Source organism: Seriola dumerili, unplaced genomic scaffold (genome assembly GCF_002260705.1).
Source record: "Seriola dumerili isolate Sdu_G_001 unplaced genomic scaffold, Sdu_1.0 BDQW01000025.1, whole genome shotgun sequence".
NCBI classification, from domain to species: Eukaryota; Metazoa; Chordata; class Actinopteri; order Carangiformes; family Carangidae; genus Seriola; species Seriola dumerili.
This window is the reverse complement of record NW_019174280.1, coordinates 9,595,862-9,667,190: the sequence shown is the minus strand read 5'-3', so window position 1 is coordinate 9,667,190 and position 71,329 is coordinate 9,595,862. Positions and strand designations below refer to the sequence as shown.

The window sequence follows — 71,329 nt, the reverse complement described above, 5'->3', positions numbered from 1 at the left end:
ATGAATGACTTCTTTATCATGGTGCCGTCTCCTCAAGACAAAAATATTTGTAGTCAGTAGTAGGGAGGTCAGGGGAGGAGGAAAGAGCATAGGAACCAAGGAGATGAAACGATGGAGATGAGATAGGGAGGCAGAAACATTCACTAAGAAGTGTTTGTAAATAAGGACAAATGAGAAAGTTAGCAAAACTGCTAAGAACTGACAGGCAGGCAGAGGGAGAAAGAGAGCAGGTCAGGGTTACAGTGATCACCACTATCAGCTCCATGTTTTACAGTCTGCCCTGCTGTTCCTGGCCTGCTGAAGGAAAAACTCCCCAACAAGATGGAGAAGCTCTGTTTCACTGCAGCCTGCTTATACACACACACACACACACACACACACACACACACACACAAACAAGTACACGTGTGTGCTTGAGCAAAATACTGGTGAAAAGCCTATATTAAGAATTCGTTCCAGACCCCTCAAACAAGGCTTCAGCGAGGCAGAGCATCCATCTTGTTTCCCTCCTGATTGACAGACTAATGTTCCTGTGTTCTATTGAACCGAATTTTTCCCCTTCCCACCCCTCCCTCTCTCCTTCCCTTCCTACCTCCCGCTTTTCCTTATTCCTTTCCCCATTACATTTCTCTCGCTCCATTCCATGCTTCCATCCTTGCATTCAATCTCTTCACTCCGACCTTCCTTTCTCATTTCTCTGCTCATTCCTTTCCCCACTCTTTTTCCTTGACCTGCCACCTTTTCCTACGCTCTTTCCCTTCCATTCGCTGCCCCACATCTTTCATTTTTATCCCATTCTCATCACTTCCACCCATCCTCCCTCATTCAACCATACTTATCTCATTTACTCTCTATCCCTTCCTATTCTCCCTTACCCCACCTCCCCCCCCTTATTCCTCCACTCCCCCATTAGGACCATGATAAGACCCAAGACGAGGTTCTGAAACACCAAGCTAGCATTAGCCAGCTAAAACGCTCCTTTATGGAGGCGCCACCTCCCTCTCCTCCTCAGCCCAACCAGTGGGAGAAACGTCTCACCTCCTCTCCCGCTACAACGATACGTGTTCAACAGCAACAAGTGGTACGTCTGTGTGGATGTTTCTGTCTCGGCAACTGACTGTCACAGCCTTATTTGCTGCAAAGGTTGTTCGGGTCAAATGCTGTTTGCAGTGGATTGCAGTGGTTCAAAATTGTATTTTCATGTCTTCCTGCACAGATGCAGCAATGCCGTATGCAAGAAAAATGTGTTATCATTCATTTGTTTTGCCCCTTTTTTTTTTTTTTTGAAGTTCTCTTCTTTCCTCAGTCTCTCACTGTACCTGCTGTTATCTTTTTCACTTCTATATTTGATTGTTTTTTTAGATCTTTTTTGCAAGTTGTATAAGGTTTTCTCTTACTCTTTTCATTTGGTGCTTTTCGCATGGTGGTTTTCATGACCTGTTGTTCATAACTCACCCATCACCTAATGGACTTCATGGGGTTTTTCTTTTTCTGTAGGAATTCTTCCTGCAAAACCTGACCTAACCTACTACTGTCACCGAGTGTTCATCCCTTTTCAGCTGGGCTCATGTTACATTTTAGTTTTTACAGCATATGGTTTTATTCTGCTCTGTGTGCATTGCTGACTTCTGCGGTATTTCTCCACTTTGCTCTCCTAAACAAATCTGTTTCATTCTCTTCTACTTAATGTGATCATTATAAGATGTGCAAATGCAAAGCATGGCTGATCTTTATTTTATTTATGCTATACTTTCATACGTGTGCTTCATATTATATGTTTTTATGTCTCGTGTTATTGTTGTGTTTAACTGCTCGGTGTGATTTCTTGTCTCTCTGCCTCTCTGTGTTCTGCCCTCTACATGTGTTTGTATGTCGCTGTAGAGCCTTGAAGAGGAGATAGCGTCTGTACTTTTCAGTAGACACTCTTGCACTGGCTTTGACTCAGCTGCTGAGGCTGCCTGCAGTTTTCCCGAACTGACACTAGATGCTGTTATAACCACATGTTCATCTACTACCTCCACTACAGCGCCGCAAGGGCTTCTTATCTCTCCAACTACTACGCTCTCTGCTACTGAGGTGCTGCTGCTACTCCTGAACATTTAGGAGTCAGTTTACTTTCATTCCAGTCCATACACAATTTTCTTTTTGATCAACCAGTCACAAAGCCACCATTTCGCTGACTGGAGTTTTTATCTGCTCCTTAAGTTGATCGATCACCTTGAAAGTAAACTGACAACCTGTAATGCTTCACTTGAGTGAGGATGCTTACCAGATGTTGCCCATATTGCCTGCTATGGATGCTGGATGAATGGTGGCCATCCTTCATTCTGTATCAGAAACCATTCATTCTAAATGAACTGTGGATTCAAAATGGGCATGATCTAATCTAATCTGAAAGAACTAACAGCTGTGATTGTGTCATCTGTTCGTGTTGTTGTGATAAACATGTATGTGGACTGACTGCAAATGTAAAATCTGCTCCATTTATTTATCTTTGCCTCACCAGCATCTGCAGGGAAAAAAAAAAAAACTATATTAAAAGCAGCAGGTGTTGAAGCAGCAGTTTCCATCATTAGAAACCATTATGTGTTTACTTTGTGGCTTCTTACGTAAGCTTTTAAAAGACTCTGAATTAAATTCATTATGGTCTGACATGTTTTTTGCGGTCACTGCTGACTTCAATGCCATGTTTCTATATTTTTAAGTGAAGATGAGCTTTGGTGTTTATTGATTGGATATTCTCTTCAATCCATTTTAGCTCTTTACATTTTCTGTTCTCCTCTTTGTTCTTTATCCCATCTCCTTTTTATTGCCTGCTGCAATTAACTTAACACTGTATGGAAATGAACTTGACTGTGCATGAAAGACAGTCCACCATGGACAGAGAGGGAGAATAAATAAAGTCAGAGTCAGCCCCTCCCCATGCTGCGATAACGAGCATCACTAATTGCTAATAATGATGATATGACTGCTGGTGTGTGATTAATTATAATATTAATAATTGTCATGGTAACCTCTGTGTCACGCAGGTGAATGTGCCCCAAATGGAAGCAACTGCAGATGATAGTACGATCTCTGATACCAAAGAACCTGCTAAGGTGGTCCTAACTTTCTTCTATTAATCCATCCAGCTTTCCATTCATGATGCTTTTCATCCATCATTTTCTTCAGGCCTTCATTCATTTTCCACTTGCAGCTTGAAATTTCATGTTCTTACTACAGCCATCTATTCTTCTTACTTGTTATCTGTGTTCTTACTTGATCTTCTCGCCTTTTCACCTCTTTTTGTCCACAGTTGAACATCTTCATCTCCTTTTTATTCCTGATTTTGCTTTTGTATTAATTTATTTTCAGTTGACCTACTTGATTTTTTTTAATTTATGTTCAATGATCATGTTGTTTTTGTTTTTGTCTCCATGCGTTTGTTGTGTATGTGTGTGCACCTCATCGTGCGTGTGTGTCTGTGCACTACGTGTACATGTGTGCGTGTGTATGTGCGTGTGTATAGACAACTGAAGTTGAAATCGAAGAAACCGTTGTCGTCCAAGAGGTTTCCAAAGCAACCAAACCTGGACTTGTCACAGTTACAACCAGCTCTCCTGCAGGCCCACCTGCAGAGCAGGAAACAAGAGAGCCGGAAGTGAAGGTTGAAGAGGAAGTAGTGATAGCAGAGGAAGCAAAAGCAGCAAAGCAGGAGAGCATTTCATCCGAGAGCGAGAGCGAGGAAGAAGCAGAGTACCACCCAAATGTCCCCGTATCCATCTCGCATACGCAAATCCTAGAGGAGAAGGAAGAGGATGAAGAGCAAGAGAAGAAAGAGGAGGATAAGACGGGGGAGCAGAACATTTCAGTTCCAGACACTTCCTTTCCATCTGTAATCACTCATCCCGCAGAAGAGATCACTCGAGAGGTAGAGGAGTCCAGAAAAGAGGACACAGTGCCAGAGAAGAAGAACAATGCAGAGGAGGAGAAAGAATGTGAGAGGGAGACAGAGGAAAGCACCGACGATCCAATGGTTACACCTGATGAAGCTCCCAATGGTCTCCTCCTGCCTGAGGAGGCTGTGCAGGGGTTGGTCACCCATGCAGAGGAAGAGGAGGAGCCCAGAATGAACGGAGAAGCCTCTCTGGTTGAAGCAGAGCACCGGCCACAGGTTATTTGTTGCTCTGAGGTAAAGTCTTCACTGGGCCGACTGCGGAGCTTCCCTGGGCTTTGATCCCTCCTACCAACTGTAGAAACACCCACTTTTTTCCCTCCTGCTTTCCACAGTGCCGGTTTCCTTCCTGCTTGCGTGAATAATTAAGCCCCATGTACATCCTCACACTCATCTGGGTCCTGTGAAAACAACTCTTTTAAGCCTAAAATGAAACCTTCTCAGAAGTAGTAAAATCCCAGTAAAACAGACAGAAGAGTATTTTAAATATACAATTCACCATTGTTGCTTTGGTGTCAAGTTACCATTCCCTACATAATTAATTCAGTCTTTATTTTTTATTATAGCCATATTCATATATTTTAATGTCTTCATACCATTATCAACTTGACTAGTCCTCTGCTGCCGTGCATTGTGTGGTGTGTTGCTGTTGATGCCTCCTACTCTGCATTGTATTTTAGTGTTGTGAAGTAAATGGGGCCTAAGTGGGAAATGCATGTTGCTTTTAGTATTTTTGTTCTGCATGCTGTATTTCACCTTTCGTGTGTGTGTGTATGTGTGCATTTGTGTGTCCTTCGTGTGTTTTGGCAGTGATGCTTCTCTCTCTCTGTGTTAGTGTTTAATTGGCTTGTCATGGTCACCATGGTAACAGTATTGTGGAAATCGTCATTGCCAACCACTTTGGAAATGCCACCTGCTCATCTGAATGTCATCTTTGCATGTTGTTTTACATTACAATTGCCGTTTTGTTTGCCAGTCATTTGAGCATTGTTTGTTTTATCGGCTCATGTGTTATGCATGTTCGTGCTGTGTCGTACTTTGAGCTGCATGTTGACGCCAAATATATTTCTGTAGTTGTGCTGCTGTTGTAGTTGTTGCTCTCACGTGGCATTAAGTAGATGCTGTCGTATTCTGCGTTTGGTGATGTTGGCTCGCACGAGTTTGGGAGCTCTTGATTTCTTGCATTAAGTTTGCTGCATTCACTTGCATATGTTGCGTTTGTACATCTACAGCTACTGCTATGTGTAGCGCTGTATGTGGCACAACTGAATCACTTCCCCTTCAAAACAATGGTCTCTAGTGTAATTGAAAAATACAGTTAATTTGACGATAATTAAGTACACATTCACTGTCTTCATTTTTTTTCCAATAGCTAAACAAAACATTTAAATTGAATGACTTGGAAGTGAATGTAATCCCAAAGAAAGTGCATAGATAAAAAGATATTTCTTTGTTTCCTTAACGGTCTCAGTTTTAATATATTAACCCTCTTTCCTCCCCCCTCACATCTCTCTCTCCTCCCTCCCCAGCCACCTGTGGTAAAGACAGAAATGGTGACTATATCAGACACGTTTGCAGCCCAGAAAACTGAGATAGCAACAAAAGAAGTGCCCATCGTACATACGGAAACCAAGACCATCACTTACGAAGCTGCACAGGTGCACACTTGAGAAACACAGGGAGCTTTTATTTATACTCTCCTTATGTGTGTTAGCGTTCAGGATTCGCATTGTGTTTGTGTGAATCATTTAGATTTTGTAATTATTTTAAAGGTTATTTTCATTGTTAATGTTCCATGTTCCAAAGTGCTTCCTTTCTAGCACCAGTGCATGATGCCCTCAACCATTCCTTCTCCCACAGGGAAAGAGTTTTTATTTATTTATTTATTTATTTATTTATACATATTTTTAAACTAAGTTCATTTTAAAAGAATTCATTTGAAACATCAAAGAGGTAACGGGGGTTTTCTAGTGGTAATCAACAGCTGATTATCTCTTTTTGTCTCTCCCTGTTATCAGTTGGATGGTAATGGTGATGGCGAGCCTGGAGTGTTGATGACTGCTCAGACAATCACCTCTGAATCTCTGTGTACTACTACAACCACACACATTACCAAGGTACAGACAGACACACACCCACAAACACACATTTGTCATATTAATATGACGGCTCATTCTTATGTAATATAGCTATCATGAACATTGCTGTACAAAAGCTCTGCAAATATAAACACATTTATTCACTTTAATAATTCTTTAATAATTTTTAATAATTCTGTATCTGCTTTGACTTGTTGGGCCATCACGACAATGTTAGCCACTCAGCTGTATCCCACCAGCACCCAGGTGGGCCTTGATTATTCATAGTTAATCCATTGTGACATGCATCAAAGCATTGTGGTTGTGAATTTTGTTCCAGACGTTAAAGGGCGGCCTATCAGAGACGAGGATTGAGAAACGCATCGTCATTACTGGCGACTGCGACATCGACCACGACCAGGTCAGTTTTCGGTCACACAGCTGATCGCTCTGCCTTACCTGGTGTTTCAGCAGCTTGGTTGATGGGTCTCTTTATTCTGTCTAAATATGCATATTGTGAAAGGCTCTCCAAAAATCGATTTTAGATGTTGCACCTTCAATGTGGGACGTTTGTTCATAGAAATGAAAAATGCTGATAGAGAAATGATGAAGCTGGCTGCTGATGACTGCTGACAGAAGAATGTTGAGCCCCAGATTCATTTAATTCAGTTTAAAGAGGGATTTTATTCTGGTTGCTTAGAATTAAGGGAACAAATATACATCTGGTAACATGTTGATCATGTTGCTTGCACAATTTAATTCATTCATCACTAATTACAGATACCCACAATTCATAAGTTCACTCATTGGCTGGGATCTGCTGCATCCATCTCTTCACTTATTCATCCATACAGCTAGAAAACAGTGTTTTAACTTTTTTTTATTTTTTATTTTTTTATTTACCTTTCTGTGCCCGATTTTGTTGCTCACCTTTGTTAGTTTAATTTTCTGTCCTTGCCTTTGAGAAAATCATATCTTTTTAATTTTTGGTACCCCAGATGTGATGAATACTACATGCTAAAGCTACAGTGAGGAGATCACATCTGAGTTAGTTCAGTCCTCATGTATTTGGACAATGACACTGACATCTTCTGTCATGTCTGCCCTGTATACCAATAGATTCAATTTGATGTGAAACACTGACCATGAAATTTCAAAACAATATGAAATTTCTCATTATCCATATAGGTTCATACAGACTGCCCTGTAAAATTTGATTTATAAATCCTAGCCTGCATTTTTACATTTGAAAACTTGATTAAATACATTTACAGGCATTTCAGATATTTGAAAGTGATGGGCAATTAATATTTATTTGACAAACTTTGACAAACTGTGTATCACAAGTGAAACAAGAGGTTTGTGGTATCAGAATGCAGATAGCGTTTTCAGCCTCAAAATATTTCAAATATTTGAAAAAGTAAAAATCTATTTTGTTACATATCTGGATCTGCATGATCTTTTGTCCACTGGTTTATTTAAGTTGCCTGTCTAAATTTCTTTTAAATATTTTTTTTCTCCACCTGATTCCATCCGACTCCATCTGAAGTCATTTTACTTCATACAATTTAGATCCCAATTAATCCAAAGAAGTAAAATGCCACAAATCACACTAACCGTAAATCCTGCATTCTTGTCGTTTTTCTTTGTGTTTCTTATTTATTTTTTTCATTTAACTTCACCATTCTCCCCTCCTCTCCTTCCTCCACCAACTCCACTGCCTGCTGTGCTCGGTGCTGCCACTGTGTGGTTGCCCCTTGGTACCGCAGGCACTGGCCCAGGCCATTAAGGAGGCCAAAGAGCAACATCCTGACATGTCTGTTACCAGAGTGGTGGTTCATAAAGAAACTGAACTGGCTGAGGAGGAGGATTGACTGAACTCAGGTAATAATAATAATAGTAACTGATTATTATTATTATTATTCATGGTGAAAGTAATACTGGGAGGTATTTAACTGTGGGAGTGCATATAGCGGTTTATTTGCTGGAGACAAAAACTGAGATGAAATAAAAACTCCCACACATGAAGCTGCTAAAACCATCAGCCATCATTACACAGGCGCAAAGAGTTCAAGGAAGAGAAGGGAACATTAAATTTAGGCTGTGACTGATGGAGGTCTGGCTGTGTGGAGTACAAGGGGAATATTTTGAGTAGGAAACTACAGGAATGTTGAGCGCCAGTCATCATAACACTCAGGCTGATTGCCTTCAACTCTATTTTCCAGAGTTGAAGGGCCCATCATGACTGTTTTCTCTGTTGACGTTGAACGACCTTCTTCACCCTACGACGACCAACCGTGACTGACTGAAGAGGAGGAGAAAAAGAGGAGCTAAAGAGCAGAAGGAGAAGACTTAGACAGAGGGAGTCGCTGGTCACCAATCTCTTCGCAGTCGGTCTTTCTTACATGTCTGTGGTGCATCTAAATCCCTCACTCCAAAACCAAGTAAAAGAAAAATAATATCCTCACTCTCTCTGAGGGAACACAAAAGAACCACTTCGTTAGCTTAACATTTGTAGTGTGTTTTTATTTTTTAATAGTGCTTTTTTTTTTTTTTCTTTTCTTTAACTGTTTGTTTTACAAAAAGAGAGAAGATAGTGTGTCTTTAAGATACTGTTAAAATAAAACCTTTAGGGATGCACTGATAACCGGCTCTGATGAGATACAAGCCTAAGAATGATGACTGTATCATTGTACCGATTATTTCATCATTGTATTGATTATTTCATCATTGTTATTGACCTTCAATAACATTCAAAAGTCAAAACAAATCGAAACTGTTTTTATCTTTTTTATCTTTTTTGTCAAAAAGCTATGAAGTTCTGTGCTTGGTATCTGTATCAGCAGTGGAAAAGTGGTATTGGTGCATTCCTGAACAAAAAAAAAATGTTGTTTGTTAAATTACAGCTCCCTCCCTCACTTCATGAAGTGGAGAGTAATAAAATATAAGTCAGTCATTTCAAATTTTTACAGTAACAAGTAGGCCTGCAGGAAATGGGGAGACACAACTTGGTCTTTTTTTCTTTTCTTTTTTTTTTTTTTTTTTTTTTTTTTTTTGAAACATTTTCAAAGTGTAACAAAATCCAGCAGTTTTACTCATTAAAAGACATTCACGGAGTCAGATTATGGTAGAAACCAGTTGTGTCACGTGTTCACATTTTGTTACTAATAATTACAGAGATTAGGGAGCTGTAACTTAAAAAGATTGCAGTAAAAAAAAAACCAATCAACCTGTTTTTTGTTTTCTTTTGTTTTTTTTTTTGTTTTTTATGGTTCCGTCTTTTTTTCCTGTAAGTATAGTTATTATTCATCCACATTCCTTGTGTGTTGACTGGCAGCTGAGTGAGTTCATTATCAGTTCAATTCACTTTTTACTCAAGAGAAGACATTTTAACATTTACAGTAGGTAAGAGTGGAAGGACTCTTAACTGGGTCAGTGGGTTTTACTTTATTTTTGAATTCAGAACTGAAAATGAACTGACTTTAACGCTGGTGTATACAACGTTCTGTACAGTAAACTAAATGAAGGTTAATGAGCAGTAATCCAGCTTTAACTTAGCTAAACGCTCTCCCTGGGCCCGCCCACTGTATGACACTAACCATTCCCACTGGGCCGCAGGGGAGCAAGGGAGCAGCAAACTGACTTGATTGGGAGAGAGGACCAGTAAACACAAGTGTAATTGGGAGATAGTGTTAGCGCTGTACCATGCCGACCATCATCTATTTGGGAGTGAAAAGGAATTTGAACATTATTGCCTGTCGGCCTTTTTTTGCAGTTGTTATATTGCACCCTGCAGTGAGTTAAAGCTGTTTTAATATTCTTAGGACAATGCTTAACAAACAATCTGCAATTTATATTATTCAAAAAGAGTTTTGTGCTACGACCAACGCAGGTACCAAAATGAGGACATGCAGCTGGAACAGCTTGGAAACCAGTTCTGTCACAAGTAATTTCTACCAGTTTGCTAACTCTGCCTCGGAGCCTGTTTGTCATCGTAGTTCAGCACTTAATTTCACTCCCAGCTTCTTTACGTACCAACAAAACCTGCTAGACATAATGAGAGGTGGAATTAAATTCAGCATGTCTTCACACATTTTTATCTTCAAAGAGTATCTTGAGCGAGTATAGATTGATTGGTTTGAGAGTGTGTAGATAACAGATTATCTCGGCTCATACAGTATGTCTAGATAAGATTATCTTTGACATGGCGCTGGCTGTGTTGTAACTGTTTCACCACAACCAAATATTGTGCCGTGTTAATGGTATTTTATATGTTTAAATTTCAAAATTACATTCAGTTGTATTCTAGATGATTCTACAACACAAACATAACTACATACTACAGACAGACATGGAAACAGTTACAACATAACAGTAAAATGCAGCTTGAAGGGAAGTGTATCAGAGGGCTTGAAGTGCTCTTGAAAACCCCCCTACATGGAATCTCATGATGTTTTATTCATTTTCTGTCCTTTAGCCAAATGTTCAGCAGAAATCCACAAAAATGTGTCTGTTTAAATATCGGTGGCATTAAACAGGTTAGAACAAGGAGTTTGGTCCAATGTATTTAGTTGACGGATTTTCAATGTGAGCAAAAATGAAAAAAGAAAAACAAATTCTGTAAAATCTGATCTGTAATCAAAGAAGTGCCACAGATTTATATGAAAACATTCCACCTGGACTTGCCTAGGTTTGTCTTAACCCTCCTCTCTGACTGGACATAGTGGCATTTCATATTGAACTCAACAGAATAATTTGTGTGTTTTTAATGAAGGAGTATTGACCTCCTAATTTGAAACCATTTTAAAACTTTATTTCTGGACTGAGACATGTCCAGATGATAGCGTGGTAATGACTGTCTTGGCTTTTTATTGGGAAACACCGGTCTGACCTCTACTATGCAGTTAAATGACATTCCAGATGAGGGGGAAGCTTTAACCTCTAACCCTCTTGCAAAGAGACAAAGCAGCAGAAAAAGAAGGAAAAAAACAAACAAACCATGCAACAATGGGCAGCTTTGTGAGTTTTCGCTGTTCAAAACAGAAAAAAACAATGATATTTGTAGCTTTTCTCATAATTTGTCGTCCTATTTCTGTGAAACTGATCTAGTTGTTGAAAGGCGGGAATTGTTGTGCCCCCCTCTTGAATATTTATAACATTGTCACAGTGTTTTTTGAAGGAACACCATTACGAATCAAATTTTCTGCCACCGTTTCCTTTTTGTACTTTTGGCCACAGATTAAACCTCTTTTCGGGGGTCTGGGCTTTCTTCTATCCAGTCACAGGAGCTGTGGGGCGGTGAGGTCCGGTTTTCCAAAATGTTTGTAGCTTTTTCTCATAAATTTTATGTGAGATCACCCAAAAAAGAAAAAAATAGAATGACAAATGAATGACAGTAACTTTTATTAAGATAAAAAAGCAAAATAGACAAGAGTTGGACCATTGGAAGTTTCCAGCAGTTACCAAGGCAACTCCATAATGTTACTCATGGATAAGAAACAGATGATTCAACGCCAGCTGATTTTAAAACTGTCAGGGATCTCAACATTATGGAGGGCATTGTAACTTTCATCCGACACAGTGACATGACTTTCTGTGTGGGGGCTGATGAGATGAATGTTTTATAATTGATGCCAATTATATTCTTTACACATAAATCTCAGGCTTGGTACTACAGTTTGGACAGATGAGGAGGTATAAAGTCAATTAAAACCAGCAAAGTTTTGTATTTTAACTAAGTAAAAACTCACTTTCCACAAAACTTTATAAAGAACTGAGTTTTGGAAAACCAACCAGCTGCCTCATTGCTCTTTCTTAGCCAACCAATGATCACCGGTAGGATTTTTCTATCTAGCAGCTTAACTGTCTTGTGTCTCCCCACGCACAGCCACTCCTCCCCAGTGTAACACTGTTTAAATAAAGGATTGTTATACTCTGAAATCTGTTTGGTCAGTCCATTTCCTCATTCATTCATTTCAGTTGTGATTCAAAACATGTAAATGTCTTATGTTAATGTACATGAGTTGATGTCGTAGTCAGGTAGTAATAATGTGTACACTAAGTGTTCACTTTACCAAAAATACTACTGTTCTTCATGTGTAAGATTCTTCATACAGATGTTGTACATATGTACAGACAGCTGTTTAAATGGCTTCCAAATTTTCCTGAGTTTTTCAAGAGGTACAGCATTGGTTTTCACAGATCTATGACAGCTACAGATTTTCTATACAGGCTTCAACTTTTATTCTCATGAGACGGCTTATGAGATATGTCCCTCCCACGTCCATGATGGTGTCCACAGTGGTCATATTGCTATAGAGACAGTTTGAACTCATATTGAGTGTGTGTGTGTCCGGTCAGGTGTATGAATGCTACCCAACGCTCCTCCTCCTCAGGTGTGTACTTCTGTGTATCTGCCTGTGGATGGCGCTTCTGTCCTCTGGAAACCCCCACAGATCAGCCTCAACTGGGGATGAAAGAAAGAATACAGAGCAAGACTGAGAAAATACAGTATAGGTCACAGAGTACAAACCTCATGGCGAGTAGCTCAATCTAGGGTATTTTTTAGTGGATCATTCAGATAGCCTAGATTTGGTTATTATCATTCAGTATAAGTATTGACTGCCTTATCAACTGCATTAAGTTATACGGTATGTTTCTCAGACATATTGCACATTTACAAATTCATTGAATTTGTTAAATAAATAAGAATGATACAGATGGATGCTGTCATATGTGAATGTCAACGATAGCTATTTTCTGCGCATGCGCAATGAGAGCCACCACCCGACTCGCCCTTCTCCGGCTGTAGTGATGGTTACAGGTGTGTCTGCAGGCAGGTAATCAAATGTCTACAGTTTAACTCTTCTTTTACAGAAGTGAGCTGAATCGAATTGAATAGGAATGGTTCCCCTTTGAAAATTAACACAGAAACTTGAGTCTGCTAACTTACTTTGATAGATATATTGCATTGATAACAGACATCCATTTTGTTAACATTTTTAAGTTAGCTTAGCACTAAGCTAGCTCATAACATGTAAAAACAACAAAATTATTAACATAATTAATCACAATTAACAGTTGTTAACTTTGTATAGTTCACTAATATGAGGTTGTTTACTTTCTGCGCCTGGAAATTGGCATGTTTTATTCGAAATTTGAAAGAATTGCTGTTAATGTTTTGCTAGCTGTGGAGTTGCCCATGGTGAAAGCTGGATGTCTCCTCACCAGGAAAAGGCAGCAAGGACCTCCACGTCACTGAGTGAGTTCATATGAAAAGTAGCATACTGTGGTAGTGTACACATCAGTTACTCACTTAAAATGCAACTTCAGCATCTCTGTGCCAGTTATTTAATGACTGGATGACAGGTGTTTCTCATTAAGTACGAGTCAGTAAAACACTACGCTCTTTAAAAGAAAGAAGTGTTTTTCTTTAGTTAGTACCACTGACAATTAGCTGTAATTGATTATAATTGGCCTCAGAAGATGTACACTGACACCCACACACCTCCTGACTCTCCTATCTTGTCCGTTGAATCAAGCTCATTAAGACTTACTAAAGACACAAATCTTTAAACGGGTCTTAAAAGAATAGTTTCATTTTTGTAAAATGCTAAGGAATTTGCTAAAACGGGGCACTGCAGTTTTTAGCAAATGGTACTCAAGCAAGAGCAACTATTTTAGTTGATTTGTTGGTGTTTACTTGTTAATTAGTTTTGATGGTGACAAAACTGTAGTCACCATGAACACACCCTCTGGGATAATTCTCCATCAGACATCAGGACAAACCATGAGCTGAAAGTTACAAGTTTGTATTTTTTTTAATCACAAACTGTGGGACTAAGCTAAGGAAAGTCTTAGAAAATTCTTTGTAATCTTCATTTTCATATACCCAGTGAGAGTGGGAGCAGATGGCATATGTGAACCCATTATCTTGGGATGTGTGTATAATTGACTGTGTGTGTTTGTATTTTATGTCAAAGCAAAGAGCAAATGGGTCAGGTTCACTTATCAAAACAACACTTGTTACCAGAGCATGTGTACACACAGATAAAAGAATAGCCATGTTTCCAGGTTTTCCATGCAGTACCCTAAAACCTGCAGTACACCCTCTCTAATGCACACTGCATCTCTCTCACACAATAACATATAAACACTTTCACAGAAACCAGGCCAGTATAACTGATACTCTCAGTGATCATTAGCCTCAAAGTCAAATTTGTTTTTTTCCAAAAATGTCATCATGCCAAGTTGTTAGGTTTTTTCTTGTAATCTATTTTGGATGTTTTTTTATTATTCAGAGTGCAGCTGCGTTACAGGACTCAGACATTTTTTCCACCTGGGAGCGACATGAGCTGTCAGTTTTTGTTCAAAAGTCATATAAGAGTATGAGACCTCTACAAGACACAGTTGGCAGTGTGTGTGTGTCTGTGTGTCTGTGTGTGTCTGTGTGTCTTCTCATTCACAATGTTGATTGAGAATATTTTCTTGACATAGACAAAATGGTGTGTAACGGTGGCCATAGCAACTGATAGCATGAAGTAAAATCTCCAAGTTGTAACACACAGAAAAATAAAATGTGGAGATGAGCATATGTATTTATAGTATGTGTGGCCCTGGAGAAAGACATCTTAGTATCCATTTAGCTACACGGCAGCATCGTAAATGTAACATAGCAAGTGGTCTGAACATGGGCGAGACATAAAAAGTTAATAACATGCCTACCCTGTCTGAGTTTCCAGCTGAGGTAGATAATCAGTTGCAGCAGCAGCAGACAGACAGACAGGAACAGCAGCAGGCTGAAGAACCAGAGAGGAAGAAAACTGTCTGTCTCTCTGTCTGTCTGCATGATGGTTTGTCGCAGGAGCAGAGCCACTTCAGCCCAGGGGCCACTGAGCACCTCCATACTGCTGCTGCATGGGAGAAAGAAATCAGAGAAGAGAGGAAGTCAAGATTGATTTTGATAGGATACTTGACACATGATCAGATAACATGTCCCAGTGAGCGTTGATTTGGTGATTTTCAGGTCAAAGATATCTAGGTTTTGATGTTAAGACTGGGCTGTGTACATTATATATAGTACTGTTTTAACAGTATTGCAATGACAATATTTTTTAATGTGAGGCAATTCCAAACTACATGTTAAGCATTTGTAGTTCATGCTTTTATCCAAAGTGACTTACAACAGTAGAACAGATAGAAGTAAGAGGCAGCTGAGTAAAAGCATAGGCTTCTGAAGATAATTTAAATGTATTAACAATAGCTGCTGAATAGGAAACCGAGTCAGAGGATGGCACACTCTAGATGGCCATTATTCCTTTCAAAACTACCAAGCAGTTAAGATCTCCAGGCTCAAATTTAAAGGTGAGACTGTTAATGTAGCTCATATTTTACTATTGCGCACAGCCTGTTCAGGTTCTGAACTATGATGAATAACTTAAGGCATTAAGTGGAATGGAAAATGATTTAATTACAGTAGATTGATTGTTACCTTTCAGAGGAATCTAATTGTGATGGGAAGGTGGTAAGACTGTGATGCAAAAGTCAGTAATTTAACAGGTAATGATGTGCATGTTTTATTTATTCCATCATTCCAAATTGGCACATCTTTAATCTCAGTACAAGTTGCATGCATATTTTAGGCCATTACATAGCAATTCATTCAAATTTGAGCCAGCTTCTGCTTGTGCAGAAGCCAGCAATCTCTCTTCAAGAACTACTTTCTCTACTCTATTTTATCATGTTCACATTACAAATTGGCACATCCAGGATACTGTAACATTGACTTCTTCTGTCTTTATGATGTATGTGAACTACAGCTACAGGCATCAACTGACACGTCTCAAATGATGCAGTGCTCCATGACACAACAAGTGTGTGTTGTATTTCCAAGAAATATATAGTGACTTTAATTTCAACCATATCACGCCGGTATAATTCAAACACAGAGTCAAGGGACACAAAACTGTAATTTTGGTGGCTATCTCAGTGATATGTTTAAGTCATATGTTTATTTTCCACATGCAAAATTATAGCTTGTTTACTTCTAAGTTCCCCTCAGCACCGAGGCAAAATTATCCACCCTACGAAGTATTTCCCTACCAAGTAAGTCCTGCTAGAAGGATATACTTTACACCCACCAAATTCTGTTGACTGGCTAAATTCCTTTAAACAAACCACCAAAGCGAAAGGCAGAGAGAATACTGACATTTGCAAAAAAGTTCAACAACTTCAAAAACATCCTGCACCTACCAGAAGTGCAGCCTTGATGTGTCAAAGACGCAGCAGTTATCAGATAAAGATGTAAATATTCCAGAATATCTACTTACAGTTTTCAAGTTCCCTTCAGTGCAGATATGATTTAACGTAGGTAGAAATGAATATCTAAAGAAATATTCTCAGTGAGCTACTCCATAGTTGTCCTTACCCCAACGTTTGTCCTTACTGTTAAATAGTCTCCAGTAGCTTGCATGTAAGTGGAGGTCAAAGGTGAGGCTTTGGCGATGGCAGCCACGTAACTTAAAGGACTTAAAAGAAACGTTTATAATTCAGTCAGTGTGTCACAATACGTTTCAGTGCAGAGGTTAGGGAAATAATCCAGAGAATAATTCCTCAGAGAAAAAAGATTGTTGGTTCAGCCCAGAGGTAAAAGTCGTGATTCTCTTAATGGTCTCTCTTTTTTGTCTTTTCTGTCATGTCTGTCTCTTTGTGTTTCTTTTTCTCTCTGTCTCTCTCTCTCATTGGTAGAAGCACCACCACTGTTGTTGATGACGATGTGAACTTTGTTCCGTTCCAACAGTCAAACCTTGTGATTACTAAGAAGATTAGCTATACTGGCCTGGTCTTTGTGTGCGTCTACATGTGTGTATTTGTGTGTGAGATATGAGATATAGTGTATGAGAGGTAACTACAGGTCTCTGTGTCCTCAAAACATGAAAATGGGGCAAAGTGATACTTATTCCTCCTCTGTGTATGTGTATTTTGGGGCCTCTTGTAATGTTTTGATTGTTGAACCTTAGACCTGTGTGCTCAGTGTGTCATAAAACAAACCTTCATTCATTTTTTTTTCAGCTTTTTGCACTCTGACTGGAAAAATGTTCTTATCTCCTTTTCTCTTTTCTTCTCTTGTCTATTCCCTCTCTCTCTTTCTGCCCTTTGTCTGTTTATTCTCACCAACAGACACTGATACCTTTTTTCATCAGAGGCAGTATTGATTAAATTAAAAGGACCTGATAGCATTAACCTTGGCTGCATTGTTAGAACAAAATGAGGAGTGACACAACACAATTGTCACAGTATTAAAAGTTAAATTCAAACTGTATAGTTAAAAGAGCTATTTGTAAGTTTTGCTATTGCTACATAGCCAACATTAGCATTAACAGGTGTTTACTTACCAGTTTTACCAAGCTTCAGGCATCTTTGCATTTACGATACAAGACGTTAAAAGATGCCCTCTGAGAAGGACTACTTCTTCAGGGCAACAGGAACGCTAGAGAATCTCGATTTTGGAAAGACAAGACGGCTCGACCAGGCTGGGGATAGCTGGTTAGCATGCCAACTTAAGTAGAAGAAAATAAGTGATAGAAGTAGAAGCAGTAGAAGCAAGTTGTTTTCTTCCACAGACAGCTCTTGGTGAGTAAAGGAATGAAGTTTGATGCTGAACAATGTTTCTGTTAGACTGGTAAGTAAACAGCTGTTAATGCTGATGTTGGCTATGTAGCAACAGCAAAACTTACACATAGCTCTTTTAATCCTAATGATTTTATAGCGCTAATGGAAGATTTTTTTATTGCAACTTTGCATTGTACCCTTCATTTGCAGTAGCTTCTTTGAAAGATTGTATTGTAAAAGGTCTTTTATTATATGGTCTGAAAAGTATATTTGGTCAGGTTACTTCAAGTCTGCCCACATTATGGTTATCTCTAAATGCAGCTAAAAGTCTCTGTTTACCAGATGTTTGATCTTAGCAAGCTAGCATTAAACTTAAAGCAGGTTTGTTTGCTCTGAATTCACCAATGGGCACCTTCACTGTGGAAATATCAGGGGGCTGTAGCTATATATTTGCAGCTATTTGTTCTTACTTGGCAAAGCAGGAAGTACCTCTGTGTGGTTTGACACTTATTTGCTCAGATCTCAACATCAGTACTCTTGTCAGGCGGAGTCTCATTTAGACTCACCAGTAGTCTATTCTCATGGGAGAAAAACAGGCTGGTGAGAAGTGCGAGCTAATTGAGTGATGCTGTCATCAAGATCAATGCAATTGATTAGCTTCATTGTTTCTCTGATTGATCAGGAGAATGGGTTTATTTTGGGAGAAGTGTGTGTGCATTTTGGTCTTTTTGTGTGTTTATGTGTGCCTTTTTTCTGAGTGACTGGGGCACAGTGGAGCTATTTCTGGAGAATTAATGCAAACACCCCTGTGTGTGTGTGTGTGTGTGTGTGTGTGTGTGTGTGTGTGTGTGTGTGTGTGTGTGTGTGTGTGTGTGTGTGTGTGAGTGAGTGATATGTTCTGTGTGTTTCTGCTTTATGTTCAAAGGGAGCAGTATTCTTGTGTGTGTGTGCGTGTGTATACACTCTCTTATTGATCAGTAGATAGATTTTATTCTGTTTGTGGAGACTTGTGAGAGAAAGACAGAGGCCTCTTTGAAGTTAACATAACACGTCCAAGTTTTTCTGGCGTTTTTATGTATTGGCTTGATAAGATTTTTTTATTTATATAGTTTATATTGGAAAATGGCATGTTTAATTAAATCATTACTGTGAGAAAATAAAACAGAGAAACAGAATAGGAGACATATAAAGGAGACAAACTTCATTATTTATTAGACATGACTGATGAAACATTTACTTGGCTCTCTTGTGGAAAGAGGAAATGAAACTTAAAATCTGTTGGAAAATCTCCTTTGAGCAGCCATAACTCTGGCTAAATGTTTCCTCCAGATCAGATTAGACTGTTCCCCTGGTACCCGGAAGGAATTTTGGATCATTTTGCAAACTTGCTGCATTCATAGACTATAACCAAAATTGAAAAAAAAAATTGAAAAAGGGATTGTTTTTTGGGAGTTCTTTACAGCATCAGCTTTTCTTTCAAAGCTAACAAGCCCTTCGGTCCATGTGTTTCTTTCTCATTATCTCTCATTTTCTCTTGTGTCCTTCTGCTGCCAAAGCTCTCATGGAAAATAGCAAGATATTCAGTAAATGTACACAAGTGAAAAACAGGACCATCCTTGTATTAATTATTTACAGAACAGAAGCTGTTGCATCATGAGGGGGGGTGAGGAATCATGGAAGGGCAGGATCAGGATTTTGGGATAGTGATGGTTGTGGAACAAAGTCCATCCTCAGTGTTAATCTCAACACTATGGGTCCTTTGTTAGGTTTATTACCCCCTCCTACACTGAGTATCCAGTATTTTTTTTTAAAGCTTTTAGCAGTTTTTGTTGCCTGAATCAGAAATTTTGCCTCATCTCTCTGTCTGTCTGCTTATATAGTTAAGAGGCAGCATCCACTTTGATAAATGTAGTGTGTGTGTGGTCTGATGTGTGGGTGGTTGGTTGTGTGTATGTTGTCAGTACAGTGAGAACGGATCCTGTGTTTCATTGATTGTACAGTGTGATGAAACAAGCTCAACTCGCTTCTGTCCATGTCTTATGGTACCACAGCTATCTAATTGGTAGGAAACAGAAATGAAAACTACTGTTGTCTAACAAGTAAAGAGAAAGGTCATTTATTTTATTATTAGTATCAGGTCCTTTATGTTTCCCATGGATGTTGCAAATATATAGCCTATCTGTCATTAGATTACACAATTTAGTCAGTTATTCATTGGGTTTGAAATTGATTTTTTTGTGAGCTGCAGCTTCAAAAACCACAAATGCACATTATTGGACTAAACAGAATCTGTTTTTTGTTCCTATGTCTTTATGTTTTTATCTCTGTTGAATTTCTACTTTATTACATTATGTAAAGTAGTTTTTCTAAACCAAACTTACTTTATTTGGATTATGTAACTGATGAAGTTGTTGTTGTCCTTGTCCTGATGTAATAGAAGAAATTTTAAAAGGAGCAGGTAACAGTGTTGCAAGGAGGTAGAAATCACTATTATAAGTACATAGTCAACACAGATGTCTTCGCACATAGACAAAATGGATGTGTATGCATAACTCTAGCTGCCTGCAATTATTTGCAATGGGTGACATTGCGCTGCAGGGACAGTTACAGATTTCAGCTTTAAAGTGCAAATAGGTTCCATGTTTAGCAGCCTGAGTTATGTTAATCATTTGTCTGGTTATTGTTTCAATAAATAGGACAGTCATTTTGCACTCTATCATAAGACAGTAGTAGAACAGTTTGGGTCTGAAAGTGCTGATGTTTTGGTTAGAAGTCTTATCTGTCTTACTTACTTTCTATTGATCTATTCAAGTATTGAGCTGAAACAATTACTAAATTAATAGTAGTAAATTAATAGTAATAAAAGTAATTGATTAATCTTAGTAACATTGCAATCATATTTTAGGCAAAAATGCTAAACAGTCGCTTTTCTCTCTTTCATGTTGATGTTAATCAAATATCTTAGAGCTTGGACTGTTAGCCAGACAAAACAAGCAATTTGAAAATGTCAACTTGGGCTCTGGGAAATAAAACTGGGCATTTTCCTCCTGTTTTGGTAGATTAATCCGTAATGAAAATAACTGTTATTTGCAGGCCCATAAACAACTGCTCATCCATTGTATCTGTCAGTGTAATTTTTCTATATCCATCCATGCAAGCTGTTGAATACAGTGCAGTAGAAAATAACATAGGGAAATGTTTTAAATATTAATGACATGTTCTCCACTCTAATGATATTTTATCCATGTACACTGGGGATCAAACATCTGAGACCACTTTCCTACACTGGTCTCAGACTTTTGGACCCCACTGTATCTATTCTTTTTATTTGAGACTGAAACAATTAATTTACATCCAACCATCCATTTTCTAAATACACTTATGCTAATTGTTTTACATCTATTAGCGTAAGATCATCTGTTTTCATTAGAGAGGCCTCTCCTGCGTTTTGGCCTGTTCCTGCTATATGTCCTCCTCTGCAGAAAATTTTAATAATTTTTGTCTTTAGTTGTTTGAAAGCATCACATGTATTTGAATTCATACTTGCGCAGCTTGTTGTTCATTGAGTGTTCACAGGGTAGGTGTTACAGTCAATGAGCTGTCTGTTTCTAAGATATAATACCTGCTCCATCACAGTCCATTATTGAAAGATGAGGGGAGACACTTCTCTCACTACTTTATCTTCTAATTAGCACACACAGTAGGCGGGAGGCTGTCAGATGTTCAGGCACAGACAGGCCACAGGGAATACACAGGCTCCTGGATGGTCTATAATATGTCCATATGAAAACAGATTGGCGAAGCCCAACCTTTACAGAGAGCACAGGTTGCAGTACATCAGAGGAAAACATGAACCATAAAGATGTTGTTAGAGATGGATTAGATAGAGCAATTACTTAGAAATGAAGAGGTTTCCAGGAAACGAAAATTCCATTTTCTGAGATGAAACAATGGAACAGCAGAATAAAATGATCAGATATTGCTTATCAACTTTGGTATTTTCTCTCTCTCTCTGTGTGTGTGTGTGTGTGCGTGCGTGCGTGCGTGCGTGTGTGTGTTTGGAGTGAGTGTGTGTGTGTGTGTGTGTGTGTGTGTATGGAGTGAGTGAGTGAATGTAGTCAGGTTTCAAGAAAACAGCTCCAACTTTCTCTATCTCTCTCTTTCTTGTTTTCCTTCTAGTTGTCATAGCAACCTCTTGGCCTTTTTAGCATAAGTTACATCGGGGGTCGCCGATGACGCTCATTGCCATAGTTACCAGGGCTTTGTTAATGAGATTCGGTGCTTCCAGCATTATGTAAGATGTGTGACATTTACCTACAATCACAGACACTCAGCTGGAATATGAATTCACTAAGATATTGATGGGTATTGATGCACACAAAAGAAAGCTGTGGAGAAAAAACACCATCCTCAGTGACTCCAAATACCTACAGAATAGCTGCCATCAGTAAATTTCTCAGGGGCTTAAAGTGGATTTATGCTTCTTCTCATTCAAGGTGTTAGGGTTGTCTCTCTGTAGAAGCCTCTGGCATAGGAACTGATTTATAATCCAGGGTTCAGTTTTAATCTGTCAATTGTTGTAGTACATCTGCATTTGATATTTGAAAATATATCTCCTAAGCAATTATTTTAATACATTATTGTACTAATTTTTCTCTTACGACGTCGGACATAGAGCAGATAACTGAGTCTTTCCTCTGTTTGCTCCATAAAGTTGGGCAATATAACAATACAATATATACTGTGATGATATGTTTGTCCACCAGTGAGAGATTTTTCCATACTGTCTGTCTGGTTATACCAATGTGAACATTGAGGTGATTGAAATTAGATGATTTATGTAAGTTTTTTATTAGAGTTGAATTTTTTGATTGTTTGTTCACATTTTTAAAAATTTTAATGAATTACTAGAGTGCAGATCTAATTAAGCAAACAGAGACAATGTACATTTTTTATTGTCATTATTTGTTTAGGTGAATAATACATTAGTGTTAAATACATGTTCATTTAAGTTTAATAATATATTGTAATCAATTTTGTGTCTCGTTTGTTATTATTATTAAATTGTATTTTATCAAATGCAAAAAATTTAACAACAGTATAACATCTGCATTATATATTGTGCTCTCTAAATATTGGTTTTGGCCATTGAAAAACCCTCAGTTGATTCTGCGCCAACATCTTAAACCTTTTGGAGAAAAGATGAGCGGCCCACACTGACCAATCACAGTTCTTGTTGTCTCCATATGGTACATGTGGTATGATACAGGAAAACTGTTATTACATTTCTGAGAAAGTGAGCATCATAGAGCCTTAAATTGCTTCAGTGTCAGGATGCTATGAGAATACATTTGTAGATAGTGAAGACATTGCCGCAAGGAAACTGTGTCTTGGAATACACAGGTTGCTCTTGCCTCCGGTTATTTCTAATTAATGTTTTCTGTGTAAGGAAAGAGCAGAGTCAAGCAGAATGGAGCAAATTGGAAAAGAGCATTGAGGAGTGTCTGCAGTCAGAGCGTTATTCCTCCTAATGTGCGCATGTGTATAGTAGTGTTCATTCTTGTGCGGTCTCTCTCTCTGTCTCTGACAGACATTTTGGAGGTAAAGCTGGCCTGAAGGAGAGAAACAAAAGACAGTGAGATAATGAGAAATTAAATTGAATGGTAATTAGCCTTCAGTTAGTGAGACATGAGACTGACAGGTGTGAGGGTTAGGGGAAGAGAAATGGAAAATAGGAAAAGGAAGAAAATTAGATAAATCATCTCTTACATGTGAATCTGTCCAGGATTTATCTTTTAGTAAACAAGAATGAGAAAGTGTGTTCAGAGAGATTAGAGCTGCTGGGAGACTAATAGTGAGACAACTGACAAGAAAGGATGGTGGGTGGAAGTGTGAGACAGAGGGAGAGGAAAAAGATATGGAAGTGAAGAAAGAGAGAATGGAAAACAGGGCAAAAGTATTTTGCATTTCATCTCCCATTAAATTAATTTATCACATTGTCAATCAGGGAGATTGAAAGATGAGGAAACAGAGAGAGAGAAGAGGCAGAAAGCATTAAAAATAATTACTCTGTTAATTAAGATGTTGTCGAAAGAGAGATGGATTGACAGGGATGAGACAAATGAGGAATAGCGAGAGGACCAGACAGAGAGAGAAGACATGGAATATAAGTGATAGAGAGACCTTGTGGGTGGATGTGAGAGAGACCTGTGAGAATGAGACATGGGGGAGGAGGGGTGAGAAGGAGAGAAAGTCAGGAAAGTAGACTGGAGGGCAGGAAAAGGGGTAGAGTGTATACTTGCATATTTCATGTCAGCGAAGCCCATTAAGACTGAATTAAAACTAAGAGTGAGGATGGAGAGTAGAACAAAGGTGAGGATGGAGAGTAAAGTAGATAGAGAAACAGGCAGAGAGAGCACCACACACGGGAAGGGGGGCAACATCTAATTCTGTTGCCATGGCGACGATTTAGCATCAGGGCCGACACGGTTGTTACATAAGAGTGGCCAGTAGCATCCTTTATTACATTTACACACACAAACATGCACACAGCAAGGTTCCTCATCAGGGCCTCACCGCTGTGAGAGAGTGTGTGTGTGTTCAAGTTGTAACTGTGGGGGCATTTAAACACACTGCGCACACACACACACACACACACACACACACACACACATATATACACACACACACACACACACAGCCTCACAGCAGTTGAAGTTAAAATTTCATAACACAAATTTCATCCATTAATCTCCAGCTCCTAGACACAGACATGAAACTGTAATCCCGGTGATTAACCGCAGTCGAGGTGGAGATAAACAGTAACAATATTCCAGCTGGAAATGTGAACCATTTGAAGCACACATTATTGCCCCCGGCAGAGATATGGATGAGCCGGTTTCTTAAATGGATCAACGTTATATGAGAAACAAAAATTTGATTAAAAGCCTGTTGATGTCATGACTCAGGACACAAGGTATTTATCACTTACATATCTGGAGAGTATTTGCCCACTGTCTCACTTTATTGTTTACAGGTGAATTACTCATGTTGCTCCAGAAAAGTCTCCCAGTGTACGCAATATACAGTAATTATTGCCTAAATTGCCCATTTTCAATGCATGTGTCTCTGTGTTAGAGGTGGGTTGGTGCAGGGGGGCTGCGGTCACAACTAGCTCCCTGCCATCACCATCCTCACTTGTCACCAGATTGATATTTTGGCCTCACTTTCAGATGTTTGGGTTTGACGTTTTGTCCATTCTTGGTTTTAGAGGGATTTGAAAAGCTTTTATTGCACTTAACATAGCAAGTTGTCAACCTGCTTCTCCTCTGCTCTGCTACGCTCTGTGTGGGGAGCAGCTCAGTCACACACATGGTGAAACAGAAAGCAGAGTAGAGGAGAGAAATATGACTGTAAATGACAGCAATGCGTAGTGAGGCTGTCACACTGTGCTGAAATGACATAAGTCCACATAAATTAGGTAAATAGCATAAATAAAATATTTTCAAACACCACCCAAAGGCTAGACACCCTACGAGTGGTATGGATGTAAGAAAAGTGAAGTCATCAGTTCACGTTTCTTGGGATAGCGTGATCATGTTCATACTGATCATCTATGAACCGATCCACGGTCGATACTGATAATTTTTTATCATTTCCACACGGCCGACATGTTGTTTTGTTTTGGTGGCCATTGAATAAGGTAGGAGGCGAGACCACACTACATGGCACACAGTGCTTTTCTCAGCCGCTGACACCAGAGTATTAACCACAGGTGATCGGTGACTAGGAACATTAATGCCGATCTACCGATCACTTATTTTTTAATGAAAATTGGCTGATCAATAGGGGCATTCCTACACTTTTCATCTACATAACAAAGTAGTTTTCTGGTGTATAAAGAGCACTACAGTCTCACACTAGTATGGTCTCACACTTTCAGTCTTGTTCATTTTATTTAGTCAAATGTGGAGTTATGTTTCATTCTTATAATTCAGTGGCTGCATGAGGGGAGCATTTATAGGAGAGCAAAGTGTAATATGAATGAATGTGTATGTCCGTTGGGGAGAGGGGGCGATGTGCAGTACCCTACACATGGCACTTACTCACACCAGGGAGCTGAACCAACAGTCCAGCAGTACAACCACAGTCCTGGACTGCTTCCCAGAGACAGGAAGATGATGAGCTCCAACAGGGATCGCAATAACTCAAATATTTTTCTGACACAAGCTGAGGCACCTGTGTGACCAGAAGCTCCAGTCTCTCTGTAGAGGAGAGGGAGAACATGGGGAGAGGAGGGGAAGGAAAAAGGCATTTACTTCTAGGTTTGATGTAATATTCACAAGTATTAATTTGTCTCTGAAAGGAAGAGAGCAGAGGTGTGAAAGGGTGGCTTGTAATTGAAGTCTCTTCTATTAGTTACTATAAAATTTGAATCTTCTGCACATGTATGCACATTCACACACAGAGCAGCAGACACTGGAGAGATTGATGTAGAGGAGAGGGACAGAGGGAGATGGGCATGTGTGAGTGTGTGTGTGGGAGATTCAAAGGACAGACTAAAAGGTTATCTCATCCCCCTGATGATGCTCTTGTATTGAGTGGGGTCATTTTACCTCAAACAAAAGAGAGGAGTGGGGGTGGTGAGAGAGAAGGGGAGACAGAGGAGAATGAGGAGGGGTTGGTGGCTCAGATTAGGAGGTTACAATGAAAGAGAGTGGAGATAAAGAGAAATAGGAAGATGGAAAATGGGATTAGTGCGCGCCTGTCTTACTCCTTCATTTATTTTCCCCTCTTTTCTCTTATCCAATTTCTGGGTACTCTCTCTTTCTGTCCTTTCATCTCCCTTGCCAACATGACACTGTTTAGTTTTGAAATTAAGAGGCATTTTAGGAAGTGCTACACTTACTGCATGAGTTGTTATGGAAGTCGTAATGTCAAGTTACAGCGACAATAGCCAGGATTTTATCAAGACTAAGGGTCTACAGCCACGCAAGCAGCTCTGTGGAGCTATATTTACTCACAGCGCTGTTTTAAGCTAACATGCTCACAATGACAATGCTAGAACTGCAAAGAAGATTCTAGTCTATAGTCTGTTGTTATGTCAAACGAACTGTGCCCGTTTAACATTATGGATAGTGATGGGTTTCGGTGGTTCTGGAGCACTCAACTTTTTTTTTTCCAGTTTTTTCTTCACTTACTCCACAACACATAGACCAACTTGAGTTTCACAAAAGACATTTAGCCAGTTATGTTGGTCAGTAAATTACATGTTCATTTCATTATCTTTCTACAGGTCAAAGACAGAACACGAATGTCTATACCCAACATCATGACAAACCATCCATAGCTTTTGAAACATCTCAAATCTACAAATCAGTAAAGTTTAGTGGCACTGGTGGTGTTTGGGAACATGAATGTCTGTACAAATAGTCCAATAGTTGTTGAAACATTCACTCAAAACCAATAATATCAACCATATGGTTTTACAACAAAGAAATAAGGGGATCACCAAAGTCAGTAGGATTCATCCTCTGGGGAATATGAATGGGTCGACAAAATTTCAGGGCAACCAATCCCATAGTTAGGATATTTCAGTCTGGACCAAAGTGGTGGACCAAGCTTACGACCAATAGACCAACACTGCCACCCATAAAGCCATGCTGTTGGTGTGGCTGAAAAAACAGCTGACACCATCGGCCTAAATCAGAGAGCGAAAGAGAAAGAAAGAGGGAACATCATCCTGTAAAGGCAGCCATGTTTCTTTTTTCAAGAAGAGCCAAAAACTTAAGAACAAAACACAAAGTGCCTCCTCAACAGCCATAAGTGAAGGCTCCTCCCAGAGAAAACGGAGCCTAGACACACAAATCTCTATTGGTCAATGGTAAAGCCTGTGTTTTTACAAACGTTGAGGTGTAAATCTCATGTTTAACACATTGTACCTTGCATATCATGAAACTGTGCACATGCACAAGCCATAGATGTAGTTACATTTCTGTTTGGCCTTATTTGGATGTAAACCAGATCACATTGTTGGCTGGTTTCATATCGGTGATGTATTGTGACAGCACTAATGCAGTCTTTTAGTCACACTAGAATTAAATCATGCTTGTGAAAAAAATAATAATAATTAAGGCCAACATTTCCCAATGATACACTGTTGAGACCAGTGATGTGCTGGAAAGGCTCCAAATAAAATGTCACACACACACACACACACACACACACACTGTCACAGCACTTTTTTCTAATGGATAAAAGTTTCTGTGTGGAGAGTGCAGATGCATTCTTTTTGTAAGTGATCTTGCCTGTAGACTGTTACATCTTTTGCCTCGCCTATCCCTGTGGTTTCTTTAAATCATCACAGACACAGGCAGTTTTCCAAGCAGTGATTTCTTGTTGCTATTTGAAAGTGTGTATGAAAAATGGCTTTGTGTAATTTCACCTCAAACAGTTACTTGTGTCTGGCCAATGACAAAGGTATCCAGTGAGGGGGGTACTTTGAATTTAAGCCATTGCTCAAACACACACACACACACACACACACACACACACAGACTGACAAACTGATAGTTGTTCCTAGGTTTTTGCTTGCTTCCATTTTGTTTTTCCTTTGAAACGGAAAGATATGAAGGTATCCCCTTAAGGATTAAACAGAAGATCACAAGGTCTCTAATCCTCTGTTTCATTTATTACTAATTTGAGACAGGGTTTACAGGGGAGTGATAGAGGATTTTTAGTAAGGAAAGAGATGAGAGAGAGAGAAGGAAAGACGGATAAATGCAGAGAGGAGAGGAGGGAGATTAAGTGGCTGAAATGGAAGGAAGCAAAAAAGAGAAAAAAAAAATTGAAGGTGAATTTGCAGGAAATAAAAGCCAGGAAAATGTTTTAAGTATAGAAGAAGGTGCAGAGCCAAAAGTGTCGGAGATGGTGGGTTAAAAAGGATAGTGACAATTTTTGAGATTAAGTGGTTCATTTTTAAGCTTTAAGCTTAGCTGAAGTAATAAATAATTTTCACAGCACATTTTTTGTACAGATGGTTACTGAAAGAAAACTACTGAAAGAACATTTGTGGGATTTTCAGCCTGAATTTCTGAAAAGAGACATTTGTTCAGCATGTTTTAAACTGAAATTGTAATACATGGCCATACACATCACAGAGAGGCATTTTACAGTTCAGTTTTACAGATAACCACAATTAATCATGTTCAGAAATGTCATCTTTTAAACCAATCTTTAGAGTGTTTTGTTGCACAGCTCGTATATTTTCCTTGGGTTGTGTTTCACAGGACATGCCGCAGATTACATGAAACCCACTACAGGTCTCTCTGATTCTCAGTTCACTGAAGGAGAAAGTGAGTTTTAAAATCATTTTATTTTAATCAGTTAAATCAATTGAAATGATTAGCCACTGATTAACAGCTCTCACTGGAATATATTCAAATTATATTTAGGAAAACAGTAGAAATAAAAATTAAAATGTGGAGTACAAAATTAGCATTTTCAAGCATTATGGTGTCTGCCTAAACTTATTAGTAGCGTGCTAGTAGTGCAGTTTGGAGGAGGATGAATCTTAATGACTCTGTTGGTCCCTTGACATTTTCTGTAGTTGCACTATGAAGTTGATATTAGTGGTAAAGTAAAATGTCTCAACTATTGGATAGATCGACTGCCTTCCTCCAACATATAAGCTGAGACACTAAGGAATAGGTACCACAGTGCTAACATTTCTACCATTGCACAGTATATACTGTCATATTGCCCAACCCTACCTCCAGTTAATGCATTTCAAACTGCCCTCTTAAAATTAGTCATGATCAGTGCTACTAGTGAGCAAAAGTGAGAAAGAGAACACAATGGTTGAGCAAGCAGAGGGGATTTTGACTTGTCACAGCAGCAGAGGTTCAGGTCTAGTAAAATTAATGATGGCAGAATTTCATTCAGCCGCTGAATTTCAGGTACCTGGTGTTCATGCTGACTCACCGTCACAGTGTCACGACTTATGGGAAGCTTGAATGGATCATAGTCTTCATTAAAGTTAGTAGCAGTAACACCTTTGCTTTTCCTCCTATGACATGTCAAAATACCTGCTGTGAACATGGCCTTTTGAAATCCAGGCATCATTAACGTCATGAGTTAAACCTACGTTGTGCCACATTCAATTGGTTTGGAGCATCCTGTAGCAGACATGTTAAAGTTATGAAATATGATTTGCCTCACTTCATCCAAAAGACATAGTTCAGCTACTACCATATTACAGATAACACAGATAGTAAATTATTTCCTGTGTGTTATTTGTCTGCTGTTGTGTTCATTTGTTTTGCCCCACCTGCACACTCTCATCCAGAAGGAAACATTACCATCTTTTTTTATTACCCTCTGTCTTTATTGCTTAAACCTGCTGCTGAACCTCAGTTTCATCATGATGGTTAATAATATCAGTGTCCTGCAGAAACCTTATTCTGTATGTACAAAGAGCTTTCACTCGTCTCGCATTTGATTTTATTGAGGAATATTTTGCTCATGGCTGCATTATGAACAATTCAAGTCTTGTCAGAGTTGTCCATCATTTTCATGTAGCTTGTTCACTCAATATCTTGTTATTGCTTTTCACTGAAGAGGCTGCAGGAGCAGTGAAGGAAGCAGAATACAACAGTCATCTTATGGGAGGATTATACTGCAAGCCTGAATTTTCAATAAAAAAAAGCGTAAACTTTAATCTTTTTAAATTGATTTTAATCCGCTGTAAAACATAAAACATAAAACATTTCAATTTCTAGGATATTTTTATAATTAGTAAATAGATGTCTGCTTATATGTAGTCTAGATATTTCTAATACATAGAATTTTATATAATGTTATCCATCAAATACATTCTAACAGTGTGTACAAAAATTCAGCATCATTATTTGCAAAATGTACAAAATCAAAAATTCTCCTCTTATACTAAACTTCAGCTTTCATTCAGGACAACTATCATTTCATTCATTTCATTCAGATTATGTTTGTATCATGTGAAGATGATTTATCTGGGCATCTCTGTCTGTATTGGATAGTTTAAAGCGAAGGTAGACTGTTAGACGTCCAGGGGTTTGAACATTTTGCTTACATGTAGTTCACCTGCACAGGCTGTGCCAACAGGACATTTAAACTCTGTCCTTCAGGTGTCAGAATCAAAGACTTTAGCCTGCTGCTTCATTTCTATTCCTCTTGCCCTGTGTATACACACTCACACACACATACACACACACACACACATACACACTCACACACACACACACACACACACACACGTGCGCGCGCAGGGAGACACACTACCACAGTTCAGCTTTTAAGTTCTGTGTTGGCTGCTCTGTGTATAATTCATAACTCACTGACTTCAGATCAAATATGCATTATTTTACCAGTGGAAATGGAATGGTGTGTTTGCTTGTGTGCATGTGCGTATATCAAAGGAAAGGATGTCGACAAGAGAGAGCATCTGAGGGAGAAAAGTATAGTATTAGTGTGTTTGTGTGTACAAATGTTAACATGCCGTAATATTTCCCCTTACATTTCTTATTGACCTTCTTACCACAAACTGTAAAAGCCAAGTGTGATACGACTGGTTTCTTGAACTTTGATCCACGAACTTATAAACTTGTATAGAAAAATGTATTGCCTGTAGTAGTGTGGCTGGTACTCCACCACACAGATACAGTATATTAATGATTTATTAACTGTAAAAAAAAAAAAGCATTACAGATAACAGCTTTAAATAGAAGCTGACTAGAATTAGGTTAAGTTAAGATTTTGGGTGTCAGTATGCTTTAAGTGAAGTGCTTGATGGATCATCACACAACATCTTTTAATGTTGATGCCTCTTTTATGTAACTACCTCTGTCCCAGTGCAACATCGTGAATGCTTTTGAGGAGGGATTGTCCAAAAGTGTGTTTCCCCCATTTGTTTGATTCGTCTCGCTCCTTTTTATGACACCCCACCTTCATCTGGTCTTATGCAGCAGTGACTAAGTCTTTGGCCTGTGTTCGGACAGACTTTTGCACAAGCTACTTCATTTGAAGTATATCAGACTCTTAAGGATTATGTCATCAGTAGAGATAAGAGCAAACAGACAAGTGATGGAGTTAAATAAGTATTTTTTTTAACAGTGTTCAATTAGCATTGGACAATCCAAATAAAAGTTTTGCCAGCTGCTGGAAGCAAATCAGCAGGGCAGCAATGAGAACGTTTTATTCTCTCCCAAGATTAGTTCATGTTTTATGTGTAGATGCAGCAATTACAACAAATTCTACAAAATACACTGACTGATTTATGTGTTGAGAAGGTTTCAGGGAACATTTTGTTTCAACATAAGTAAAGGAGGTTATTTCTGCGGGAGGGATTTGTAATATATTGCTGTCTAGTGTTTTAGTTTTGTCTGTTTATGTCACGTGAAATCAGAAATGTCCAATGACTGTTACATAGTGAATAATGTTTTTGCTTACTACATATGACTTTGTGTGTATGTAATTGTATTTCTTGTCTTTGTTCCCTAGATTTTGTACTTTGGTTTTTGTTCCACATCTGCCCCTGGGTTTGTTGCAGCTGTGATGCGGTTGTTGTTTGTTTAGATGTCATGATTGCATCTCTTATTGTAAACACTTGGAATGCCCTTGTGTGTTCTTTGTCATTTTTATCTGTACATAATTGTGTAGCTGTGGTAACTAATGCTGCTGAATGACTATTGAGCAAACACTGGTATCGAGTGTGTGCGTGTGCGTGTGTGTGTGTGTGTGTGTGTGTGTGTGTGTGTGTGTGTCTGTGTGTGTCTGTGTCTGTGTGTGTCTGTGTCTGTGTGTGTCTGTGTGTGTGTGAGGGATGTCTCAGAAAGCTAATTGTTGCTTTCAACCTAAGGACATCTCTGTTAACATTTAGAGGCACTTATGGTTATTATTGTGTGTGTGTGTGTGTGTGTGTGTGTGTGTGTGGCAGCGGGTGAACAATCATTGTCCCAAGTGAACAAATTAAGGCAGATGGAGACATTTTCTCTCTCCCTCTCTCTGTTTGACTAATTGAGACAAATCCAATCACGTCCTCATTCTCGCTGCCTTTTTCAGTCAGTGCAAAGACAAACTTGGCTTCTGCTCTACAGCCATGATAAATATAATCCCAAATTCATTATTTATATTTCCACACAGAACTGAGTCATTATTGCCACACCCTAATCAAGTTATGTTGCACCTCCCTCTGTTCCATATATTTGGGAGAGAGCTTGATCGCCTCTCATATTCAGCTCTGGTTCAAGAAGAGGCCAGTAGTCTGTAGTCTTTGAAATTCAACAGCGTAGCAAAAAGTCATTGCTTTCCAGTTTTCTCCTATCTAAACACAGCATTGTGTAGCTGTGATTAACTATTTTACACGATGAACCATTGATATTTAAAATTCTGATCATATACATAATTAAGAGTTAATGACATGAATCACACAGTGTCTCAGTCACCATTGGTCGTTTGCTCGCTGTCTTGGTTTTAGTCACTTTCGTCCAGCTGGGTCTAAGGAGCAGCACGACCTCTAGGAGTCCACCTCAAGGGTTTTAGACTGGTCCTGTTTAAATACAATACATTTACAAAAACTTTTAATTATGCATGAAACCAAGCTTAATATCCTCCATGTCTCCAGTCATGGACGACTTCAAATCGTTGTTCATTTTCATCAGAAGTTGGTGGCACACGCTTCAAAGATTAAGCCCACGTTCATTTCCTCAAGTGGTCCGTTGGTTTGACATCTATATCAACAGAGTTGATGTCATGTTGCTTCACCTGGTGAGCAACCTTCAGGTACATTGGTGATGCTGCAAAGCCTTGATTATATCAGTAAAACCCCATTAATCCATCTCTACCAGCTTCTGTTCACACACATCATGGTGGAGTCATGGATTCATGTTATTTATGCCAATTTCTCAACCCACCATCAACATGTTAGAACAGAAACCAGCGTTTGTCAGTCAGTGTGCACCTTCAGCCATCTGATTGTGATGATTATATGTTTGTTGTTGTTTCATTTTCTTACTCTTAGCAGTCAGCTGGGTCTTCTTCTGTTGTCCATCTGCTTCATGTGCAGAGTTTTTTTTTTTTTATTTCTGAGATGCTCTGCTCCACTGTTTCTACTGAGATGTTGTTTGCAGACTTGTTTCCCACCTGTTGGTTGGGGGTGGGGGGGTCTTCTTACCATCTTCCTCTGATTTCCCTCATCATGAAAACATTTTCTCCCTCACGACGGTGGCAAAGTGGATGGTTTGTGGCTCTTGGCATTACTGTTTGTGAACACCAGGCATGGCAATCAGTGACAACTCCAGATCCAATGTCTCTCAGATGCTTGAATCAATGCATCACACCAACAGTGCCGTAAACCTTATTCATTGTACCATGTATTTTACAGAAAAACCAGAATGCAGAGGCACGGCACAAGGGATCACTGAGTGGTTTGATGAGTGTGAAAATGATATGAATCATATTCTATGACCATCACAGTCACCTGATGGAAACCAAATTGAACACCTATGGGAGAGACAGCCTGCTCCATCACATCATAAGGACTATAGTTTGGAAAAAAAATGGTGTTTATCCCTCCAGCAGGGTTTCACAGATGTGGATAGCCAGGAAGCCCTGAAGCTGTTCTGGCAGCGTTTACCTTTCATATGCCACCCATCTGTATGTATCAGACATTTAGTCAGAATCATAGTTGAATAATTCATCATACATATATTTTTTTTTACTTTGCTGAAAAGTAAAAGAACATATTGACCAACAGTAGAGTACCCTGGTATTATGTCTTTATGTAATAGGGCAGTGACGATAGACAAGAAATTCTAGAACAGAGAGCAGCAAAGAGTCCGGCAAACCGGGAGTCGAACCAACACTGAGCTAACAGTGAGAACACTGATAAGCTGTGTAAGGCTGAAAGTAACAAGTGGCTCTTTCACATTAGACATAATCATTTGATCTGTTGCTAATTTAAAATATTGATTAGGCAGCTTTGAGGCTTTAATTCCCAATGTGCAACCGACTGGTCTTCTCATTTTAATCATATAATGTATAAGAGCACTTTGTAAAATCTGTGTGTGTTTGTATCTCCTATTGCCAATCTATATAACAGCTCTGTAACAAGACAAATGACTGATGAACACAATTAATCCAGTCAAAGTAAGAATGGACACAATGGGAGAATAGCCAGAGAAGAAAGGAGAGAAATGGTGAAACAGAAAGACAGATACACAAAGGAACATAGAGAGACGAAAGGATGAAGGACAGAGAGAGAGGGTTAGAAGAAGAAGAGACAAGCAGCAGCAGCGGGGGGGGGGGGGCGGCAGGGGGGGTTAGTGGCCTGAGGTCGTTCCTTTCAGCAGCACTAATTTAATTGGCTCGTTAAGAGCAATGTGGGATGCTTCCTCTTGATTGGATGAGTAGGCAGATGATGCCTGCAGAGACAGGAAATACAGGAGGGGGCGTTTAAACTTTTAACACACTCACACACACAGGGAGCCTTGCAGATGGACACACACACACACACACACACACACACACACAAAATTGTACTTGTCCATAAATGAGATACAGTACATTGCTCACAGTTGCACACAAAAATTCATATCCACTTGTATGAACACACACACACACACACACACACAAAGATTAGTGCATTCATGCATGCACTGTAGTTTATTAATGAGGACAGAGACCAAACATCTTCCTGCAGCAACTACAACATCAGCTGTGAGTGTATGTTGCGTGTGTTTATGCTGCACGCCACAGTGTACAGCACTTGTGTACATTGTGTGTTGTAAAGAAATACAGACACAAAGGTGTGTGTGTGTTGTGAAAAAGCTTTTAGTTTGCTGACTCTTAACAGTCAGATAAGTCCCACTTTGAGACCACAAATACGCACGCGCAGACACACACACACACACACACACACACACACACACACTAAGAGCTAGTTGTGTGGCCTCTCTGTCAGTCTGCCCACGCTCTCTCACTCTACCCATGGATGTGTCCGTCCACAAACCTCCAGAATGTCTTGATTTCCCACAAGTCTCTCTTTCTCTCTGTCAGCCTCTCTGCTCCTTCTGTACTCCACTTTTAACGGCCTGCAAACACGTAATACAATCAAATGCATTGCTCTGTATCCCTCCTTACCCATGTAATATTTGTACTCATGTATGCTTGATTAACTGAAATGTGTTTACTCAAGATGCTCCTAGCAGACCTCATACAAGAAATTATATGTGTAGAGTGCAACTCATTGCTCCTTAACAATTCTAACTCAAAAGTCCTATGAAGTAACTCTCTAAATGAACTGATTAAATCACTGCTACCAGTCTAAAATTGGAATGAAATGATAATGTTGTAATATTATGATAAATATCTGTCATCTAAAATTGAAGCCACCAAGCTAATTCTATCTCTCTAAAGTGATTACATCATACAGTAATTTGTCACATAATGATATCACATAATGCCGCTGATAATGCCTACTTTATCAGCATACTACTGATGTGTTTAATGTGTGACTCTGCAGTAGAGGGAGAAAGATTTGGGGAAGGAAAGTGTCAGTGTGGGTCTGTTTACATGTATTAGATTATTTGTTTTTTTTCTTGGCAAGAAAGTGAATAAGCATATTTCCCAAAATGATAAATATTTCTTCAAAGAACGAGGCCAAATGCAGCATCCTGAATTCCTAGTTCACACTGTATAACCATAATATGTGCGGTTCGATTCCAGCCTGGAAGCTTTATAAATAGGCAAAATGCCAAAAGAATAATTTTCCCAAACTGCCCAACACTACACTGGGGTACCAGAGGGTTTGTTGCACAGAACCATCTGGGAAGGCTTTGTTGAAAACTGTTTGGAAAAGAACAGGCACTTCCAAAAAAATGACTTGGCAGGTGATTGGATGAACCGTCTGTCTGTCACCGTCTACCACAGGCTAACTCCAGCCAATCAGATTCTGCATCCTTCCCATTCTTTTCACTACCAGAGGAAGTTAGTCCGTAATACACAGGGATAGACGGCGATACTATATCACTGGAGTCACAGTTTAACGTGTTTCCTCTTATCCAGATAATATACCGTACAAATCACATGTTAAGAACAGGTGTAAATGGGATCTTTTATATGATTACATAGTATTGGTGATCTCTTTTGCCAGAACAGAGATAACAGCCACAACAGCACAAACATGAACAAGTAACTGCGACAGTGTTGCACTGACAGATTTATCTATTTCTCTCATTTGTACCATTATAAACTAAAGTTTCTTTCATTAGCAGCCCTCTCCACCTGCATGTGTGAGTAACACTCACTGAAGAGTGTGTGAAATATTAACACAGTCAGCATTTACCTCACAGTTCATCTTAGTGCGCTCTTTTTTTTTTTTCTACTGTCATGTCCTTACACATAAGAGAGATAGAACGAGTACAGAGAAAAAGGATGATACTAGTGGGAGTGAAGGAGCGGATCAGAGATGTACAGTAGAGGGAGAAGTCAGAAACTGGGAAAAAACATGAAAGAATTCATGTACAGGGGAGGGACAAGGGGCAGACAGTGCAGGGAGAGACGAAATAATTGAAACGCAGAGAGGAAGAGAGAAGGATGATGAAGGTAGAGGCTGAGGGGAAATGAGAAAGAAAGAGACAGAAATCACAAGGGAGAAAAGAAACAGATGAGTGGAGGAATAGATAGACAGAAACTGTATTTAGAAAGGAATATAAAGCAGATGCAAAGCCCACTGGTGACTCACCTGGTGCTGTGTGTGTGTGTGTGTGTGTGTGTGTGTGTGTGTGTGTGTGTGTGTGTGTCTTTTGTACTAAACACTATTAAAACATTTTTAGATTAATTTAATACTTGGGTATAACTATGGTAAAAAAAATAAACACTCAAGTGGTGAGTTATTTAAGTCCTGATACAAATGATGATACAAACGCTACTGTTTTTACTGAAGAGGAGAAACATGCTGGTTGTTACTCTTTTCTTGACATTTCACTCAATAAAGCATCTGCCATCTGTTAAAACTTTGGCTTGAATGCACAGGAAGAACAATGTCCCTGTTCCAGTTTGGAACCATGAAGCAATCCAACAGATTTGTAATGAAATGTATCACAGAAAATTCAGTGCAGGGTTTTTGTGCTGCTACTGTACATGCACACTTTCACAGTCGCTCACAACACAATACTTATCCAGCTCAAGTCTTACACTGTGCTGAAATTTCAATAAATCACACTTTGACTTCAGACTACAGCTTGTGAGCCAAAGAACTCTAACCACAGAAGTCAATAAAACATCATTTCATCAGTTCCTGGTTGTATTCCAGTCCTGTCCTTGGTTGTGTTTACTCATGGCTTTTTGATGCTGGATAGCTATCTTATCCATCCATGAGCATAAAGTGGCTACAAGTATCTAAGGTGTCTGTGTGTCCAAAGTCATCTTAAAAGGTCAGGAATCCTCCACCATCTATTCCCATATAAAATGCCCAAAATTCTGCCAGAAAGTTACAGACGGTTCATAAAACAAACACAATGTAATGAGTCCGTTCTGAGTTTAGACACTAAAACCCTTGAAGATGAGGCTCAAAAGGTCAAAGCGAGTTTTAGAACTTGAAAGCTGTGATTCATATCACAGGCTTACTTGCATAATGCTGGTATCACTGATGTCATGTTTATCTGTGCTGCACTTCTGCTTCCATCATTGCGTCACCATAGTGTCAGTGGAAGGAGTGTCAAGGCTCACAGTACTCCTTACATTATTACTACAGCCTGCACTGTATCCTTCTTCACTACTGCAGCTTTTCAGGACAGTTCTTCCAGAAACTGAAGGCATTTCAAAGCAGCTGCTGAGCAGGTATGGCAACAAGGGGCCTCCTCGTTCCCTATATACAGAACAGAATATGTTCCTTTAATATAATTATCCGGTATACTACATGGTTTTTACTCCCCGCCAACAGAGCTGGGACAAATCCAGGTCAACTGCATTAGATGAATTGTGCTGACCTTACCTGATCTGACTGTTATCACTGTGGGGCACAGCTGCAGCTAATTGGACTAACCCCAGGACTACAGCTATTCTACTGGGTTTTTTTTGGTTTGCTTTTGTTTTGTTTTGATTTTTTTTTTCTGCATTTAATGGCCAGCAGTTAGGGTTTACATTTGTGAAAGCTCAGTTTTTATGTGTATGTGCGTGTGTGAGTGAGTGCGTGAGTTTACTCCTCAGGCAGGGGTCCAGAGCACATCTTGGGCTGCTATGGCAACTAGGCTGGCACCCCCACTGCTGCCTCATGGCAAGTGCACAGACACACAGACAAGCGCATGAACACACACTCGCAAACTGGAACTATCGCCACAAGGCTCCTTCAGTGACACACACTGGGAGGGAGACAGTGACACTCAGTTTTCTGCTTAATTACACAGGATTCAGTGCAGAGAGATGGGAGAAAACTGGGAGAGGGGTCAACATGACATAATGACAACATGGCAATGATGTTTGATTTTAAAAACCATGACAGGCGCCTTTAGTTAGCTGAACCAGTATCCACGTTTCCGAAGGAAGAGGCCTTAGACTACAGAGTGTCCCCTCTATTCTGTAGCAGTGATTATGGAAACACATAAAAGCACTTAGAATAACTTTCTCCTCAACATTCAACATCTGTTAGTTAAGTTATGTTCAAGTCAGTAAGGCTTGAAGTACACTCTACATTTTGGAAAGTAATAAAAAAAAAGTTTGTTAAAATAAACATTTTCTGTTCTTCCCCTTATCAGAAAATGTTAATAGCACAGATTTCACCGCTCCGAAAACCAATATGTTACTGACTGGATGACTCACTTCCATTACTAATTCAGCACTGCTCATCTTGAACCACAATGTATTGTTATTATTCGTTGCAGCTGTGCTAATGCAGTTCGCTGTCGTGGCAGCCATACACCTCAGCTAATCTGCAAACCATTCAGTTTACCCTCCAGATGTGTTGCAATAATTAGTCTGTTTATTAGCTGATTATGTCAGTAAACTGCCCACATCACTGCTGTTTGCACTGGCAAAAACACAAGGGCTTAATACACAACAAACACACACTGTTGTTTCTATTTTTCATCCACTACAAACACATGGACAAAATAACGAAAAATACACAGACACACAAAATGAAACCCTGTTATTACCGGTGGAGAAGAAATGAAAATAAATCCTCTCTCTGTCTCCTCTCCAGGGATAGCTCACCTGTGCCTCAGGTCCTCAGAGTCATTCCTTTCTGTTGATGTGAATCTAAATGTGTGATCAGGTGGGATTTAGTAATGGACATTTTCATCTGTGCGCCTGTATGTGTTTATGCATCCTTGTCTGATCATGTGCAAGCCACAGTGATGCGTCTTATACCTTCCTCGCAGTGTTCATTTCAACACACAACAATGATTTTGAAATATTTTCTGTTCTTTTTGAACAGAGTCCAGGCTGACGGGTTGTTTGCAGAGTGATATGCGGTGTGAGGTTCTGTACTTTCTGCATGTTTTTCTTTGTTTGTGCAGTCTTGGTAGCTTTCACTGCTCAGTGTAATACCTAGATCCTTTTTTTGTTTATTCCAAGCTGCTGTTGCTGCTGCAGGAAAAGCATCACTTTCTGTACACTGCTCTATATATATGGACAAAGTTGAGACCAGGTTTCAAGAACGAGAAATGTAAGAGCTTTCATGACCATAGTACAGGTTAAACAGCAAATGATCTTAAACTATTTTTAGGATAAAGCTGGTGTTATTCTATTATTTTTTTTATTGTCAACAAATTCCACGAAAAGAACAAAACAAACAGTGTGACTCCTTTACCTTCTCTGTGGCAATCAGCCCCATGCCAATTTATTCCTGCTGAAGATGTAAATCTTTGAAACAAACTATAAACGGCTCACAAACTTCTACTATAATTTTTTAAATTAGGCTAAGCTCTCCTAAAACAGCTGGGCTCTGTAGTTTTTAGAAAACATTACTGAAACCGAAGTAAATAGTTTGTTTGTTGGGGACTATTCTCTTCTGTGGATTAATACAAATTTGGTGCTGTTGTACTTAAAGCTTCAGGTTGGTGTACTGTATATTTGACTGACTTATAATACTGTACAGTGCCCGTGTTCATCATAATGAAGGAACATATCACCCAGTATAACAGTGTACATAGACAACATCTGTTTGTAGGATAAATTCATTGCTGGGTTTAGTCTTCTCATGAAAAAAATATATATATATATACACTGTAATATCCCCTGCCTTATTCTTAAACAGATAGATATTACAGCAAGTCAATAAGCTGAGCCTTGCTAAGCGGCAACATGAAAATTGTATTAGTAAGCTTACGCACGTCTCGTAATTTACAGAAAGCTGCAAGACTGTGAGTATCTTCATAACAGGCTCACAGGCCCTCTGTTAGCTGAAGTATGTGACACAGGCGAAGAGGTGAAAAGGCATTAGCTGTCTCCCCGTAACACATCAACTCGGGACTGAACAAACACAGATGATGCAGAGCGTGTGTCGTGCTCAGTTTGGTCACGATGTCTCTCAGGAAGTAAACACACACAGACCTGGATACACCACCTGTTGAAGCAGCAAGGACTACTGAGGAAAGGCACTTGGATTTAGATGATTCAGTTGCTTTCACTGGTCAACCATCTGTCTCAACAGGGCAAGCACAGAGATTTGCTTAGCAACCAAAATGTAGTTAGAGGAAGGTTTGTATCCCAAGTGCATTTGTGCATTTGACTTTGATAGAACCTTCAGAACAACAAGGCTTGTTTGTGATTGAAACTGTAATGGGTGTGGGGTCACAGTTGTCCTATATAGCTTTTTTTTTAATGATAGTGGATGGACACAAGGTCAAGGTTATATCCTAATGTTTCCTGGCAACAAGGTGCTCCAACATTATGTGATTAAAACAACAACACTGAGTCAACCGCTGAAGGCAAAACTGTTGTTTCAAAAATATTTCAGACTTACAGTAAACCCTCAGCTCGTTTAACAAAGAGATTGACGGAAACCCTCAACCAGGTAATTTTAGTTTACCTGCTTAATGTTAACATGATGTGACATCACCCATCTCTGCTACCTAAATATGTTTCTTGCCTTCGGAAAGGGTTAGGATTATCATCTGTTCCCTCGGTAACACAGACAGAGACAGCATCATCAGCCTGCATCTTTTGAATTGGATTGTAAGCATGTATATGCGTGTGTGAATATTTATGCTTTTGTGTCTTTATATTTGCATTTGAGGAGGAATATGATACTTGCTTTCATGTGAGTACAATCTTTTGTATGTGTGTGTGTGTGTGTGTGTGTGTGTGTGTGTGTGTGTGTGTGTGTGTGTGTGTGTGTGTGTGTGTGTGTGTGTGTGTGTGTGTGTGTGTATGTGTGTGGTTATCTCACAAAGCTACAGAGCATATGATAATTGTTGATGACTCATCTTGACCTTTGCTTATTATTTTCTGTGCAGGAGACAAAGAAAGAAGGAGCAAGAAATAGATAGAGAAAAATGAATTAGTGATGTATCGGGAAGTTGTGTTTAGGTGTGTGGTCGGATGATATGTTGGTGTGTGTGTGTGTATGTGTGTGTATACCTGCTGTTGCCTTCCACTAACCCTTGAGAAAAGCAATAGAAGAGCTATGTGTGAATCCATGTGTAGGGATCGGCACTGGTTAAATACACTCATTCGGACAAAACACGCTTCGGTGAAAATACAGTTTATTTTCAGAGAGGACAAAATTAGACATTGACCCATAAACTGCTGGGGACCAGTTAATGAAGCTCTCTGGTAAGATTCCTGTACTCTTAAAAGGGGCTCTGTCTTTTTCACCACACATCAGGTTAGATTTCAAAATGACAACATGTGTTACTCTTCACATGTCTTTCATTAAAAGCAGCACAGAACATATTCCTAACAACATTTACAGATGTGTTCAATCTGACAGCAAAACAGAATATGAAACAGCTATTGAGCAATACAGACGCATCATGTCGGCTCGGACACACACTTCCAACATGTGATGACGTAATGAGAAAAGATCATATTCTGAGACATTATTACAATGACGCTCAGTAGCTGAATTCCTGAACTCAATTCTCCGATCTTCATCACACGGTGAATAAAAAATTTTTAAAAAAGCAACAAAAGATTTGTCGCCAAATGAGAAATGTGACGGAAAACAGCATGGCTGACATTTCATTGTGTACAAGTCCCTGGATTTATAAAGATAGGTGTGTATGTAGTGATTTAGTGTCGGCTCAATGCAAAATCAGTACTCTATCATCACTGTTTTATACTGATCAGGTAGTCTTCAATCAGTCATGCAGAGCCTAAAATGAATCGATGACAATCCGAATAGCTCAATTGTTAAAGTAATTTGTGAAGCAGAAATGCCTCAGATGTGACTATTTGCTTTATAAATTGAATAACTTTTTTGACTTCTAGTTTGACTTGAGCTCTGGTAAATGTGTTCACAGAAAAATCATTACTTACAAACCTAATCATCAGACTTCTGGTCTACAAATACTCAAATAGTAGGGTTTTCTACTAAATAGGTTTATGAAGAGACAAAAATGATCAATATACAAACAATACACTGCATATCCTGAGTGAAGTCAATCACAATCTTTTTTAGTGAGAAATAAACTGACAGTGATTGTTAAGTCCATTTTTCAGTAGTGGACATACAAAACTTCCTACTACAGTTCTAGAGAAAGGGCAGTAAAATTGTGACTGCAGGGTAACACAGACTCTGTTATTGTATTTTCCAGCCTGTCAGCTCGATTTTCTCTGGCCTACTGACATTGAAGTAACCGACTTTGTCTGACTTTGCTCTTTGTGTGGCCCAGTCTCTATATCTACTACAGTCTGAGGATCAGACAAACACTGTAACCACAGTGAAAACAAGTAGCTTACCACTAATATCTATATCTTTTGGGCTTAGGAGCCTTGTCACTGCAGTATTCTGTTACATGCTCTTACACAGGTTTACACCGGGTAATAAGTTACCAGCCGGTTCTGGATCAGTTTAGTTGTCATATCTGTGTTAATTGAAAATTACCATCATCAGCCTTCGTCTCTCTATACAACCTTATTAAGCACTTTGTAGCTTTGTTTTCAAACGTGCGGTATAGATAAATATTTCTCTTCTTCTGATATTAAACTGGTCTTGCTCATTTCTCAGGTTTGGTCTTGGCTGTGTTATAAAGAATTTGCTTTTATGTCACTGAGAAAACTTGCTCAAAGCTCTTTCAATTTGTCATTGATTTCACAGCAGCTGCCTGAATGTAATCCTGTCACCAAAAAGCAATTTTCAAAGCCTGTTACAATGAAACAGTATCGATCCTAAAGCCTCGTCTCAGGGTTGATATCCTGTTCAAACTTACAAGAACTATTTTTGTATAAAGTAAACTGATGATGTATCGTGACTTTCTTTATTTCATCCCTGTAGAAAGATTCTCCCTTCCCTTGCCTCCCTCCACAGAGGTCACAGGTCAGGGTCGGCTACAGAACAGCACCACTGGACCTGGTGCAGTAGGCATTCAGTGTCTCGCTGACATGAGGTCTGAACCTTTTACTGATGGTCCTTTTACAAGACGGTCCATCATTCACTACTCTCCAGCCTGCTGCGCAAAAAAGTGTTTTTGAAACCACGTTAGTGTTTCCTCTCTCCGGGGTGCAGCTGTTACACTCGTCAGTTCCCCCTGACACAAACACTGTACACTCAGACTGTCTGGAGAGCAATTTACAGAAAAAGAACAACCTTTACTTCAGGACCTTCAGAATCGAGTCTCAGAGCTGCCTCTCTTCAGTGTGTTGCTGTTAAACTCATCATGCTCAAAGCTCAGATTATTATGCGACCTCGATATCATTAGCAGCTTCTCACGCTTACTGTAGTCACGCCTCGCTGTCACAGACGATGACACATCCAGCAGCCGCTCCCCTTGCTCCTCCCTGTCCTCCAGCCGCATGTAGCCTTTACTGCTGCCCCGGTTGCCACTGTTACTGCGGCTGCTGTTGCTACGGTCAAGGCGGGGCCAGCTGGGGTGCTTCCGCTGCTCCGGATGCACGCTGAGCATGCTGGGCCCGCGCTCCAGGTCCAGAGATTTGGAGTGGCTGCTGAGCATTTGCAGAGATGAGTTGGAGCCAAAGTCACTCCTTGCTGCTCCAGGGGACAGCCAGCAGCCTGAGGTAGAGGAGGGAGCAGGGGAGAGGGAGGAAGAGGAGATAGAGGAGCAGTGGGAATAGGAGGAGGCGGAGTTACTCCGGTGTAAGCTCGGTGGTTTGGAGGCCTTGGCAACAGATGCTACAGGGACCGCCAGAGACTCCATGGAGCTCAGGGGCTGTGACCTCTCTCCCTCTCTTCTCTCTCCTCCTCTGTCCTCCTCAGTAATCACCTCCATCTCCGGTTCATCAATAACGCAGTTGTTGAGTTTTATAACGGGCAGGGTAAATGCAGAGATAGAGGAGGAGACAATTGAGCGAGCATGGTGTCCTCCCTTCTCCCCATCTCCGTCCACCGACCACTGATGTCGAATGGAATCCGAGTGAGTGAGCCCGAGCCCTGGACCACAGAAGGGACGATCCTTGTAGAGCGGCGCCAGCAGGCCTGCGAAGCTACAATCCAACTTAGCCTGATCCCTGTGTTTGTGAAACTCCTCATCCCCTAACAGCACCTCATCCTCTGTAGAGCCCCCACCGGCAATTCCCCCTGCCCGAGAGGAGAAGGCCAGAAGGGAGTTGCTGGCAGCTCCAAAGGTTCGTAGGTCGCCAACCTCTCGGGCATAGGTGCTGTTGCGGTGATGCTGTTGTTTTTGCTCTTTCTGCCTGAGGCGATGGATATCAATGACTGTGGAGTACATGTCTCTCATATGGATTATCTAGTGCAGAAGAAGAATATATTATAAGCAGCAGTAGTATTCATCTTTGGATGACCTGACAATATATTTAATATTCCACCACAACCAATTATTATTCTACAGTTTTGTTTTTGTACAGTTTGTTTGTTTCTCACATTGATTACCTGGAAGGGAGGAAGTGGGGATGAATTGAATCAGGGAGGGGAAGGAGAGGGCAAAAGAGCAGAGGAACAGAGATAAGGGTGGAAGGAGGTTGGAGGAAATCTGATCTGCATCTTAGTTATGTAGAGATGATGAATATGGATGATTGCAGTGTACATGCTCCTCACTTTGTAGAGAGTGGAGGCAGAACAGAAATGAGAATACAGGAGAGGAAAGGAATATTAACTACAAGTTCTACTGACTTATCTTTATATTTGTGTTTAATATGAATCTGTGTGAAATATTAGCTCAGAAACTTTTCTAAATTCAGTTTCTGTGTCAGATGACCCACAAATTCTATGAATAATTCTAGTATTTGACTTCACCGTGTCCACTTAGAAACAGATGTATGTTTCAGTATGTGTGAGTGGATCTGCTAATTTCCACCATACCTTTGTTTCTCTGTCTCTGTTTTCATGAAGTATGGCATTAGCACAGATGAAGATAAAAATCCCAATGCCCATGGTGAAAGGCCCGAACATCTTCATCCTCTCAGAGTGCCGATGCTGTTCCAGGAAGCGTGTCAGAGCTCCCCCGGTCTGCTTGGAGGGCGTACCTATGTGCACAAGACGTGGAGGATTGGAGCCATTTAATATTAGGAGTCAGAAAATCAGATTGTGATCACCTTGTTCTTTCCTTACCTTGCACATTATGACTTGTGCTGGAGTTAGCCATTTCCCCGTCTGTGACAGATATGTGAGCCCCATTTCCATCACCTGTGGAAGATGTTTTGGCTCCTCCAGCAGTAGCTGTCTTAGATCCCCCTCGGGTCACCGATTTGGCTGAGGGCATGGTTTCACTGTGCGGCCAGTAACCCAGTGTCGCCATGCCGATCCCTATGGCTAAGATGACCAGTCCGAGGAGAAGGAAAAACCCAGAGGCGGAGTAGAGGCGGAGCCTGCCGCGTACCACCACAACATCAGTGCGTCGCTTTCTCTTTCTAAATGGAAAGTTTGTAAAGAAAACACAGTCAGTAGGTTTTGGAGACATAAATGTAGTGACATACAATGATGTTAAACTAGCCTAAACCGTAGAGATTCAAAAGCATTTGCAAGGACCTTAACATCTGGCACAAAGGAATGTTACAAAAAGTCAGTACTGTTTTTTTTTTGTAACATTAAAACCAGTTTAGCTCATGAATCACATAGAAGTACTTTTCACCAGTTTCCTGTCACATAGTGTAGTTAATAAAAAAAGTTTATTTGCAGTCACAGGTCCTAACAACCTTTGTAATAACATTCAGTTTGTGAAAATAAGGCTCAGATGATCACCTGGGGGCGGCCTCTGGGGCGGGGTTTCCCAGGCCTGGGGATGTAGGTGGTATGGGTCGGTGCTGAGAGCGGGCAGAGTCTTGGCGTTTTAGCTTTGCCAAGCCTGTTAGCACACCTGCTGCTGCCGTCATACTTAACCTGCAGGTACACATGCAGATACACATTAGCCATGAGTGTAAAATGTACTGTATGTCCAGCATCTGTTGTGAGGGTGTGTTTGTGCCCAAGGCCGCGGGAGGACCAGTGACTTAGAGCTGATGTTTTCTGGTCTTTTGTACACACACTCAAAAAGATGCAACTCATAAAAAAAACAAAAAAAAAAACATCCATTTGGTAGAGGCACAGATACACAGACATTCACATATGCATTCCACACAGCCAAAGTCTCCCAGATGGTCTGAATATAGGAGGTGTAAAACGCTCAATATTCATCTCCCACAATCAAGCAGATTGAACCAGCTCCAAGGATCACAGCTCTGTTTCTCTTATTTTATACAAGAGTGTCACATCACTTACAGCAGTGACTCTTGCAAAGCTGCAGGTGACAGGTTTTTTACACACGTTTACAGGGAATGTGTGTCAGACTTCCGACGTCTCTCCAAGTTCAAGAAATGCTATTTACAGCCAGGCAGTGATAGACGTACACATACGAAACACCCAGTACAACGATACGCTCTGTTCACTGTCGATGTTTTGTTGTTGAATGTCAGCTTTGAAGATAATGTGGACACGACAGGCGTGTGCATGTGTGCGCGTGTCATACATTTATTTTTGCTGGATGTTTGTTTACTGTGTTCTTCCTGTGTGTATGAGAGAGTAACTCAGACACACAGACTGTCTTGGACTGTAGTTTATTTATTTTGATTTACATCCAGTATTTACTGCATTTGCATTGTTATTGTTGCCGTTATTAGCATTATTTACATTGTTGTTGCTGTTATAAAACAGGAAATGCGGACCTGCAGTTCATCATATTCAAATGAATCATAGTCTCTCTGCTCACCAGCTGCTCAGATGTCTATTAATAGTTATTAGAAGGAGGAGGTCTTAAAACAAACACAGGCTTATTTTGAGAGTCTTCATTTGGGTTTAAATGCCTGTTAATCTGGGCTCATGAACATTAGCATTGTCTTGTTTAGCACTAAGAGGATTAAATAGACTATATTACAATATTAGAAGGTAGAGAATTTGAATGGAAATTCAAAGTATTACTCTTCAGAGTAATTTCATAGCTACAGGTTGATTTTCTTGCTCTGTTCCTGAACTTTGAAATTGTGGATGAAAATATAAAACAGCTGACATAATGTCACCAGAGTGATCCGCGGCAGTTCAGGCTCAGCTGCCACACGATCACCAGTGAATAGCTGTAGCTCTGTTCAGCGTTCCTGCTGACAACCTTCCTGACATTTTTAAATGTTCTGCTGCTGTAGAACATTTTAAAAACATCAAATGTCAATAACCATGAGTATTATTTTTTGGGGTATGAGACTCACTAAGGTCATGAGTAAAAGATTCTGAAATGGGACTGTGATGCATTATTAGCAGCTAGAATACAATTGTGAGACGTTATCTGGAGTTGAATGTGCTCGCGATGCATTATCTTCAGATGCAGGGGGGTAAACGTTTCACAGTGAGTGTATTAATTTGGTGCCAGTTTGTGTGTACGTCTGTGCATGTCTGTGTATATAAGGGGAAATAACAGATTTAGCATGGGAATGAGAACACACCCATGACCTTCGTCTGCCTATTTTATAATTTGTCTCTCCCTCCTTGCTTCCATATCTCCCTCCATCTCTCTTTCTTCCCTCTCTCTTCCATTTTCACCCTCAGTCTGTCTGCTTATGCTTTCTGGTTGTGACCCTGAATCTTTTTTTTTTTTTTCCTTCTCCTTGCCTCCTTTTCCTCCACCCCAGCTGACTTTCTCATCTTATCTCTCTCTGTTTGTCTCTCTCATCCTCCACCCTCTGTCCTCTTGGATCTATTTTTAATCTGTCTCTAATTTTAATTTTCTTCTATTTGGTCCTCTTTCTCACTTCCTTCCTTTCTTTTCATCTCCATATCTCAAAGCCGTAAAGTCTGATTTAAGATTCTAAGTCAGACAGAGCTTTTAAAGTAACAGTGAATCACACATAAGACCAGACGCTCTCTCCTCCTCTCCTCTTTTTAATGTACTTTTCATGCCAATCATCATATTGGTAACACTGCTGTAGGAAAGTGATTTAACACAGATGGTGAATCACACAAGGGCAAACACAACCAGCCTCTCTTCTCTGGTTTTCCTGCGCTCTCGCTCACTCTGTCTCTCTCTACTTGATTTTCTCCTTTCGTTCCTTAGTGTGCGTCAGACAGGAACCCACACAATGTTTCAAGAGCAGGGGGAGAGATTTCCTCCGTTTACTGAAAGTAGAGAAAAGGATGGATGGGAGAGCAGGAGGAAAGGAGACAGGAGGTGACAAAAAACATGAGAGGAAAAGATCACAACAGAGACTCAGGAACAGGAGAAGAACAGGGTTAAAAAAAAAAAAAGCAAGAAGGATATAGAAGCAGATATTTGCAACAGTGCATCTACCTGGGTGCAACACTGAGTCATAACCAGAGACTGAAAGCCTACACTGAAAAAACAATGGTGAAAACTGTTTTGAAGCTTGTTTAGAGGAGACAAAGTGAGGATGGAAAGAAGACAGGAAGGCCTGACAGTAGAGGAGAGGAAAGTGAAGTGCTTTTCCTGCCTTTGACGGGACAGAGGCAGAAAACAAGCTTAGTGCATGTGTAGTTTTAACAAGGCTGGTGTAAGAAATAAGTGGTGCAGAGACAACGAAATGCTGTCCTAACAGACACGCCGACAGCCTAATGAAAAACCACTCGGGCTCTGACACAGCAAGGCTTTGTATAGTGGAGAATCTGCAGTGACCACATGAAGTGACAGGTGCTCCACACCTGGTTGTTGATACTCTATGTAAACCTTATTTATGGCAGCAGAATACCTTCATGAAATAATCCTTCAGTGTTTTGTGTTTTAGTCTTTAGAGGACAGAAAACTTGCTGTTTTCTGCAACATTTTCTTTTTTTTCTTTTTTTTCTTTTTTTGAAATTATCACATGCTAATCATGCACAGACTCTATGAATATTAATGTTAGTTTTTTTTCACCTCCTATCAGATAAAACTTATAAATAATGCGAAATCCACTGCTTTATTTTCCATTTCGCTGCCTTGATGAGCAGTTTTCTAAATTAGTGTTAAATGAATAATGAATTAGCTGTCGTGTGATCCCCTTAATAATGACTAAATTGCTTCCGCTGTTTATCTGTGCATACACAAAGTAAGAAAACTATTAACACAATTTAATACAGCTTCCTCCCTCCAGGGAGCAGATTTTACTCTCCTACTAGTGACATTTAACCATTTACTGACACTCTTACATGAGTTACATTAAGAAAATAATAATAATAAAAATTCCCACTACATCAGCAGACATTTCACCTTCTACACTGTAGCACTTCCTGTGTGAAACTGCTCTGCATGTGCTGCGTCTTTGTGCGAGGAGATGCCTTTTGTAGCACGATAACGACAAGTAACCTAATCTATAGGAGACGTCACATGACGCATTGTCCCTATAGCAACTACATGTGCCGCTGCTAGGTGACACGTTTCTATAGCAACTACCAGATGTGTGCACAGGAATGACAGGTATATCATTAAGACTGTATCCTGTCAACAAAGGGACATTTCCCATATATCATTTTCAGTTATATTTCTATTTCTATGTGCAAATATTGGGCAAAAACAAATGTTCATGTCAGAGCATATGGTCCTTTGCAGCTATTTTATAGAGGTGTGATGGGGGGGGCAGTAAAAGATGCTGGAGGAGAATTGGGGACAGAATGGAGGGAGAGATAAGGGAACTGGGAAGGAGGATGAAATGAGAAGAGGAGGTGGTGAAAGGGAGACACCAACGATGAAGACAGAGGGTGAGAGCGACAGAGAGCTTGGCATGAAAGGTGCTTGCAAAAAAAAAAAAAAAAACCTGCATTTTCTGACTCTCTAGTGTTAGCATTGCGTTAAGGGTGTTAATTACATCTTGTTTATGCGATTTGTGCTAAAGCACTCCAGTTCTGCCGTCTCTAGTCCCACACATTACAGAGGAAACCACTAAGAGAGTGGAAGAGGAAAGCGAACAAGGCAGATGGTGCAGACAGAAAAAGAGAAGACGTAGGATACGGAGGAAAGTAAAGATGCAAGAAAATCAGGAGGGGGAAGACAGGGAGAAAGAGAAAAGAGGAGGTGCTTTGATCTACATGTAACAAACTCCAGAGACTTTTTTTTTGACTCTAGAAGCAGGCTGAGAAAAAGTGTGTCTCAAATGAGTCACTTCAGTGAGTTGTGTACTAACACGTCATGGAGAAAGACATCGAATATGGACACAGATGGCGTAAGAAGGAAAGCAGCAAGGAGAGATGTAATAAGAGAGGAATGAGTAGGAAGATAAAAATGGAGCCTGGTGGGGAGAGAAAAATTGGCATCCATTACAGTATGTCTCCCATTATAGTTAGAGTGGGTCATGTGTTTTCTTTTCTATGTCATAAACTGCTTTGGTAAGATTAACTCAGGCCAAATTGCTCTAATAAATGTGAAAAAAGGGACTGTATAACTATTGTTTTTTTCCTCCTGGTCTGGACTTTAATGGAGAGACAGACAAGCCCCCTGCTGCTGCAGTTAAGGTCACCTGCCATAATATCATGGAGCTGAGAGTCAAACATGGAAACATGGAAGACTACCCTCCAAAAAACACTAGGGTTAGGTCCTGTCTCGGTGTATTTTGGAAAAATGTGAAGTTTGGCAAATGTTCAGTGCAGTTTACTTCCTGCTCTTTTCCAAAGCCTGGTGGAACGGTATCTGATTTTAGTACAACCAGTTCTTGACACCACTTTTACCTTGAAGTACTATAAAATAAAGAGACTGTCAAGTGTTTTAATGCCCAGGTCAAACTTAAGTGTTTCATTTCAAAGTACACCTACGCCACAGTCAAGCACAAACACAGTTCAGGGTGGTGGAAAAGAAAGGTATACGTCCATAGACAGAGGAATATAGTGGAATGTGTTTTCTTGTTATTCAAGTGAAATATAACTAAGTTATTCAGTGGAACTGCTGTCATAACTCTGCCTGTCTGCCATTAAAGGTTAGGTCCAATAAATTATAGTAGCTATAATACTGTATGGTATAGTATAGTATAGTATAGTACAGTATAGTATAGTATAGTATAGTATAGTATTGTGTTATATAGTATAGTATAGTACAGTATAGTATAGTATAGTATTGTATTATATAGTATAGTATAGTACAGTATAGTACAATACAGTACAGTATCAAGTGTTAAAGGATCAGACTGTTGGTTGTTTTTTTTTTTGTGTTTACTTCACTAACTGCAAACTGTGTACACTTTGTATTGCATGAATCAGCAGATAATTACTTTACCAAATGGGAGCTGGGAGGAAATGCAGTTACGATCTGCGATCCTCTTAGCTGGTGCCTTCCAAAAACTATCAGCCTATAATGGAAGAAGAAGTTCACATGATCCTTCCTGCGCTAGCCGTGTTTGCTTTTTTTGGGGGGACAAAATTGCTCACAGATGTAATGCTTTTTGGCAGCTGACTCTCAAATGTTGGATGTCCATAATGAAGCTCCCATAAACACACTAATATGGATGAGTATCCAAAGCAGACCCCGCAGCAATTGCATTTCTCCATAATGACAGTGTATCTAAGGATGTGTTATTGTTCTAAGGTGATTTTCACTGAAGGGAAACCGACAGCCGCCTATAACGCAGAAGGTCACAAATTAAAATCTGTGTCATGTGCTTTAGAAAATGGTCAGCAGTTTGAAACAATGCTACATCACAATTATTATGATCCTTTAAAGATGGGTATGCAGTATGTGACAGGCAAGGTGGAACACAGCGATGAGATGACATATGACACAAAGCTGTGACATGGATTATAAACACATGATGTGACCTGCACCAGGAAAAGATCAGCCACACGTGGCACTAATTTACTTTGCTCATCCCTGCTTTTCCAGAAAGGTCAGAGTTCAAAGATGGCTGCAGAGAAACAAAAATGTCCCAGATGTCCCGAACAGCCCTCCTCTGTCTGCTGAACTCCAGACTTTTCCTTCTTTTTTAAAAGCTGGTGTATGTCTTGTGGAATATTCTGTCAGCGTGGATTGATATGGCCAACTGGCTTTTGCTGCATTTCTTGTCACTTGTGACACTAGTTTTGTCCTGAAGAAGGGCGAGGACAGCTAATCCAGCCAACTCCCATGTGAGATGGTTTGTTGTTTGAAGGAAAGGCCCGGCTCTCCTTGACTAAAGAGAGAACTAAAGCAGATGTTTTCCCAAAAGATAAAGACTTCCTCTACAATCTGTGCCCTTTGATAGTTAACCCAGATATGTTACGGTCCTAAACTTGTCACTAGGCCAAACTGAAAATTCTGCACAAGCTGTTCTTTCTGAGCCTAAAGTTACTAAACCATAAGATGAATCCGAAAATGCACAGACACACAGATGTTTTCAGTTATTCTGCTTGATTATGCTGCATTCACAGTCTCCATGGTAGAGATGATAACACGTTTATGATGTCATCATACAACATATGGATATAATAGAGACCCCCCCCCCCAAAAAAAAAAAAAAACAACTTTCTAAGTCATAATCATAACTCAGATGTTGACTTGAAGAGGATTTACAGATAAGAAACTGCTAAAGATTCGACGAGAAGGCGACATTACCCCTCCCCTCAGACTGAAGGTGGGTGAGGTACAGTGGGAGTTACATGAGTTTGGCAAACTGCATTAGCAGAAGGAATAATGAAAGTGTAAGTTCCCCTCCCTAAACAAGTGCAACAGGAGCCAACAGGAAAGAGAGGAAGATGTCAATTAAGCTCAGTCTGTACACACCCACACAGTCCTGGGAGCAGTTATCCTATCTTCCAGTGTTGAATCGGTTCACCGTGTTCATCATCTCGTTTTCCACCGTGATTATAACTGTTAGTTTTGGTCTGGCTGATTGTGGCTCCTGAATAATCAGATCACTTGAGCCTGATATCCTGGGCTCGTTGCTCACCCGGGGGAAGCAGACTGCCATTTGGTTTATGGGATTAAAAGGTGTTTCATGTTTCCTTTTTATTTGATCCCAAGTTCCTTTGGAAATTGGTTGTCATTAAAAAAAGAGGCGAGGGATGAAAAGAGGACAGAAAACACGGTGCAGATCGAGGAGGAGGAATTTGTATCAGAGGGAAAAAAAAAAAGAATAAGCAAAGTATAAACAGATAGCGAGCGTGTGTTTGTGCATTGCTTTACTCCTACAGACTAACTGTCAAGGGTGAGTCATATGTCTGGAGAATATGTCACTTTGTGTTTTCCCACTGACCTTTTGGCAGTGCATTTTCTGATGCAACCACTCAAGTGTCAAATCCAGCACCCTCCTCACCATCTTGTTTATTTTTTTCCTATCCCTTTTCTTTTTTTTTTCTTCTTTTTTTAAAGTCTCGGCTTCCTTCACACTGAATCAATGTCATTACCTCCTGTGATAAATTCAGCTCTACTCAATTGAATTAAGTTCTGAATTGAATCAGAAGATGCTCCAGTCAAAAGTGTGTGTGTGTGTGTGTGTGTGTGTGTGTGTGTGTGTGTGTGTGTGTGAGATAGTGTGTGTGTTGATGTACTGGAGTGAGCCCCCTGTTGATCTGTGCAAAATGACTCATTCTGTCTTCCTCACAGTCGCGATTGTCAGTCAGTCACCCACACTCCACATCCTGAGGCACGAGGTGTCCCCGTCTGCCCTGCAGCAGTGATACGCAAACTGGAGACCTGGGACCTGTGTGGGGTCCATGTAGGGATACTAGAGGCGCGTTCTCCACAGTTTAAGAAATAATTGAATTCTGCTAATGTTTTGTTTTCAATAAGATAACTTCTTATTCAATTTGGCTGTTGAAACACTGTCAGAGCAAACTGTAATTCTGCCTCAAATCAGATAAAGTAGAATATTTTCCTCAGATGGGGGTCTCTAGGAGGAAATCTGGGCTTGCACATCAACGTCTGTAGTGACAAAGTGAAGCTAGTGCTGACCTACCAGAGGGGTGTTTAAACAGGATTATCCAGTTAGCTTGATATCTGTGAAGGAGGATTAGTCGATATGTCGCCTGAGTTCTTAATGAATCTCAAATTAAACTCGGGTGCATTTCTGTGTAAAATGTTTGGCAGCGAGAGATGTCTCATTACGAGCCATTTGGCTCTGTGAGTTATCCTTGTTTTTTAAACGGCTCTCAAGGTGAGAGTTACTCCTAATTCACAGTGACAGAGCATCTGTTGTTAAAATTCCTCTTCACTGTAAAATGTGTTTTGCTTATTGTGACTCTACGCGGATGTGTGACCCTGACGGTGCAGAACGATTTCATTTATGAGCAGCGCTTGGCTCTAAAAAGCTGTTTTCACATTCATCAAGTTTCCTTGTGCTCTCCTTAAATCCGAGTTTAACACGTGAACCTATGAGCAGGATTTTGTGACATCACAACTGGAAGCCAATCATGATCATTGGATGTGAGTGTGATGTTGAAACGTGTAGCATTCAGAGAAAATACTGCAAGAATTGACTTTTTAAGTGAAATAGGAGACGTTCTGTGTCCAGTAGTTAAACTTTTGAAACAAAAAACATTTGTATATTTATAGATTCTGATTGTTTTTTAATGAGGGGGGAGGAGCAGGTGAAATTTTTAAGATTTTTTGGAGAAAAGACCCCATACACAGTCTTATTCAAAGCTGAGTATTTATATATGTATTAAATAATGACTGTATGGGAGGGTTTAACATTAAAGGCTCACTGAAAATGACTGTTGACTCTTTAATGATGACCTTTGACCCTTCTTTGAAGGTGTAAATATTGCCATCATGTATTCCTAGAGGAATTATTATGAGATCAAGAACAATGAAGAGATCATAAGAGTCCCTCCTCTCAATCAGTCACTTAATAAAACACATGGTCAAAACACAATAGGCTCAACTAGACAACACTTAAGATGATCCTGTCCAATGAAATTACAGAAGAAAGATGACAATTACTGTAGATGTAGCTACTAATAGACCGTCAGTCTGTCAGAGGCTGATGGCTGATGTTATACTTCCCTGTGCATCAAATATTCAACAAAACCCAATTAAATATGGATGGAAATGAAGAGATAGACTGTGGAGCTGCCAACCTGAATCGTTTCATGGCGAGTGTTTAGAGTTGGAGAGGTCAAACACAGCTCACTACTAACCTTCACAAAAGACGAGTTTTCACTGTCACTGTGCCATTAGGCATGGAGGGGGGTCCGGCTGTGACCTGAGGGAGGGTAAAAAACCATCTTCCACTCTGAGGGCTACTTCCACTGAAATGCCATGCCGGAGAAAATGAAGATGACAGGAGACAGCTCCCATGCAGGGCTGGGAAACAGCAGCACAGTCTTTACTACATCCAAGGTCTTTAATGGAGACTCTGTACTGACATACCTACAGTTTGTCTGAGTCAAATTAAAAATGTGTCTCTTTTAGATGACTTTTATCAGCGCGGAGCACGTTTTACGCCATATGGAGAGTATGTGCGCTCAGGACAACGGGGACGGAGAAACACGCTCCTAATTACGACTGAGGGAAAATCCGTTATCACATGCCGCCTCGTTAAAGTCGTGAATGCTCAGCTTGTAATTCCCCGCGGAAAAATATTGTACTCCTTGTTTATTTGAGGCGGGAAAAAAAAGTCCACAAAAGCCACTCGTGTGATGTCCTTCCTGGTTGCCTTAATGCGTAAAACTGTCGCTATTCCGGTTTTCGCGTCTAAAAACTTGGTTTCACGTCAAGAACGAAGGAAAAGAAGCAGCAAGCTGTTGCGTTTTGAGGAAAATAGCGGGCAGTGTACACCAGCCAGTAAAGCGTGTTTTTATCCCTCTCAGCCGGAGAGAGACGCGGCAGCTCCATCCAATTCCTCCAAAGCGCTTCTACGCTTGTGGGAATGTGAGAGGCTTCCTCACATGTGCGTGTGTGTGGGGGGGAGAGAGAGAGTGAGAGAGCGATGGGGGTGACTGGTTTGCATGCTGGGAAGGTAGTGGTTGTGTATGCATGTGTGTATGTAGTGTGTGTGTGTGTGTGTGTGTGTGTGTGTGTGTGTATCTGTGTTTATGGAGGGAAGCGAGGCACTGTGCCATGCTTTTCTTGCATGTGTAGGGCGCAGATGATGAGGGGATGACTGATATTCGGGGACAACACAGAGAGAGGTCTTGCTGATGTACAGCAAGGAGAAAAAAATGGATCATCTTGTGGTGTTAAATGTATTTCTATGAGAGCAATAAGCAGCAGGGTTTTGACTACAGTATTAGCAAGAAAAGTATGTTTTATGTGTCTGACAGCAGCAGCGTTGGCATAAGTTACTCCTGGTGTGTTCATGTGAGATATACATCAAGACCTCAGAGGTTAGGAGTTATTAACAATCTCTGAGCGCTGTGTTTTTGTCCAGTTTCTCTGTCTCCACACACACACACACACACACACACAGAGGGCAGCAAAAATGTTGCAGATGTTGGCATGTGTGTTATTTCCTGTATTTACTTGCTGGAAGTTACTCAGTGAAAGTACATGAGCTGGAGCGAGGTAAGCAGAATGTAAGACAGACATTTGGGCAGATTTTTGAGCAATAAACTATAAGTGTGTATGTGTGTGTGTGTCTGTATGTGTGGGTGGTGTGTGTGTGAGAGTGAGACAGAGGGACTATTATTTGTTCAGATGGCTGAGATTAAGTTGGTAAGAAATGAACACCCTGAGGGCAGAGTCATATAGCTGAGCATGTGCACACAGAAGAAACACTCAGACACAATCATTAGGACACTCCTGGACCTCAAACCTTGACCATGACATGCCTAACCTTAACCCGGACCATATGTCTTATTATAGCACCCACTCTGTACCACACACACTAACAATGACCCCGTGGAGTCCTCAAGCATCAACACTTCCCAGCTCTTTCTGTTTTTTTGTGGTCTTGACGCACAAGCTAATGCATGTGGCAAGACTTATACAGTACCAGCAGCTAGTTGAGGTTCATGTTGAAGTCGAAGTATCCCTGGTGCAGTGGTCAGTCGGTTGCTGTATTTACATTCCATAAAGGATCGAAATGAAAACAGAGTAGATAGGGGCAGAGAGAAACAGAACGACAGGAAGACGGCAAGAGCCGAGATGCGGAGAGAGAGAGTGTGGGAGAGAATGGCGAGGAAAAACAAAGCCTTATATTGTTGACGGTCACATTTTGTGTTTACAAGCCCACTTGGGATTATGGAATTTGCAAAATGTGTTGGCTTTTTGTGTTATAGGCTACTTATTGTAAGCAGTTGTGGTCAAGAGTCTGCAGCTCAATTATTAAAGGGAAGCTTTAGTCGAGAGGAAAGAGGGGGAGGAGAGAAAATGGGGAAGATGGAGGACAGGGGAAAGAGGGAAGACTTGGGGAGGAAGGACAAGCAGAGGAGGTGAAAATAAGAGAGGTGTGTTTCGAGTATTTTTGATCATTTGAAATGAGAGTATGTCAGTGGATGAAAAGATGATTGACAGGCCAGGGGAGTGGTGAGAGCCAACGGGAGGTTTACAGAGGTAATTTCAGGTTTAGGGATTGGAGAATTGTCCAGAGGAGGAAAGGAATATGTTAGACAACTAGTGATTATTTTCATGATATATTAATCATTTGTTCTATAAAATGTCAGAAATCAAAGGTGAAATCTTGTTTTGTCCAAAACCAAAAAAAACTGTTCAAACCCAATGATCAAAATACATGTTTTTCTCTCTTCGTCCTGGAAACCCTCTCCTCTCTTCCCTTCTAGTTAGTGTTGCCTATTTTTGTATCTTGAATGAATTACGAGGTCTCACTGTGTTTGTGGGACATAAAAGCCTGTACTACACACACACAACACACACACGCGCTGAATGGAAATTGCATCCTCTCAGCTCCTACATCACTCCATGCTGACATGTAGGTCAATGATCCGCTGTGTTCTCTCCCCCTGTCTGTGTGTTGAACTGATTTTGAAAAAATTAAAAAAGAAAACGCATCATGAGAAGATCAGTGTGTTCATTTCTCTGCCTCCATGGATAAATCACAGATTGTTTAAACTCGCTCCTGAGTTGTAAACAGACTCTCTAGGTACAGGAGCTCACTGTTGAATTGTCTTTATCAGTCCCATTTTTTCATACTTCATAGGCTTTGAACTGGCAGCGTGTTTCAGAGAGGTTTCTAAATGTACTGCAACTGTTTCATTTGTTTTAACTTAATTTTTTTTGAAGGAAACAGGCTGCCAGTATTATAGCTTATTTTATTTTGACTCCTTGCAAAAATGTTTGTCATTTGAGGTTTAGTGCGAGCTTAATAATTCATAAGTCCTGCAAATGTTTCACTGCTCTTGTTATTTCACCCCTGCTAAGCTTGGGCTATGTGGTACTGAGACAAGGATTTAGGGTCACCATGGTGATAATGTGTTTTTGAAATTGTCATGTTTATCAGCTGGTCTAATTCTCTTCAAGGGTAACAAAGTCTACCTAATAGCGCCTCTAAAGCTCACTAATACTAACATTTATATCTCATTGATTTAATCTCTACAAAAAAACAAAGTGTAAAAATGACATATCACTGTTTACAGGGAGGCTTATTTCCTGGATTTTGTTAGCTTTGAACAGAGCAAGGCTAGCCTTTTCCCCCTGCCTCCAGTCTTTAAGCTAAGCTAAGCTAACTGGCTGCCCATATTTATCATACAGACGTAAAGAGTAGCATCAGTCTTATCATCTAACTCAGCTAAAGCACGTATATATGAAAATAAAACGTTGAACTTTTCTTTTAATCCCAGTTGTTGAATGTGTGCAATCCTATCTGTCAGCATCTGTTGTCATTACTGCACTTACACAGAGGAAGGAACGACACCACTGCACGATAATGAAAGGACTTTAACATCAAAGTAAAATGAATCATTGATCCAATATCTCTCAGTCCTATATTGGAAAAGCATATTGAGAGATATGTATGATTAGTTTCCTCTGAGCTTTATAGTAAAAAAAAAAAACCAGACCACACACACACACACACACACACACACACACACACACACACATATACTTGGAGAAGAATAGTTATGACGTCTTGTTCTGCATGTGCCCTAACTCCTGTGCTCTCCATCACTATGGTTACAATGATGCAGGTTACGTGGTACCCCACACTCATACAAAGGCACACGTGCATATACCTTACCACACACACACACACACACAGACATAGAGACATGCGCAGGCTGTGACGCTGAAGAGTTGAGTTTCTTTAGCTATTTTTGGAGGCAGACAGGAAATGTTGAACTGTCTTCGTGTCTGCATTGACTTTGTCTCCATCGCTTTCTTCACTACTCTCTAGCTCTCTTTTCACCCCCTTGCTCTTTATTTTCATGAACAGATGATGGATGATCAGCAGCTGAAAGCTCTCTCTCTCTCTCTCTCTCTCTCTCTATTCATCTCTCTCTCTCTCTCTCTCTCTCTCTCTCTCTCTCTCTCTGTCGCTCCGCTTCAGATTCTCCCTCTGTTCTGTTAAAAAATAAACACAGAGGAAAATGATTTATGACGCTTATATCAGAAATCTACATTTGAATGGTGCATCTTATCTGTTGCTTCCAGTCCTGTGAATGTGGCGTTCTTGTTGTCATTGGTGGAGCTGTTCTCTCTGTGCTTGTGAGTCTGTGCTACCGCCTTGTGTTCATGTGAAGAACTGCTAGAAAGATGTGTAGTAGGGTCGTTCTTGATGTTTTGATTGCATTACAAGCACGACACACCTTCAAAATACATGTGAAGGTCATGTTAAGTTGTTGTGTGTTGGTATCAGGAGCTCAGTCAGTTGATTTTGTTGTGGAAAATGTCTTTTTTACACTACAGGGTTGCAACAAGTATTTCCATAATTAGTCATGAATTGTTGTGTCCATAAAATTTTGTAAAATTGTGAAAAACTCAAATCACAGTTCCCCAAAGCACAGGGTGATATATTCAAATAGTTTATTTTCATCCTACTAAAAGACAAAAGACAGCTCTACTTTATACCCACAAACTGTTCTCCTGCTTTATGCTTTTACTTTGGAGAGTGTATTTGTAGGAGATGAAGCAGTAACAGAAGGATGGAAGGGAGAGGAGAGGAGAAGGATGTGGTGGAAGAAAGAAAACAAGATAGACACAATGGGAGACCTGAAAAAGAAGAAGGATGGTAGAAAGAGGAAAGAGTTGAATGACGTGATGGAGGGATGAGAACAGAAGGGACAGCAGCGCCTCCTGAAGTATTGAATCTCAAAACCAGTTTCCTTCTTTTGGATCATGTGTATTTGAGCACACCTATACTAGACTATGTTCAACTTTATCCCTTTTGGGATTTACTCAGTACTTACTTAGTAGTAATCCCATTTCTTCTAATCCCCACACCCACCCTACCCCGAACATGCTCTCATACACACAAACACAACACATGTAGCCTAGATACTCTCATATAGACCAGCAGCCATTCATGTTGTTGGACTACTGCTGTCGTTGTTGTGGATTCACACTCATAAAACGCCATGGACCCTTCTCCCTCAAGACTACACCCAGTGATACCTGGGTAAGGACACTCTGTACAATGTAGGAAATGTGCTAGGAGAGAAAGTTACGGTCTGTCGTTGTAGTCGCCTGTAAGGTGGCAGAGGCTCAATGCACAGCAAGGGGTTTATCAATATGTCTAATAGAGATAATTTGGTACTTGGTAACCAAATGTACTGTCTGTTTTCATAGATTTTTAACATTAGTAACCTAATCCACTAGATTACTTGAAGACAATGTAGTATTTACGGAGCTGCCATTGTTTAGGCTTTACTTCATCTGCTGCATGCCGTTTAATGGAGTACAACAGGCAATTTATTCCAGTTTGTTGACTGGTATTTGAATTATGTCATCCTCGTTACAGTTATACTCAGCATTTAACTGTGTAGTTTATAAGGTTTGTCTCAAGTAGACTGTTGTTTCTTACTTCCATGGTTTTCAGTAATCAACCAAAACTCAACAGGGCTGAGCGGGGAATTTGAAGTCTCAAACCTGTCTTTTTTTTGTTAAAGTACTGTCTGGTCGGAAGATGACAAAAACACACCAGAGAGTTAGCTAAGGTGTTTAGCTGTCTCTGAGGGTATTAGCATGAGCTCAGCTACTTTCCTGCTTTCAGACACACCCACATCCTGTCTGGTCAGGGCACAAAAATAGATCCCATGTGGCTCCAACTGAGCTGGCCAAATTAAATGTGGGCCACAGTTTAAAAACAAATCACAATTTATAATCACCGCCTCAGGATACAGACATGAATTCCTGTGATGTTTTGTCACCTCTATTTTCCAGTAACCTGGAGTAGGAGAGGAGGAGGCAAAAAGTAGTACAGGAGGATGAAACTAAAGTAGTTAATGCACCTTAGCATCATAAACGAGACAATGTCATGTCAACAGATAAACTCTAAATGAAATGCTATAGTCATTAGTGCTGAAACAGTTAGTTGATCACTTGAATCTACGACCATGCTAATGAATTTGGGAGGTTGTAATTAGGCACAGTGATGCTTTGAGTTAAATGTGAATGTCAACATGCTAACATGCTAATATTTAGCTACATTTGCATGCATACATTTGCTACTACAACGTGCAGCTGAGGCTAATGAGAATGGTCATAAACCAAAGTATTTGACACTCACTATTTTCTTCCATTATAAAAGCGAAAACATAAACCAAATAATAATAAAAATTACAGATTAATTAATAAATGAAGACTTAATAGTCACTGCTCATCATGACATGTAACAAGATCTCAACTCAAGTGCAACACATTTGGAGAAATGTGTAGTGAAAGTTGTTCTTTCATCTTATCTGTGCTCTCTGTCACAGCAGGGAAAGCACAGGTGTAACTAATAAGATTAACGGTATCTCCATTCCTTTAAGGTGTGACAGTGAGCCAAGTATTAGCCAGCGCGCAGGCCCCAGCACCGGCGCACCTGACTGGAATGCAGCCCATTATTAATGTAATTAGTCACACCTGTGTTTGACAACCCCAAATGTCAGCTGTGACAAAAGGTCTCTTATCTCTCCTCCGAGGGTGTCATGTAACTCATTTCCCTTAAAGGCTGCAGTTAATCATCTATGAAAGGAGACTTTAGCAAGCAAGCGCCGACTGTCTGCTGCTGTCTGCTGTCATGAGCGTTAGTTTTCTGGGTCATGAACAGAAGGAGGAAATGGAGGAGAGAAGCAGCTTTGCGACACATGAAATGTAGAGTTTTCTATTCAGATTAAAAACACTGGCATAAAGGTTTATGTTTCTCTTGGTCTTTATAGTCTCTCTCTCTCTCTCTCTCTCTCTCTCTCTCTCTCTCTCTCTCTCTCTCTGTTATTGCTTTGTTTATATGAAGCAAGCATCGCCACAGGGGGAGGAAGTTCTCATATATGTAATTGATTCTGATATTTTATCAGCATAAGGAGTAATTATATCTTTTTTCGACAGTCAAATGAAGGGAAGATCAAATAACAACTGACTGGCAGTAAGATGTAATATACCATAGTACAATATAAATCAAGTATTAAACGATATCAGCAACTGACTTTATAGATAAGAAAGAGTCTTTTCTGCACTCTCCCTCAGGACGAAACTCTGAACTACAGGAAACCTGCCGCCTTTAAAACACAGCATGTTTTAAATAAAATAAAATTCCTGTGGGGTCATTAAGAGTCAGCAGGTTATAGTATAATGTTTAGTTTTCTGTCCTCTCCTCTCCTCAGGTCGTCCTGCAGAATCTGTTGATGTGCATGGTGTGCTTCTACTCTCTCTACTACATCGTGGTCAGTCTCTGCATCGGACTGCTCAGGTACGCTCAGCACATCAAACACAAACACAAACATTAATTAAACCTACTGGGAGTCAGACCGGCCTAGAAATTTTGCTCCTGTTTGCTGCTTGTGCACATTTTTTTCATCTTGTTGTGTCTCTAGGGTTCACGAGATCAACAGCTTGTTGGCTCCGTTTGACTACACAACACAACCGTCATGGCAGAACCCCAAGTACCTGGGTGAGTATCAGAGATGGAGTAGAACCAAGTACATTTACTCAAGTATTGTAAAATATTAAGGTAGTATTTCAGTTTTATGCTACTTTTTAATACTATCTCACTACATTTCAGAGGCAAATATTGTACTTTTTACACCACTCCATCAATTTGAAAGCTGTTCTTTGGCAAATTCCGGTTTTACAAACAAAATAATTAATCAGTTTGTAAAATACGACACATAATTCTGTATTAACCTGCCTGACAGTACCCTCACCTCCAGCCCAACAGCAGCTACACTGGAGCTTTTCCTTCTACCAAAGTATTGTTATCTTGTAGTATCTTTGACTTAGTGAAAAATCTGAATCCGCCTTCCACTGCAGTTGTTTGTTTGTCTGACTGATCTGTCTTCAGTGCAACAAGGTTTAGAGTGAGTGAGTTTGACTAATTGAAGACATCTCAGTTACTGTATATTAAGCATTTTGCTGCCTGTCGTGGTGGGAATCTGGACAAGTCACAATCTGATCCTGTATTGTCAGGTGTATAATGAGCTGAGATGACAAGGATCTGTGAATGTCAGTTATTAAATACGCTAAGTCAAGTCCTGTTATGGTTTAAAGTTCAAGTAATTCTACGCATCTTTTGGCGTAGTGTCATATGTGGTGTCATATCACTCCTAGTGTAACTTTCTTCCACTTCAAAAAACACGTTTTATCCGTGGTGTTTATCAGAACAGACATTATGATAGCAGGAAAAACACAAGTGTAATTAACAACATAAATTAATGATGACTGCAATCCAATTAAGTGTTTCAGCTCCAGAGCTCTGATGTAATGCGTGCTTTCTCCTGCAATGAAAAGTCAAATATGTCTGCTGTGGAAAAACATCTGTTAACATAACACTAGTACAACATCATCACAACTGCACCTAACCTGAGTCAGCTAATAGTATTGTGATATTCATGTAAGAGACTCATATTTGATAGAAGATAAAGAAATCTCTATTTTTGTGTCACATGAACAGAGAGATTCCAGTCGCTTCCCAATATCAAGAGCACTGATGAGGAAAATATATTTTTATTGTGTCTGATGTGTTTCTTCCTGTTGTAAACTATGATAACATATATAATATGATATGGCAGTTAAATGTAAAAGTAAACCTACAGACAGAATACAAGCGAAGAGCAACTTTAACATATTTTTCCCCCTCTCCTTCCAGTTGGTGTAATTTCCACAGAAGTGACCTATGTTTTAGGAGGGCTGGTGTTTGCCTGGATCGTAGAGGAGTGGGTCTGGGATTACGCTATAACTGTCACATTGCTGCATGTTGCGATGACTGTGGCAGGTAATCACACACACAGACACACATACACAAAGTGGATCAATAGAGCGGAACAGCTGATAGGATTGGAGGCCTGGTTATGTAACCGGATGTAGTGGCTGTAGTTCAAAGTTTACAGGCACTAGACATTTATGAATCCACCAGCAGATTCAAGTAAAAGAATACAAACTAAAATCATTTTCAAAAATTAAAATTGAAAGACGCCCAAACATCTTAAACCTGCATCCTTCTTTTGTGTGTGTTTCACTCTTGGCTAAAGTGACTGTGTGGATCTGTTCAATGAATTTTATGGACAGTAGAGTGTGGGCTACATTTTACACAGTTTCTGTGTTGTATGTTTGCAGTGATGTCAGATTTCCCTTCAGCTGAGCACTGGTGGATTGCTCTGGGTAAGTTTTATATTTCTTCCTGATCATCTTTCTGTCTGCGACCCCATGTGTTTCCTTATCTGTCTCCAATCCCAATTGCAGAACACGAAAAACTCCACCATCTGTTACTCTCCAGCTCCTTTCAATCCATCTAAGATAGTATTTTTTCCTGTTCCCAGACTCTCTATTGCTCACTTCCTGCATGCCTTAGGATTCAGGCTTCTTGAGGACAGCTGCTGCTGGCCTCCAAGCCTTCCTTTGATTGATCCCTTTCTTCTTGTTTATTTAATCTCCCACTCTCTGCAGGTTCAGGCCTGGTGATGATGATATTCGGAGGACAGCTCTTGGCCTATAAACTCTTCAGAAGCAACTTTGTCTATCCAGCTGAACTGCAGAACTTCTAATGAACACAATGAGAAAAGCTTTTAAATTGCTTACAGGTTAATCTCATGTCTGGTTGCATCCCAGTGAGTTCACCTTGCAAGGTTCATGAACACTAAAGTATATCTCTCAAGATGCACTTTGACAGCTAGATAACTGTTCATTAACTTATTGTCCTTGTACAAATAGCTCATATACTATTTAACAGTGTTTTTTGTACCATATTCTGTACAGTTTGAATATTGTTTTATATTTTTTCTTTACAAACTTCATACTGTAACAAAATGACACCTTTAGCATTCGGTAAAAAGCCTGGATTTTACAGCCATAAAATATGTACTACCAGAAAATCTACTGAGTGATATTTTTGCAGTAGTGATTAAAGTCAGCTATTTCCCATCAGTGTAATATTTAGAATGTGTTACATACTAGTTCTGTCTATAGTGTAGTAGTCTGATAAAGAAAATAACAAGAAGAAATCACGTCAAATCTGTGCCACATGTGGTCAGAAAACTGAACAAATTCAAATCCTTTGTAACCTGATCTCCTCATACTTGTCTAAGTGTGAGTGGATTCTGTTGGTTTCATGTTTAGGTGCTATGAAAAGGTCACATCTACACCACAAATAATGATTTTAATGCTGGTTGTATATATTAGTTAAAATCTATTGGATTAACATTAAATAATTCGTGCAAAAAGATTGCATTGTGTGTATCAGTGTGTTGACTTCAACCATTTGGACATCTCCCCACAAAGGCATAGGCCTCAAGCTACAGATGTATGAAAAAAGACAAGAACAGTTCAACTATAATTTAAATTTTTTTTTTTTTTTTTAATCATATACTTTATTTAGAAATGGCTGATCATGGCTGATCATCAGCTGATATTGATTGTAGTAGCAGCAGTAGTAGTAAACTCGGGGTGTCTGGGATTCGGCCTGCCCACAGTTGAGTCACATTTGTCATCAAGGTGTCCTGACCCACCTGAGAGAAAGAACAAAGCAGGCAATTGTAGTTTCAGTTTGAATTACCCGCTTTGTATGGAATATTTCTAACAGCAGCAGTAATTTATACATCGGTGAAATGTCAGGCAACGGGTTAATATCCAGTATCCGGAGGTTAATAAACACTGAGGAGCGGCTGAGGACGAGCAACCCCGTAAGCTAAAACATGTTTCTTAGCTAGCTAGTTAAATGCTAATGCTAATGTTGACATTAAAAAAAGACAGATATCAAAGTTTCAGTCTGTAGGAGAGGCAGCTGTGGCTCTAGTTCAGCCTCTGCATTACACAGACAGTTTCCAAACTAAAGGAAATGTCAGCCATTAAAAACAAAATCTCAGAATTTAGTTACACTACTCATAAATTTCAGTATCAGTCAGTACCTTAACGACAGATAAAAATGTGCCTTGTCGTCGGTGTGAAATGCGGCATTGTTGAATTATCTCTGGTAACGTTGTTGGTTTAGGATGTGAAGTTTTGTTAAAGCCGATATATTTCAGCTCAGTCAAGCATCTTACTCACTGATGCGACACCGGGGATTTAGTGCAGCAACATCATCAGACTTGAATGTTAAAGTCATTAGTTGAGGTCATTGTTGTTACATGAAACCAATAAATGGCTACTTCAAGTTCCTGTGGAGCTGCTTAGGTTCTTAAAAAAATACACACATACATACTGTATGTGCACCAAGTAAATTTTGCACAGATAAATTCTGTTGTAAACAATAACTCATCTATCACAGCAGCATCAATCTTGTGAGACAAACAACAAAACAACATCAAAAGGCTGCACTTTCCACTGTGCAATGATGTTCACTGATGTTTCCATTTAGTTGTATCCATATGTTTTGAGAATGATTAGAAGAACACTAGCCACACACTAATAACTAATGCAGTGGTTAATACTTATGAGCTTAAATCCAACTTTACTCATGATTGACTTGATTGTGAAAATAGTGTGTACACATCTCAGGGCTTTTTTTTTCTTCTATTGTCTAGAGTCCGTTTGACCATCTACGCCTGCAGATGGATGACATCTCTGGAGACGGAGGGATCCTGAAGGAGGTGGTCCAGCCTGGAGAGGGCCCACCTGTACCCCAAAATGCTTCAGTATTGAGTATTGACAAGTGCAGTTTTGTTCTATAAACTCTTGACACAGTTTTTCCCCCACATGTTTTTGTTCTGTCATTACCTCTCTTCATTCTTTTTCTTACACAGTCCATTACTCTGGTTTCCTGGAATATTCAGACCAACCTTTTGAAACCACCACAAACCTCAAATACCCGCAGATGATGAAGTTAGGGAGAGGTCAGAAATTCTTTTTCAAGGTTCAAATGAATTTTCCTGTTAACCTATAAAAATAGTGGTCTCCAGGAGAACTTTTCTCACTGATTGAAAAATGATTGCTCAAACAGATGTGACACTGGCTGGACTGGAGCTGGGTCTGCTGACCATGCAGAAAGGAGAGTTCTCTCGTTTCCTTTTCCAGCCCCACTATGCTTACGGGGACATGGGTTGTCCTCCGTTCATTCCTGCTGCTGCTGTGGTTCTGTATGAGGTTCAGATCCTCGATTTTTTCAACTCAGGACAAGTGGACGACTTTGTCGCACTGAGTCCGGTAGGGAGACTGCAGGTGCCCTGTTGTTATTGTTGTTGGGAAAACTAAGAAATCTTATTTTTGCCTCCAGAAGCCCATTATATATGATGATGCACCTTGACATTAATTCCTTTTTAGACTTTTATTAGCCTATAATTTATTCCACTTTAAATAGTGCTTTTATTTTCAAAAGCTGGTATAATAAATAATCAGTATTTGTGTTTGTATAGTTGGTCAGTTCACATTGCTTTACGTCTTTTCTGTCTTCAGGAGGAGCAGAACACTGCTCCTCTGTCCACGCTTCTTGAAGTTGTCAACACACTACGCAGCTTTGGCAACCGCTTCTTCAACCAGAGCCGTTATCATAATGCCAAAGATCGCTATAAACAGGTAAATCTTGAAGTGTGGTAAAGATAAAGAAGCCTTGCTCATGTTCATTTTATAAGCTAAAGAGGTTGCTGTGCTTCTGTTTTACATGTGTACTGTTCGAGGTAAATGTATTTTGTATTGGGTTCTCTGCTTGGCAAACAGGCAATGACGCTGCTGGGGAGCAGGGAATCCCAGAGTGATGCAGAGAAGGAGAGGATCAAGACAGCTGTGCTGCCTCTATATCTGAACCTTTCTCTCACTGAGCTCCGTCTGGACAGCCCGCACAAAGCCCTGAAATATGGCAACAAAGCCTTGGAGATAGACTCAGCCAACACAAAGGCTCTTTTCCGCTGTGGACAGGTTGGTCTGGGCTTTTGTTTGTTTTCCAAACCATCAGATAAAAATCCCCACAGGCCCTGAAGTGCACAAGATTAAATGTTGGTTTGACACAGGCAAAAGATATATTCAGTCCTTGGAGCATTTTTCAAGTTTACGATGAATGATAAATTGCCAATGACAATGAAAAATGAAAAATTGCTAATGACAAACATTTTTGTTATTCTCATGTAACATCTTCCTAGATGTTAAATATATTATTTGGTCTGGTTTTAGATATAACTATATATCATGTGCGGCCTCCTCCTCCATGCTCATACTGTAAATAAAGATAAGTCTATTGTTCACACTGATGTCATGTCTGTCAGGCGTACCTGGAGCTGCATGAGTATGAGAGCGCCCAGGATTGCCTCATAACTGCTCAGGCAAAGAGACCCTTTGACAGTGACATTAACAACCTCCTGAGGAAAGTGGCGATGTGAGATCAACTTCTGTTATGTATTTACAATGAATTCTGTTGTCTGTGCTTTGTTTTGCAGCCACACGTATAAGTTATTGATCTTGTATTTTAAATGCACAAGGCTGCATATTAACTTACTTATAACTGTTACATTAATTTAAAGCATAATTATATTTTCATTTATAGCTTAGACTTTAATATACAGCACTTAACTTTACATATTCTTAGTGTTAGGTACATCTGATGTTTTTGTTTAAAAGCTAGCCTTAGCCCCAAGCTAACAAGTTATATATAAAAAATGTAAATTTTCTAGGTCTTATAAAGACAGCTTGGACAAACAGAGAGACATGTACTCAAAGATGTTTCGAGACTTGAGGGGCCCAGTGAAGATGTAAATATGAAGAAAAAAGGTAAGAAATCCTGCTCACTAAACCCGCCTGGGGTTAATGTGCGAATGCTAACATAACACTGGTAATTGTTGTTTGATGTTGCATAAAACATAGAATGAGGTGCACAGATTTTACTGTCCAGCACAATAGTAGATATTAATTTAACTCAAGAATGCAGATGGATAAACCAAGTGTCATCTATCATCTGTTCAGAGAGACTCACCCGATGAATAAAGTCATTGTGTGTTGCAGAGGGCAGAGCAAAGAGCAAGCTTCAAGGTTCAACAGCATGTTTTCTGTCCAGCACTGATAATTCTGAAAGTTGCACTTTTTTGTTGTTTTTGCATATGTTTTGAATGTTTTCATGCTAAAAAGATGTTTTGTTAATTTCCTTTAAAAGAATCAGTTATTTACGAATATCTGTTAATAATGTGGCTCAAGAGTAGTTTTCCTGTTTGGAGATATGCTTTGCAGAATTTGCTTTCGCCTCAAATATTATGGAAGAACTTTTGCATGAGTAGTCACAGGAAATCCTTGAGTGGCTGCTTTTTCTATAAAGTTGTCACGTCTCTTTAAATACTACTTCTGAATCCTGTTTGTACTCGAGTGTTAAATGTTTTCTTGGGGTTTGATCACTTTTAAGGTGATAATGATAAAAATTAAAAATATTTTCACTTGTAAGATATCTTGTCTTTTTTTTTTTTTTCTTAGATGAATTGTAAACTGGATGTTTTTTTTTAATGTCAAAGTAAGGGTCAAACATGCATACGAGCTGTCAATTCTCCTTAATTTTCCAGTGTATGTGTGTAACACAAAGGTAGAACTGCTGCTAGAGTGTATGTTGTTGGTCAGAACAGTACAGACAGCAGCCATTTAATCTGATTAACAGCAGATGGGGTGGGCGGCCGAGAAGAATGTGCAGTACTTCAACAGTAATTCTGTTAGGCTGAGAGAGTAATGCAGCCACAGTGTTGCTAGGGGAT

General features: G+C 39.8%; 4 protein-coding genes and 1 long non-coding RNA gene across 7 annotated transcripts in view; 3 read left to right on the top strand and 2 right to left on the bottom strand.

Annotated features, from left to right (window-relative positions):
- epb41l2 (erythrocyte membrane protein band 4.1 like 2) overlaps nt 1-9,177 on the top strand; it is a 48,455-nt gene extending 39,278 nt beyond the window's left edge. The window contains exons 15-22 of one of the 3 annotated variants that reach the window (XM_022764445.1): nt 914-1,081; nt 3,030-3,098; nt 3,509-4,171; nt 5,464-5,592; nt 5,953-6,051; nt 6,353-6,433; nt 7,782-7,896; nt 8,238-9,177. In XM_022764445.1, the coding sequence (XP_022620166.1) occupies nt 914-1,081; nt 3,030-3,098; nt 3,509-4,171; nt 5,464-5,592; nt 5,953-6,051; nt 6,353-6,433; nt 7,782-7,886 (1,314 nt within the window). In that variant the 3' untranslated portion in view covers nt 7,887-7,896; nt 8,238-9,177. The remainder of the gene's footprint in view (nt 1-913; nt 1,082-3,029; nt 3,099-3,508; nt 4,172-5,463; nt 5,593-5,952; nt 6,052-6,352; nt 6,434-7,781; nt 7,897-8,237) is intronic. The other 2 variants (XM_022764460.1, XM_022764452.1) reach the window with 2 other exon arrangements.
- Nucleotides 9,178-9,262: 85 nt separating this feature from the next.
- Nucleotides 9,263-16,720, bottom strand: LOC111235893. The gene is made up of 3 exons (XR_002665709.1): nt 16,439-16,720; nt 14,737-14,924; nt 9,263-12,478 (listed from the first exon to the last, which is right to left on the bottom strand). It is a non-coding gene; the product is annotated as an uncharacterized LOC111235893 (long non-coding RNA).
- A 25,636-nt stretch (nt 16,721-42,356) lies between these two features.
- On the bottom strand, nt 42,357-56,536 carry tmem200a (transmembrane protein 200A). Its single transcript, XM_022763936.1, has 5 exons — nt 56,285-56,536; nt 46,976-47,113; nt 46,346-46,644; nt 46,097-46,260; nt 42,357-45,524 (listed from the first exon to the last, which is right to left on the bottom strand). The coding sequence occupies exons 2-5, from the start codon at nt 47,104-47,106 to the stop codon at nt 44,424-44,426; spliced, it is 1,695 nt and encodes a 564-aa protein (XP_022619657.1). The 5' UTR covers nt 47,107-47,113; nt 56,285-56,536; the 3' UTR covers nt 42,357-44,423.
- A 5,029-nt stretch (nt 56,537-61,565) lies between these two features.
- tmem244 (transmembrane protein 244) lies at nt 61,566-66,835 on the top strand. Its single transcript, XM_022737884.1, has 6 exons — nt 61,566-61,659; nt 63,845-63,930; nt 64,055-64,131; nt 65,326-65,451; nt 65,793-65,837; nt 66,123-66,835. The coding sequence occupies exons 1-6, from the start codon at nt 61,567-61,569 to the stop codon at nt 66,218-66,220; spliced, it is 525 nt and encodes a 174-aa protein (XP_022593605.1). The 5' UTR covers nt 61,566; the 3' UTR covers nt 66,221-66,835.
- A 444-nt stretch (nt 66,836-67,279) lies between these two features.
- Nucleotides 67,280-70,843, top strand: fkbp6 (FK506 binding protein 6). The gene is made up of 9 exons (XM_022765409.1): nt 67,280-67,354; nt 68,195-68,312; nt 68,414-68,503; nt 68,611-68,813; nt 69,063-69,182; nt 69,324-69,521; nt 69,866-69,975; nt 70,271-70,367; nt 70,599-70,843. Exons 1-8 carry the CDS (start codon nt 67,280-67,282, stop codon nt 70,350-70,352), a joined length of 996 nt encoding a protein of 331 aa, XP_022621130.1. The 3' UTR covers nt 70,353-70,367; nt 70,599-70,843.
- The last annotated feature ends 486 nt before the right edge of the window (nt 70,844-71,329 follow it).

What these genes read in the sequence shown, in the direction of transcription:
- tmem200a (XM_022763936.1), bottom strand. Translation starts at nt 47,106, where the DNA reads ATGACGGCAGCAGCAGGTGTGCTAACAGGCTTGGCAAAGCTAAAACGC. An exon ending in GCCCCAGAGGCCGCCCCCAG is followed by an intron (nt 46,645 to 46,975) that starts GTGATCATCTGA and finishes CTTTCCATTTAG; the next exon opens with AAAGAGAAAGCGACGCACTG. An exon ending in CACAAGTCATAATGTGCAAG is followed by an intron (nt 46,261 to 46,345) that starts GTAAGGAAAGAA and finishes TTGTGCACATAG; the next exon opens with GTACGCCCTCCAAGCAGACC.
- tmem244 (XM_022737884.1), top strand. Translation starts at nt 61,567, where the DNA reads ATGTTGTTGGACTACTGCTGTCGTTGTTGTGGATTCACACTCATAAAA. An exon ending in CTACACCCAGTGATACCTGG is followed by an intron (nt 61,660 to 63,844) that starts GTAAGGACACTC and finishes TCCTCTCCTCAG; the next exon opens with GTCGTCCTGCAGAATCTGTT. An exon ending in CTCTGCATCGGACTGCTCAG is followed by an intron (nt 63,931 to 64,054) that starts GTACGCTCAGCA and finishes TTGTGTCTCTAG; the next exon opens with GGTTCACGAGATCAACAGCT.
- fkbp6 (XM_022765409.1), top strand. Translation starts at nt 67,280, where the DNA reads ATGTCAGGCAACGGGTTAATATCCAGTATCCGGAGGTTAATAAACACT. An exon ending in CCAAAGATCGCTATAAACAG is followed by an intron (nt 69,183 to 69,323) that starts GTAAATCTTGAA and finishes CTTGGCAAACAG; the next exon opens with GCAATGACGCTGCTGGGGAG. An exon ending in CTCTTTTCCGCTGTGGACAG is followed by an intron (nt 69,522 to 69,865) that starts GTTGGTCTGGGC and finishes CATGTCTGTCAG; the next exon opens with GCGTACCTGGAGCTGCATGA.